A 72,089-nucleotide genomic window follows, 5' to 3' on the forward strand; every position below is an offset into this window, starting at 1 on the left:
GCTTTCCTAAGCTCATATTTTCGGCCCTCCTATTTAGTACTTTAGGAAATTATTTTGCTAGTTTTAAGGAATTAAAATAATTGTGTAAATAATTTTTATTGTAGAAAATAATTAAATAATAAAATACCAAATATTCACCAAATAATTTAACTAATAAAATCAGATTTTCTCTTAGGAAAATCCGAAATTTATTAGCCAAATAAATGGGATTTTCGGACTTATTCAAATAATAAAATATAGCTTTTGCCTTAATTAAAATATCCAAATTATATAAATAATCCGGTTTTTAAAATAGGATAAATGGATAATAAATCTTATCCAAAATAATAATTTGTTTTTAAAATACTTTTGGCGCCAAAATTCAAATATCGTTTTGGCTCCAAGATTTAAATAGTAAGTTAAATTACTAAAATACCCTTTTTAGAAAATAATAATTAATTAATTAATTAGGAAAATACGTATAAAAATACGGGGTATTACAGTCTACCCTCCTTAAAATAAGTTTCGACCCGAAACTTAGTCAAAAGAAACGAAAATCATTTTGAAATTATTGGTTCATGCACATCCTAACTTGACTTAAGACTCCAACTAAACTCAAATAAGACTCGAAATCACTCAAAAATGACTCGAAAAGTAGACGCGCGAAACTCTATCGCCCTCTACCCCCCTTAAAAGGAGTTACGCCCCCGTAACTCGACCACTAACCTTAGGTAAACAACTCTGGGTATCGTTTCCTTATATCAGCCTCAGCTTCCCATGTAGCCTCCTCAGTTTTCTGATTTGACCACAACACTTTCACAATGCTCACATCCTTGTTCCTTGTGCTCCTTACCTTAGAGTCAAGAATCTTTACTGGTCTTTCCTCATAAGTCAAATTTTCATCCATCTCGATGGTTTCTGGTTGCAACACATGTGTCACGTCCGGAATATACTTTCGAATTTGGCTCACATGGAACACATTGTGAACCCTTTCTAGCTCGTTAGGCAGATCCAACTTATAAGCCACTTTTCCCACTTTCTGGATGATCTCATAAGGCCCTACGTACTTTGGGCTTAGTTTCCCCTTCTTTCCGAACCTCATCACCCCTTTCATGGGTGAAATTTTCAACAAAACCTTCTCTCCAACTTCATATTCTTCCTCCCTCCTTTTCAAATCCGCATAGCTTTTCTATCGATCCTGAGCTGCTTTAATCTTTTCCTGGATCAACTTGACCTGCTTCACCATATCTTCAATCATTTCTGGTCCAAGAACCATAGTCTCACTTATATCATTCCAACACACTGGGCTTCTACACTTCCGACCATACAATGCTTCAAACGGTGCCATTCCAATGCTTGCATGGTAACTGTTATTGTAAGAGAACTCTATTAAATCCAAGTGGTCTTCCCAAGACCCTTGATACTCCATCACACAAGCTCTCAACATGTCCTCCAATGCCTGAATCGTTCTTTCCGTTTGACCATCTGTCGCTGGGTGAAACGTTGTGCTCATTAGCAACTTAGTTCCCATCGCCTTTTGCAAACTTTTCCAACAGTTAGACAAAAATCTTGAATCTCTATCCGAAATGATATCCGTGGGTACCCCATGGTACTTCACCACAAACTTCACGTATGCTCTTCCCAACTGATCCATAGTCCAAGTACTCTTCATGGGTATGAACGCTGCTGACTTTGTCAACCTGTCCACTATTACCCAAATAGTGTCATTCCCTGCCTTGGTCTTTGGCAAAGCTCCCACAAAATCCATAGAAATCGAATCCCATTTCCACTTAGGTACCTCCAAGGATTGGACCTTTCCTTGAGGCCTGCGATGCTCAATCTTCACCTTCTGACATGTCAAACACTTAGCCACAAATTCAGCCACTTCTCTCTTCATATTGGGCCACCAAAAAGTTTTCTTCATGTCCTTATACAACTTATCCCCTCCAGGATGCATTGAATAAGGAGAATTATGAGCCTCCTCCATCAATCTTTGTTTCAGATCACCACGATTCTGCGGTACACACCATCGTCCCTTAAAACGAATACTTCCCTCATCAACAATGGTGAAATCCAACACTTGTCCTTCATCAATCATCTTCTTAATTGCTTTTAACTTCTCATCTTCCAATTGGCTATCCTTTATCTCATCATAAATGGATGGTTGAACCACCAAGGCATTCAACATCCTAGTCACTTCACCATTCTCCATCACCTCCAAGTTCAATTTTTGAAATTCCACACACAACTGATCTGGTACTACCATCACATTCACCGTATGTTCTGACTTCCTGCTCAAAGCATCTGCCACCACATTAGCCTTTCCCTCATGATACTGAATATCCAATGTATAATCACTCATATACTCCAACCATCGTCTCTGCCTCCCATTCAAGTGCGTCTGGGTGAAAATGTACTTCAAACTCTTATGGTCTGTGAAATTTCTACAAGTCACCCCATACAATAATGTCTCCAAATTTTCAAGGCAAACACTATTGCATCTAACTCCAAATTGTGGGTTGGGTAATTCCCTTCGTGAACCTTCAACTGCCTCGAGGCATACGCAATCACTCTTCGATTTTGCATTAACACACATCCCAATCCCAACTTCGATGCATCACTGTACACGTCATATAGATCACTCCCGTCCGGCAAGGCCAGCACAGGTGTTGTGGTTAACCTTTCTTTCAGGATCTTAAACGCCTCCTCACACTCTAGAGTCCATAAGAATTTATGCTCCTTTTTCATCAAACTTGTCATGGGCTTCGCGATCCTCGAAAAATCCATCACAAACCTTCTGTAATAGCCTGCTAAACCCAGAAAACTCCTTACATCTGACACATTTTTGGGGTTGGCCAATCACTCACAGCTCGAATCTTGCTTGGGTCTACTGAAACTCCGTCCTTGGAAATCACATGGCCCAAAAATGCTACTTCCTCCAACCAAAACTCACACTTAGACAACTTGGCATACAACTGATGTTCCCTTAAACATAATAACACTTGTCTCAAGTTCTCCTTGTGCTCTTCTTCATCCTTTGAATAGACCAAAATATCATCAATAAACACTACCACAAACTTGTCCAAGTATGGCTTGAAAATCCTATGCATCAAATCCATGAACATTGCAGGTGCATTGGTCAAACCAAATGACATAACTGTGAACTCATAGTGACCATAACGGGTCTTGAAAGCACTCTTTGCAATATCTTGCTCCGCAATTCTCAACTGGTGATAACACGATCTCAAATCTATCTTTGAAAATACTCCTGCTCCTTTCAACTGGTCAAACAAATCATCGATCCTTGGTAATGGATACTTATTCTTCACTGTCACCTTGTTCAACTCTCGATAATCTATACACAACCTCATACTCCCATCTTTCTTCTTCACAAACAATACTGGAGCTCCCCAGGGTGATGAACTAGGCCTAATATAACCTTTCTCCAATAAATCATCCAACTGGGTCTTTAACTCCCTCAACTCAGCTGGAGCCATCCTATATGGAGCCTTAGAGATAGGCCCAATTCCAGGCACTAGGTCAATAGTGAACTCAACATCCCTTACTGGCGGCATACCCGGAATCTCGTATGGAAACACATCTGGAAACTCTTCTACAACAGGAATACCCTCTTCACCTTTCTTTTCCTCACTTTCAATCTCTTGAACACTACACAAAAACAAAGGACAACCCTTCTTAACCAGCTTCTGTAGTTGCATTGCAGACACAATTCTCAACCCTGAACTTTTCCCTTCCTTTTTGTATACCACTTTGGTCTTATTTGGGCTAGTTAAGGTGACCTTTTCAGCCGCACATTCGATCCTTGCCTCATACTTTCCCAACCAATCCATACCTAGAATTACATCGAAGTCGTTCAAATCGAACTCGATCAAATCTGCCAGAAATTCTACCCCAGAAATGGAAATAGGCACTCTCAAAAACAATCTTGAACAACTCCTCACTTCCCCAGACGGGATAGACACATCTAGAGAAACTGACTCAAGACTCTCTAAAACGAGACTCCCAAATACTTTCTTAGAAATAAAAGAATGCGACGCCCCTGAATCAAACAAGACTCTCACAGGAGATGAACTTATAAAGAAAACACCAATTACCACATCTTTAGAAGACTCAGCCTAACGGCTATTCATCACGAACACACGACCTTTTGGGGCACTTCCCGCACCACTACTGGTTCCAGCCTTGGTTGTAGGTCCACTAGATTGAGGTGGTTTGCTAGGTGCACTAGACTCTTTCACCTTCCAAGACTTAACATCAGCTTCCTTCTTGAAAAACTCGTACTCACGGTGTCCCAACTTCTGACAGTAACGACAAGTTATCGGGTTTCCCTCACAATCCTTCCCTGGGTGGTCTTTCTCACACCGCTTGCAGAAATACCTTCTCTTGGGTTTCTCACCCCTTTGGTTCCCACTCCCCTTATGGTTGGACGATTGGCCTCCATTCCCCTTCCCAAAGTTTCCCTTGTTGTCCCTCCTATCACCAGAATTCCCTTGGTAATTCCCATTGGGCTTGTGCCTCTTTTCACCCCCGTGAAAAGAGTCCGGGGTTTTCCTTTTCTCTCCAACCTGCTCCATCTCTCTCCCCTTAATTCCGTACAGATGGGCTGCACGGCCATAAACTTCATACAAAGTCTCAAAGGTCACTCCCCCTAGCTTCCCTTGGAGGGTCAAGGTTAAGCCTTGCTCTAATCTCTGAGCTTTGATGGTTTCAGTAGGGACTGCTTCCGGGGCAAACCTCATCAACTCAATGAACTAGTTGTAATATTCACTGATTGACATGTTCCCCATCCTTAGGTTGGTAAACTCCATGCACTTCTGCTTTCTCAGGTAGGAAGGGTAAAACTTTTCTCTCAAGGCTTCCTTAAACTCATCCCACCCAAAGTTTGGTTTCTTCAACAACTCATCTTTTCTTTGGGCCCACCATAAATCAGCTTCCTCCCTCAAGTAGTAAACCCCATTTTTCACCCTCATCTCACTTGGGCAATTGATAGCATCAAACAACTTGTCAAACTCCCTAATCCAGTTTTCAAGGCTGGCTGGGTCCTCCTTTCCCAAGTAAACAGGTGGTTTAGCTGTAGCTACCCTCTTAAAGACTTCACTATAGGAATCAAGCTCGGGATTTCGGTGTTCCTTTTTCACCACTTTCGTGATGTTCTCAGTAATATGGGCTAACTGCTTAAGGACCTTCCCAACTTTGGAACCAGTGCGCTTACTTTTCACTTGGTCTCACATTCTTGCAGACATACTTCCTGGGTTTAATTATCGCACTTTGAAAATTAAAACAAGTTTTATCATATAAGCATTTAGTTCACTTAACAACATAGAGAAATTTCAAATAATTCATTTTATTTCATTAATAATTAATGAAAATACGACTTTGTCATTTAGGACAATTATTGAGACATTAAACAAAACCATAGTTCAAAATCAATCAATCAAATAACACTATGAGCATAACCATCTTCAATAGGATCATAATCTGGATCCTCACTTCTATTACTTGGTTCGGCCATGAAAGTTGGGTTATAACCACTATAGCTTGGAATAAGGCCTGATGAGCTTGACCCAGATTTACTTATATTTCTGTCCGGGCCAGGAGTGTAACTTGGGCTTTTTGTTGGGCTTACATCCCCACGAGGTTGGCTTGAAGAAGCTTTGGGGTTTTAGGCTCTTTCTTTTGCAGTTTGAGAACGAGTTCTAGGCCTTTTTGCAACATGGAAATGGACTTTTGGGCTAGGTTGTTCTGAAGATTCATAGCTTGGAGTTTGGCTAAGAGAACGCTAATGCTTGCTCCTACCAAGAGGTGGTATGGACTCATCACTAGATTCCACATACTCATGTCGCTTCTTTGGGTATGAAAAAGGTACTTGGGCATTTAAGAAGTACATTTGGTCATTAGGTCCAAAGGTTCGATCTTTTGGGATCGAGGGGATTTTCACAACTTTCCTCCTAGGTTCATACTTGCGCTCCACATAGTGCAAGTCCCTCTTAAAGCTAGACATGGTTGCCAACCACTTCCCTTCATGATGATGCTTCTCATTCCACATTGTTCCATCTTCCTTGATCACATCCCCATATTTGTCAAAGAGAGGTTGGTATTTCTTAATCCTAGGTAAATGGGCTAAAGCCAAAAGGACCATCCAAGGTTGTTGGGTCAAGGCTTCCTCACCATACTTCTCACAAAGGGTCAAGGCCAAAGTACAAATTCCAGTCATGAATTCACTAACTGTGACTCCACTATCTTTCAAATAATGAATGTCAAAATATTGAGGTCTCATTTGATCAATCTTTTCCATCTGTTTCACACACATACATGCAAAATAATTAATTAAATGCCAAATCACACAAACAATCCAATTAAAAATCCATTTGCAATAAGCAATCCATAACTCAATAAACCAAGTATAACTCAAAATCACCCAACCATGGGTAATACTCCAAAATTTCAGACCCTTTATACACACTTTCAGGTGTTTTAACACCAACTTTAATGCACACATAATCACATACTCAAGTTTCAAATAATTTCAATTCTTTTTATTTTCAAAAATAATAAATATGTACTTGAATCATGATTATAGGAAGGTCGAGCCCGCGTCTCCCAGGAAAGTTACCTACGACGTTGAGGAGAGCCTTTCCTAGACAGAGAGTCGTACCCATTATAGGCCTCCGTAGAGAACTCGAGCATCCTTTTCTCATTCATCTTTCCACAAATAGGAAAATAGTTTTTAAGTAAAATAAGGCTTTTAACTCATACACAAATGCGAAACTCTATCTATCCTATATGCCCTCTTAAGTCTACCCACAGTTTTAATTACTATTCCAATTTTAATCTTTTTAGGACCTTGAAAACTGATACCACTTTGTAACACCCCCAAATCACCCTCTACGGAAATATCAGTATTATACGTATAATTATACCGTAGAGATAGACTTAGGCGTATTACCGCCGCGTGATTACGCAAGGCTACCCAACTTACTAACAAAACCATACTTTGCAGCGGAAACTTCAAAACTCTCCTTTATTAATAATAACTATGAATAGAAACCAATGTTATGAGTACTCAAAAATAGATACAAAGACCACGATTCCTAACTTAGTGAAACTAAATCCCGGGACTCCAATGCATCAATTTATTCACTCCACCTGAAATAACACTGCTTACCATTACGGTAAACAGGGCGAACCAAAACAAATAAGAAGTACGGGTTAGCAAATATGCTAAGTACGGTAAGTGCAAGATAATTAAAGTCAATTTATTTGCAAACATGCTTTTGAAATCAATTCCAATAATTATTACAATAATTCCAAACTCATGATTCAAAACCAATTCCAATTATTTTAAAACCAATTTAACCAATTTAACCAATTCCTCTCCCAAGTGTGCACACCCCCCAAGCTAGTCTCCTTATGTTACAAGGCTATTCTTGAGGAAAGACCCGGTCATACAAAGTCCAAGGCATTATCAAAATAACAAATCCGCATAGTGGGATTACTAACATGCTTATAAAGCATAAATAATAAATTTAATTCAATGATTAAATAAATCCTCTTTAAATCCAATAAATCCAACCTTCAATAATAATAATTCAAACTCCCCTTTTTTTTTTTTTTTTTATAAATCCAACAAGCTTTCAAAACCAATCCTTTTTAAACATGAATAATAAATTAATTAATCAAAACATGTTATAAAAATCAATACTCCAATTTAATTATTAAAACCAATCTTCTAAACATACTTTTATTTCATAAACCATAATTCAAGTCAATTTAATTCAATCACCATAAAATCATTCAAACATGCTCATTCAAATCGATCACTTTCAAGGTATCTAGCCACCTAACGTACCTTGATCCTTGCTTAGCCAAAATCACTTCAAAAGAACTGTCAAGTAGCTTGATCAAAAACACCCTACAAATAAATATAACCTTAATTAATATAAGATTAACAAATAATCACAACAATGAAATTAAAAACCCCCAACTATATGTACACGAACCTTTTAAATTAATTTTCATAAACATCATTAAAAATCTAATTTATATAATTAAAACTACTCATAATAATTTTTATAAATCCCCCATAATAATAATAATAATAATTGAATAAGAGAAGAGAAAGAGAAAAGATAAGAAACCAAGGAAAATAGAAGAATTGGATTTTCGTTGGAAAGAATAGGCAAAACTTGCAGAGGCTATAACTCCTTCGATATAACTCCGTTTTGGGTCATTCTTGAGCCTAACCTCAAGTATTTTTCGAGAGGACCAATCTTCTGGGAAACAGCAATACCCCATAAACTGACCAGAAGTACCCGAAAATTGGCTTCAAAGATAAACGGGATGATTTGTGTAAAAAGAGGAGAAGAAAAGCAGAGAATTGGTGTGAAGAATGTGAGAGGTATGGAGGGGTATTTATAGGCTAGCTCATGCAATAATTATGGTAAGAGAATTTGGGAAGAATTATGGTAAGTAGGGTTTAAGGGATTACTTGGAGAAGTGAGTAAAGATTTAAGGAAAGTTTTGATATTGAAGAGATTGTGTATAATTGAATATGGAAGGTATGATTGTCATGAAAAATATTAAGGAAATTGGAATTACTTGGGGAATAATTAAGAAAAATAGATGGCAAGAAAATATAATGATTGGATACTAAAAAGATGGAGAATTAGATTTAAGGAAAGTAGGAGATAATTAAAAATACAATTTACCAAAATATTTTTCCCAAAATCTACATGGGATGGCCGAAATTTTTGAGCTTTCCTAAGCTCATATTTTCGGCCCTCCTATTTAGTACTTTAGGAAATTATTTTGCTAGTTTTAAGGAATTAAAATAATTGTGTAAATAATTTTTATTGTAGAAAATAATTAAATAATAAAATACCAAATATTCACCAAATAATTTAACTAATAAAATCAGATTTTCTCTTAGGAATATCCGAAATTTATTAGCCAAATAAATGGGATTTTCGGACTTATATAAATAATAAAATATAGCTTTTGCCTTAATTAAAATATCCAAAATATATAAATAATCCGGTTTTTAAAATAGGATAAATGGATAATAAATCTTATCCAAAATAATAATTTGTTTTTAAAATACTTTTGGCGCCAAAATTCAAATATCGTTTTGGCTCCAAGATTTAAATAGTAAGTTAAATTACTAAAATACCCTTTTTAGAAAATAATAATTAATTAGGAAAATGCGTATAAAAATACGGGGTATTACAGATCTTCCCAGTGCTATCAACTTGATCACCTTTTCTGACAAGGATCTACCCCCAGAAGTTGACAAACACAACAAACCCTTAAATCTCACAGTAATCTGCAAGAGAATGAATGTCCCAATGACTCTTGTAGATAATGGATCAGCAATTAATGTTTGTCCACTTTGAACTGCGAGAATGTTGGGAGTAAGGGATGAACACTTGTCTCCATCTACACAGGGAATAAGAGCCTATGACAACACTCGTCGCAAAGCTCTTGGAACCATCACCATGAATGTAACAGCAGGAGTCATAGAACATGCTACTACTTTTCAAGTGGTAGACACTAAAGCATCTTTCAACTTATTATTGGGGCGCCCTTGGCTTCATGACCTAAAGGTTGTCCCTCCATCCCTTCATCAACAAGTAAAGGCTATAGTAGGAGGGATTCATATTATGATCGATGCTTCACCAATAAGAATCAAAGCCATTGAGAATCCAATCATAAATGTGGAGCATGATAAAGATGACGAAGATTTGTGGGGCTTTAACGAAGAGATCTCCTTAATCGAGGAAGATGAAAGGACCCCTCTTCATTATGACCTCCACTCCAATATGACGGTAAATGCTATCCTCAGAAAACAAGGACACTTTCCTGGAATGACTCTTGGAAAGAGAAAGGGATAACAAAGCAAATGGGACTACCTAGCCTCCCTAAATTGGACACTTTTGGACATGGTTTCGAACCGACTCCAGAAGACCTTAAGCGAGCCTGGGAAAAAGCAAATGCACGTGGGAACGCTCGTACCCAGAAGAAACCAATCCTAATGGATCATTATCCTCTCACCCTAAATGGACAATTCATGAGAGAAGGAGAGATTATCCATGCTATGAATTTCCTGAACCCTTTGTCAAGAATGGGATAAGACAACCTGGGTTCGAAATCTTCTTGGATTGCAACTTTCTGGATGATATCCCAACTCCTATCCATAAGGAGAAAGCACCTCCATTCTTTGACTTTAATGTCATGGGACTTCTCTTTGGGCACGAGAAGAATGAGCTAACGTACATTGAAGATAATTCCTTGCTCATTCAAATGGTACTACAAAGTGATAACTTTGATCCTTCTAAGCTTATCACTCCAGCAGAAGGATTAGTTCAAGGATGGTGAAAGACCGTGAAGGTGACTACACTAAGTGGAAGAAAGATCTCCATTACAACAGGACAAAGACCAATGTTCGAAGAATCGTCCGAGTCAGAGTCCGAGTCAGAGTGTTCCCCTATTGAGTTTTCTAAGTCTCTAGCTATAACACCTTCCCCCAATTCTTCTGTTTTAGCACCCTCTCCTAGAATAGTCAGTAGTCAAACCCCATTGGACATATCTTTATTTGATGTAATAGTTTCCGAGTTTAATAATATGTCTTCATTTGCTTACTCCTCATATCACTCTTTAACCCAAGATGACGAGCATTGCTTAACTATCAATGAAAATGACAAAGAAATAATTAAAGCAATGGAAACACTTGAAAACAGAACACCGATAATTGAAGATACTGAAACGGTTCATATCTCAAAAGATCTAACCATTAAAAGAGAAGTAAAAATCGGACTAACACTTAGATGAAAGAACCGATTTAATTAATCTACTAAAAGAGTTTATCGATGTATTCGCTTGGTCATATGAAGATATGCCAGGAATAAATAGAGAAATAGCTCAACACACAATACCATTATCTCCAAGAATGAAACCTGTAAAAAAAAAGTTACGTCGAATGAAACCCGACGTAGCTCTTAAAATAAAAGAAGAAGTACAAAAACAGATAACTGCAGGTTTTATCAGGGTATCCAAATACCCCGAATGGGTTGCAAATGTGGTCCCAGTTACAAAGAAGGATGGAAGGGTAAGAATGTGTGTCGACTATCAAGATCTAAATAAGGAAAGTCTAAAGGACGACTTCCCTTTACCACACATTGATATTCTAGTAGATAATACAACGAATCACGCACTTTTCTTATTTTTGGACGGATACGCAAGGTATAACCAGATCCTCATGGCAGAAGAAGACATGGATAAGACAACATTCATAACACCTTGGGGCACTCCTGTTACACGGTGATGCCATTCGGGTTGAAAAACGCGGGTGCCACTTACCAACGGGCAGCAACTGCCTTACTCCATGACATGATGCACAAGGAAGTTAAAGTCTATGTAGATGACATGATTGTAAAATCAAAGGATCGCCCAGGACATTTTGTAGCCTTGAGGAAATTCTTTGAAAGGCTAAGAAAATACAACATGAGGTTGAACCCATCTAAGTGTGCTTTTGGAGTCACCTCAGGAAAACTCTTGGGATACGTCATTAGCTCTAGAGGAATAGAGATAGACCCAACCAAGATCAAGGCAATCATGTCAATGCCACCGCCCAAAATTGAAAAACAAATTTGGGGATTCATTGGCCGGTTGCAGTACATAATTAGGTTCATATCCAAATTAACAACGATATGTGAACCAATATTCAAGAAGCTCAAGAAAATTGTGCCTATAATATGGGACGACGAGTGCCAAAAAGCCTTTGAAAAAATCAAAGCCTATCTCACTAATCCTCCTGTATTAGCACCAACACTCCTAGGAATCCCTCTTAAGTTGTACCTAACGGTCACCAAGGAGACAATGGGGGCTATGCTCGCACAAGAAGTAGAAGGAAAAGAGAATGTCATATGCTATCTGAGTAAAAAGATGCTCAAGTATGAAATACGCTATACACCACTTGAGAAAGTGTGCCTCGCACTAGTGTGGGCCACAACCAAGTTAAGACATTACATGCTCGTTCACACAGTCTTCATAGTATCTCGGATGGATCCACTTAAGTATCTTTTTGAGAAATCTACACTAAATGGGCGAATATCAAGATGGATAGTCAACTTAGCCCAATTTGATGTAAGATTCATGCCTCAAAAGGCTATTAAAGGATCCGTAGTCTTGGACTTCTTAGCAGACTTCCCAATAGAAGATTCAACACCAATACATGAGAATGACTTTCCAGACGAACACTTGATGGTCACGGAAGATGATACTTGGACTCTATACTTCGACGGAGCCTCAAACCAAAAGGGATGTGGCATAGGGGTATTATTAGTATCACCTAAAGAAGAACATATTCCAATCTCCATAAAGCTAGATTTCGACGTTACCAACAACGTTGCAGAATACGAAGTATACGTGGTAGGCCTCGAAACAACATTGGCATTGAGAGTAAAGAAACTTCGAATATTCGGAGATTCTTCATTGATCATCAACCAAATTTCCAAAAGATGGAAAGTAAGGAGTGAAAGTTTGGCCCCTTACCAAACGTACTTGGAAACTTTCACGAATCAACTGGAAAAAGTAGAGTACACATATCTACCAAGAGAAGAAAATCAATTTGCCGATGCCTTGGCAAGACTAGCCTCAATGGTTAGGACTCCTACGGAAATCGAGCAAATGCCTTTAACGATAGAAAAAAGGCATAAACCAGCCTATATTCAAGCTATAGAAGATGATGAAGAGGTCCAAGAAGAAGAAGAAGAAGAACCTTGGTATACAGACAACCTCAATTACGTCACAAAAGGAGAATATCCACTCCATGCTGAGAAAAGAGCAAAATGAGCCTTAGGCTTTTGGCTTCCCAATATGTGCTCATAAACGACGAGCTACACAAAAGGGTACCTATGGGTCGAGCTCTGCTATGTGTAGGAAAAAAGGATGCCCAAAGGGCTATGAGAATAGTCCATGAAGGAGTATGTTGAACACACGTAAATGGCAAAATACTAGTCCAAAAGATAGTGCGCGAAGGATATTATTGGACTACCATGAATAGGGACTGTCATCAATATGTCAAAAGATGCCCTAAATGCCAAATATATGCTAATTTACAACATGTTCCTCCATCTCTTCTCTACACTTATACATCCCCATGCCAAATATAATGGAATGGATGTCGTACAACCTGTAGAACTAGAAATACCTTCCTTACACATTGCATTGGAAATTAAACTCGATGAAGTTGAATGGACTAGAGCAAGATATGAGGAGCTAATTCTACTCGATGAGAAGAGACTAGAAGCTCTACATCATACTAAATGCTACTCGTATGGCTAGACACTTCAACAAGAAAGTCAAGACAAGAAACATCAAAGTAGGAGATTTGGTGTTAAAAGCATTAAGGAAAAATGTTTTGGATCCAAGAGGCAAGTTTAGGCCTAATTGGTCTGGACCATATATTGTCAAAACTATCCTATCAGGAGGTGCTGCAAAACTAACTGATATGGATGGCAATGAATTCTAAAACATGACAAATCTTGACCAACTGAAGAAGTATTACCCATAATTACTTGAGTAGGATAAGTCAAGAGAGCTACGTTTGGCCTGATTCCTTAGGAAAGGATACGTAGGCAACCCTTATAGGGTGCGGCTACTCTAATTTTGCAAATCTCGCATCCCAGCATCGATAAGTCAACTCAGAACAATCGGCGCGAAAAAATCAAAACCAACGCATCCTTGAATATCTGTCGCCTGACGACAGACGTCAGCGTCAGCCGACAACTGCAGCGTGTGGCGACAAGACGTAGCGCTAGGCAACAAGCAGTAGCGTCTGGCGATAGACTTAAAACTGCGTCGCCAATTTTGCAGCGATAATCTGGGCAAAGTTTTGTGTATCTCGGAAATTTTCGACTTCCGTACTCGAATAATTTTCAGAAAAAGTGTTTTCATTGCTTTGATAGAAATTAAATATAACTGTTGAATTAATTTAAAAAGCTAAAAATTGCATTAATAAAAATTACATTATTATTGGAATTTAACTAAAGCTTAAAAATAATTTGACTTGAAAATTAAAAATGTCTAACAAATTGAAAGTAAAGCAATGCTCTAATATGTCTTCTCTTTTCTAGCCCTCTTCCAATTCTTGTCAGCATTTTCTTTGTCATCCATCACTTTTGCTAGCAAGCATCCCTTAGTGAATCTGCATTCAATCTTGGTGACGATAGTTTCCCCTTTAGCCATCACTCCATGTTTCTTTTCTACCCACACTTTCTTTTCTGCAAAGTCAGCTTTTCTTTTCTCCTTAGCAATATTTTTCTTCTTAGGCATAACAGGAGTGTTGAATTCAACCTTTTTGCCTAGGCGTTCCTTAACAGGAGCTTTCTTGTCTCCAAGACAATTCTTCACATTGGTCTTATTTTGAACTTTGTTCTGGTCCTTTTTAGACCTACCAAGTATCTATTGCTTCACATCTTTAGACAAAGAAGGAGGAACCTTTTGGGTAACAACTTCCCATAAAGGCCTAGCACTCCAATAATTATTAAACCTCTCCATGTCTTGTGAAACAGGAAATTCATAAGTACGACGAAGATCACCAGAAGGAATGGTTTGAGCAAGGCCATACTATCTTTTTACCCTGCAAGGGTAATAAAAGGTCAACTTTGATAAGCTGGGAAGACGGCAAAATGGTTGTTTGTTGACACCAACCATCTTCTCAATTTTCCACCAAGGAATAACCCACTTGATGGAAAAATCACAAGAGGCAAATATTTTGCTCCACTCCCGGCAGCCCATCTTTATGGAAAAGCGTTTCTTTCGCCTTACGAAGCAGTTTGGCGTATACTTGTCAATATTATCAGGAGGACTAATTAATTCTAGCCTCTCCATTAGCCACATCTGCAAAAATTCAATACAAATAATTAGTATTACTGTACAAAAATATATATTTTTGATTTCTGCAATTAAAAATATTGTTTTCTACCTGTAATAAAATTGGAGAACCTCGAAGAGGTGCTTTTGGATTTTTCTTTAATTCATCTAAACTAAGCATAGTTTCTTCAACGACTAAAGGTATTGGATTCCTCCCTGATTCAATTTGTTCCATGACAGATACTAAAATTGCTTGACCCTCACGAATATTACCACTAGTGAGGAGATATTGGCTAAACATGCAAAAGAGGAAAGCTCTCCTCCTATAACCATGAAAAGATTCGGAATGTGGTCTATCAAAATAATGGCGTGCAAATTCTTTCAGATTAACTACATTCCCATCTACGATATTTGTTAGATCCCTGTCCTTAAGATTAAATAAACGCTCGAAGTCTTTATAATAATATTCACTCACATTAGGAATTACCGCAAGATCTAAAGAAGGGAAGCCTAGAAGGGCACCAAATTCTTCCGATAAAGGAATAATTTCATCATAGCCTAGTCTAAAGCAGTGGGTGTCTGGATCCCAATATTCAAAGGCGGTATGAATAAAATCTATATCTATGTCTACCCCCTTAATACCATAAATACCTCCCAAGTGAAAAAAGTCAAGCTCTTTTCTCTCTTTAGCAGTCAAAGACCGGCACCACTCACGAGTAAAATCACTAAAACTCTTAGACATGATTGCTTGATGAGAATTAAAACTATAACTTTTTAATCTGTTCGAAATATACAAAATCGGCAGATTTGGGGGCTATTTTTGCACAAAACTGGTACAATTCGAATCCCGAAAGGATTCAGAGGAAAAGGGATTAGCGCCAGGCGACAGGAGCAGCGCCTGGCGACAAAGGTCAGCACCTGGCGACAGAAAGCCGGCACGACGCCAGCTTGACGCGCTATGAAAACTATGTTTTTTTCGACTATGACTCGATTTTGTACATTGACTTTATGGTTTTTTGACCTCTTGTTTCAAAGCCTTATCAAACATTATCTCAAACACTCTTTTTGATTAATTTGAGCTTAATTAATTTTAGGCTTATTTTAGTTAAAGTTTATTTTATTTTTTATTTTTTTCTTTTGGGGGAGAAAGTCGGATACCCTCTATTGATAATAAAAATGACGGAAATTTTTGCGCAAAATTGTCAAAATTAGTCACAATTTTTCACACACTCACATGCACATAAAAAATGAAGAGATAAAATAAGCATAAATAGTTAAAAGTACGTATATACAGCGCGTCTAACATATAGTCATATAATACAAACTAGCAAAGTCCTACAAAGTCAAATAAAAATAAATACAGGTACAACTACGGTGCCGGAGGACGCAAATGGGGAGGAATTCCCAAAGTGTTAAAGAACAAAGTAGATCGTGGGGTATGCTCCTCACTAGCTCCAGGCTCACCCTGACGATGAATCGCTAACGGCTGAGGCTGCTGCGGTTGCTGTGACGACGAGCCAACGTCGTACGTCCCACCACCCCCTATAGGAGCTGATGTCACGCCTCCTTGGCCTATTGGCCTAACATGCGCAACCTCAGACGAAGAGCCCGAACCCTCCGATCACTCGGTAGGAGTCATCTCCGATCGGCCACCCTAGCCACCAGAAGAAGTACGACGACGTCTCAAGCAAGACCCGGATCTCTCTATATTAGCCTCGGGTCTCGTCCGAGTATGTGGCGGAGGAATAAGCTGCCCCTGCAAAAATAAATCAAGTCAGATGCAAAAATAAACAAATAAAACATGTGATAAGGATAAGACAAATACCTCTGTAGCAGTGTCGTCACGATGACAGGAGGTTTGGTCCGTCAATCTCACCAGCTGGTAGCAAAAGGCGTCCATATCCCTCGCCATCCTCGTTACCACATCGCGAGTAAACTATCAAGAAAACAAGTTAGTAACAATCAAAGATATATAAGTAAACAATGAACAAGTGACTCACCCAAGTCTGATGCCGAGGTATCGACTGCTCGATGAAACGATGTTCTGGAGGAGCCAGTGGAATCATCTCCTCAACCGGGCCATACATCCCCTGATAGGTGATGGATACCGATGGAGGAACGAACTCTGCACACGTATCCTGGCAAAAAAAATCCAAATTATTAGTATCTACTTGGGGGCTATCTAAAGGACAAACACAAGAAACAAGGAATTCCTCTCCTCCCTCTAGCAAAACAGGTGGTGGAGCCAGAAGTGGCAGCAGCACCTCCCCATAACACTGCTCCGCTCGGGCGTGAGTCCGCCATGGTGTACTCGCTGGTGACCTACTCGCCAAAGTCCTCAATCTAGTCTGGTAAAACATGGGCCGAGGAGGGCGAGCAGGAACGAGCAGAAACACAGAGCTTCGGTACCCTATGGTTGAAAATTTTGGCCTTGCCCTTTATATGGCTGTCAAGAAGTGGAAACCCTATTTCTTGGCACATCCAGTAGTGATCTTCACTGATCAACTGATCAAGCGGCCAATGACAACCTTGGAATCATCAGGCCAAATGCTCAAATGGGCTATTAAATTACAAGGTATGGAAATCACTTACGAACCAAGGAAGGCAATAAAGGGTCAGGCATTCGCCGACTTTATTGTCGAAATGACAAGACCGGCTGCGCCGGACAGCACTAACCAAGTTGCCCCCTTGCGGCTGTTCATCGTCGTTTCTATCCTCCTCCTTATCATCATCATCCCTTGAGGACGACTCGTCCGAGGAGTTGGATGCATCAGTACCCCTGGTCGCCTCCTCCTCCGCCTGCTTCATGAGCCGAGCGTTGAACTCATCATTGGCTACGTCAAACTTATTCTTCCAAGTTTGATAGTCAGAGTCCGGCTAAGATGATTCCCAAGCCATCCACATAATGAAGTCATAGTCGTCCATCATTTGTTTGATTAGGGCCTTTCTCTTTTCCTCAGCCAAGGACTTGTATTTAGTCTTGAGCTGGGTTTCTTGGTTCTGCAGCCGGCCCTTGAGTTTATAATCTTGCCCCTACAGGCGGCCTGACTTCTTTTCCGCCTTCTCGAGGGGCTCCATCTTAGCCTTGAGGGCCTTGACCTCATTTTGGAGGTTGGTTATTAGCCCGTTCAGCACATCCAAGTCCTGCTTGAGGGCCATATGCATCACTTAACATGAAATATCACAAGTATCTTACCTCACATAGAAGCGCCAAGATGGCGTCGAGGTTAACGGTGCCGACTCCTCTTACGGACGCCTTATCTTCATGATCAAGCGCCCTCAGCATTTTCTTGGCCATGTGAAGGATAGACGGCCTCTCCAGGATCTCTGCACAATCAAACACTTTGTAAATAAGTTAGCCAAAAGGTCTGGTACCCTTTGAGGTACTAGGTGCCTGTTTACTCTATCCAGCAACCCAAAGTAAAAGGATATGGTTCTTATACCTTTCGCCTCCTCCTCCCTAGCGACCTTGTTTCCGCCTTCTACTGAGCCGCCAGTAGCTTCGAGTGGCTTGCCACTCTACGATATCCTTTGGGCATCCGGCTTTAAGGGTGTCCTGTAGAGGCGGGGCCGTCATGAGCCTTCTTTGGCTTATGGGCAATGTGTTTTCTAGACTTTCCAAAAAATCCCACATCACCACCCGACTTCTTTTGAAGCTTCGAGTCCGGCTATTTGAAGGGAGAAGGTTTGGACGATCCGCCCTATGCAGAATACACCAGTTAGCAGGCATGCGGTATCAAGAAATCTCAACTCAAAGTCTAGAAGTAAAGTTCCTAACCTTAGGATCCCCGCGTAACGGCTGCTCCTCGTTGGTCCGTTTGCCCATAATGGACGAACGGTAATAAGCTGCAGAGTGTGTAGCAGGCTTCTTTAATGCCGAGAGTTTTTCCATTTCTTTTTCTGCACAAGAAAGTAAAGAGTTAGAAACATAAGTTAAAATCAAGGTCAGCAAAGCAAAATAAAACAAAACGACTTACTACCTCTCGGCATCTCAATACTTAGACCGCAACCGGCCAAATACATCCCGTCAAATAGAAACTCATGACGGGGAATGTAGCTTTGCGAGGTGACCTCCTTCTCCCCCGTCTCTTCATTGGTTCGAACGACCACGGTGAATAGTCCTCGATCCAATATCTACTCCTGCGCCTGCCTTGGGACAGGCGGTAAAGCCTTCTTTCCAACGAGGAGAGGAGGGTTCCGGTTCCATCGGTTGTACCTCTTGTTGCGCATGCGGTCAAGGGAAAAGACTATGTAAAATTTCCTTCTCCAGTCCTTCCATTTGGACTCCTTCCCCACCGCCATCATATATTCCTTATGGCGAGTAAGGGTGAACCATCCAGCTCCGCTTGATTGGGGGGGCCTTACTTAGATAGTGCATGTAGGCGAATTCCACGATTGAATTTGGAGAAGTTCTCAAAGGGGAGTCCTCGAATGAGCATTTGGCACTCCTTGTTCTAGATTCAGCCGTCCCTGGTGACCGACTGATTGCTAACCTAGGCCGTGCCGGGTGCGTTTGGGAAATCATTTTCGAAGGTAAGATGAGCCGCTTGGAAGATCTGGTCGTTTGCTTACAGGCGGACTGGTTGCCGAGCGTCAGATGCTTTCACAGAAGAAGACAAAGTTTCAAAGTCAAAGATTCAAAAGATTCTCTCTGAAATTCACGCAAACGTGTGAATGCAAAGGAGGGGTCAACTCCTATTTATAGAAGGGGTGAAAATTCTAGGATAAAAACCCTAGATTCTACCCATGGTATATGGTAACAATGCCGAACCAATGATGGGATAACACCTGTCACAGGCACCACGTGGCATGCCACGTGACCCCTGTGAGGGGCAAATGATTTGGGTATTTCGACCCCGCCACTTGGCACAATGTGAGCCTGCCACATGTCACCTGAGAAGACCTCCAAATGGACCTCTTAGGAGCCGACACGTGTCAAGTAGATATCCCTTCAGGAATTGGCGGCCTTCAAGGCCTAATTCCCGAGTTAGCCGCAAAACGGCGCAACCCAAATTCCTAGGTCATCAAACCTTAGGTTAGGGCACACTTTCCTAGGACCCTATAAATAGGGAGATTCCCCCATTTATGGGGGCACGTCTTAATCATTACATCATTTATTGCTCTCGAAAACAGAGAACACCTGATCTCGGAATCCGAGAAGATATTTACTTTCCGCACGTTTTACTCTGAATCCTTACTAACTTAACCTTCGGAGGCGGACCTCTGATCATCCGGAGTTCTGTTGTTTTGCAGGTATAGGCGGCTTCAATGGATCCAGTCTTCGAGTTGTAACTCTCCCAAGGGACACCAAAACACCCGAAAACACTACTTATATGTAAAAATATCTTAGTTGGGTTTATATGGAGAATTATTATTGTTAAGAATTTTAATTGGAAGAAAAATATTTTAAATTATTATAAAATGGTTTCCTTAAAAAATCTGCGTAAAAACGGAAAGTAAAATGGGCGGGAAAAATGTTAACGAGATTGTGACAAGTGTCATTTTAGGTTCGCTTCTAGTATAGGATAATTGATTTTCAAAAATTATATTTGCATTGTAGATGTTAGAAGACTATAGCTAATGGTGATCATTTTATAACGTGAAAAAATGAAGTGATCATACTGTATATCATTAAAATAATTTGGTAAGTTATTTTTCAAACGGTCGCTGTAAAAACATATGTTTGGATGGTGAAATGAGAAAGAAAAGAGAGGGAGGGAGGGAAAGGAACAATGATGAGTTTTCCTTTCAAATCTTTCTATTATCGGAGAGATCAACTTCTTACCGTCTAATTAATCCCTCCACTTATCTCCCCTCCAATTTCCTTTCTTACTGGTTAGTTCGTACACTCGGGTGTATCATGCGCATGGTACACCCGAATTAAAGAGGAAAGAACATAGCTTATAAATGTAAAGAACATCATTAAATTATAAAAGAACACATCATTGAAATATAAAGAACATGGTAACATTTGAAAACTAATTTTAAAAAAAGGTAATAGATAATTACTAATTGATTTTTACCAATCATTTAATGTCAAATCATTTAAAAATATTGAGTTTTTAATAATTTCTCTATCTAAGATTATTTTCTACCAAAAATAATTCAAGATTTCATTTTCAACTTTCAACAATTCAAAATTTAAAATTTCATTTTCAATATACTTTATTTCAATTTTTTTTTTAAAAAATATGTACAAAAATTAATCATATATTTTCACCGTTACCAAAAAAACATAAGGGATTAAACAAGAGAGCACAATGATTTTTTTTTTTAAAAAAAAAAAAACACATAATACCCAAAATAATATAAGGTTTAAAACAATCGCATATTAATATAGAAGAACATATTATCTAAGTTAAAAGAACATATTTCTATTATTGAAACCTAGCAAAGAACATTTTTAATCTACATAATATTAAAGATTTAAAGTAGACTCTTTATAATTAACATATAGTTCATATACAAAGGACATATTGATCAAATTTAAAGAACATATTTCATTCCAATAAAAAAATAAAAATACGTATCCTAGAAATGATACAAGAATATTTATCGTAATACGAAGAACATCATCTTCAACATCGGAAAATAACACGTAAACATGATAAAAAAAAAAAAACCTTTTCTCTCAACAACGAATTAATCAATTACATCATTAAGAGATTATATTGGAATGATGGAATCAACTCTATTGTAACATTGAATCACTTTGAAATTCAAAATTTACCATAGTTCTCTCTCTATATAAAATTACTTTCTCTCTCTTAACAAAAAAGTGAAATTCTATTCACCAAAGTATTCTTTTAATATATAAAATGTAAATAATAAATCAATTTCATGAATATAGGAATATAAATAAAAAAATCAATCCCTTAAATCAAAGAGGGAATCTGTAGACACCTGATTGTGTCTCCCCAAAAACCAAACCTAATAATGAGTATCTTTCAGGTCATTAATTATCGAACAAAGTGAAATGTGAAAGAGTCTCGTGATTCCTCTGTTTTTAATAAAAATACTTCTTTCTGTTTTCGAAAATATTTCTTTTCGAACTCTATTTATGAAAAATGTCCAATCCAATTTTGTTTGTCCACGATATGGGTCCAATAATGGTGTAGTTGGATGGGGTTCCAAAAGAGCTTTCCAACTATATATTATAAGCCCAATTCCGATAAATAATAAGAAAGTTATGGCCAAAATACTAAATTGGATCTTAAATGAGTTTATGGGTGACCCAATAATTAAGTGGAGGGTCTATTAATTATTATTTTTAAAGTTATTAGGATTTACTTTAATCTTCTAGGATAATCTAGAAGGTTATTTAAAGTTCTTAAAAGGTTAGGATTAATAATTATATTTTTATTTAATTTAGAAAAGACAAAGTATTTTTAGTTGAAATAAAACAAGTGTTTAAAAAGATTTAATCTGATTTTAATGATAAAATACAGACTCTAATTACCTAATTATATTGGGAAAAGGACTCCGTACAGCAATTTTTATCATGCAGCACTATCGCGTTGCGACAGGTCCATCGCGTCGCGATAGGCCTATCGCATCAAGATAGAGTCATCGCGTCGCGATAGCCCTGTCGCGTCACGATGGGAGCAGTATTACTCCGATTAGAATTTGATCTTTTCTGATCTTTTTCGGATGTTCTTCTCTATAAATAGGGTCGTATTTTCCCGTTTTCAATCTTCAACAATCATCTATTCTATTTTCTCTGTCTCAAAGCTAGAAGCTTGTTCTTTCTCACTCTTTCTAAGCCTTTCCTTTTCAAATACAATATTCCTCCATGACGAGACTTAGACACACCTAGCCAAGCTCGAAGTTGCCTTCGCCCTATATGTGAAAGGTTGATAATTTCTGAGGGTTTGGTCCCAAATCCCTATTTCAATTATTTAAATTAATTGTTTTATTTAATATTTTTATTGAAGTTATTAACGTGTGTATTGTTTTTATAGAAAGAGATACGAGGCAAAAAAGTAAGTAATTTCATTGATCTATTTCTTTAGAAAGCATGCTTAGATTATTTTAATTCCTAGTATCATGTTAGGATGTTCTTTATTGCTTTCTAGTATCATGATTAGGTTGTTTCCTATTTCTTATATCATGTTAGTATCGTGTTTAGGGTAAAGCCTTGATTTTTAATATTTAATAACATGCTAGGATTTGTTATTAATCATGTAAGTATCATGCCTAGGATTTTTCTAATGTCATTATATTAAAATGTTAGCGATCTCATGGATCGTGAAGGGGTGTAACCTTTACCCTGTGAACGGTTTACAAGTTCCTAAAACTTGTTGGCGACTCTTTTGCTCTAGCTTCCTTCCCTTTGGACGCCACCACACTTAAGTGTATGATCACAGTGGGGCTCAAGTGTGTGATGCTTGAAATATTCCCTACAGAATTATATTGATTTTTTTTACTTATGTACTTTAATTTGTATGCAATGTTCTTTCCGCCTTTTTTATAACCTTTGTATTATGACCGGGTTACCATGCTTATGGTACACCCGGATGTATGGTGAAATTTTCAACTCTTATTATTTAAATGAAATATATTGTATCTCTCTCTTTCCCTATCCTTCCTTTCCCTCCTATTCCTTTAATCCAAACAAAGTGTACATGACTAAGGCCCCATTCTTTTGAGTTGCTACGCTCTGCTCCGCTCTGCTAAGTCCTGTTCTGCTAAGTTCTGCTCTGCTCTACTTAAAAATAATAATTAATATTGAATTATTATAATAATAATATTAACATTTAATAATAAAAATAACAAATAATTAAACTTAATAATTATAATTAATATTTAATAATAGTAGTAATAATAGTAATAATAATAATGATAATAATTTTAATAATAATAGTAATAATAATAATAATAAATAATAATAATAATAATAATAAGTAATTAATATTTAATAATAATAAATAATACATATTTGATAATAATAATAATAATAATAATAAATAATAATAATAATAAATAATTATAATTTAATAATAATTATAATTTAATAATAGTTATAATAATAATAATTAATATTTAATAATATTATTTAATTATTATAATAATAATCCAACAATAATAATAGCGATAATAATAATAATAATAATAATAATCCCGGCGACAATTTTAGCGGTTTCCGGCAAAGGTATCTAGGATTTAATAGGTCCGACGGTGTACATTGGTTGCGGGTCAGTTTTAGGCGACTTCAAAGAATTTTCAAGCGGAGGTTCTCTTGTTCATTGCTACGGTTTTGGGCTCGTTTTATGATCGCTTTTTAAGCAAATTTCAGTCAATTTCTGGTGCGAGAATTGGTCGGTTTCCAAGGCTCGGGCGTCTTTCTTTTTCAGGCAGCGGAAAAGATTTTCAAGCGGCTTTTTCTGGCAACAGTTTCATTGTTTCCATTTTCTCGTTCCAGATTTTAATTTTCTGTTGTCGGAAATTTTTTTTTGGGGCAGTTTTCAGTGCGAATTTGGTGCTGTTTTGGGTGCTTTTTCCAACCTTTATTTATCAATTCCACTAGGCTATTTTCCGGCGGCGGCACGGGGTCTCAGGTGGCTATGGGCAGCCTTTGGTTAGTTTGTAGCATAATTTCTTGCTTGCTGTTCTTGATAGTTTTTGCTTGCGGTTTTGGTTGTTTTGTTGGTGTTTCGTGCTGTAGTTTTTTGTGGTCGTGTGAAGCTATGTCGGCTGTTGGTGTGAAGTTTCATTGTACCTTAGCGGGTCTTAGTGGATGTCAAGATGGGAGTGGAAATGGCCTTCCTCGACGTTCTCTAATCAAGACACTTAGTGATCGTCTTTGTTGTATCGGTGCGCGAGATATCACTCGATATTCTCTTACTTTTAATTTGGTTGTTTATATTGAAGCAGAAGTTACTTTTAGGCGTATGGGGATTTGGTTATGTGGAGTTTGCTACAAAACACACACAGTACTGTAGGGAATATTTCAAGCATCCCACACTTGAGCCCCACTGTGATCATACACTTAAGTATGGTGGTGTCTAAAGGGAAGGAAGATAGAGCAAAAGAGTCGCCAACAAGTTTTAGAAACTTGTAAACCGTTCACAGGGTGAAGGTTACACCCCTTCACGATCCATTAGATCTCTAATTCCATGGTGGTCCTAAACCATGACTGGATATTCGGGGATGAAGGTACAATTCCAAACTAAAAGAGATTGAACCTACCCTAAATAGGCCTCTACTTTAATCTTCTCATATTCATGTGCGCTTTCTAACTAACATTCAATCAATATATTAACCCTAAACTTGTTTAATTAATCTATGTTAGTTGAATATTAATGCACAAACAAAGCTATCGTTGGTGATCACTTGAATTAAAATCATATTAGCCTAAATAAAATTATTAATTATCTTATTAAGCGTGATTTCAAGTACAAATTCCCTTTAAACTTGCAAGAGAGGGCGTGATCAAGCAATACCAATAACATCAAGCAACATAATAATATTGATACAACAATCATCATCATAATATCAATCTCATCAAAGCATATTGATATTAGCAAGATTCCAGGCATGATACTAACAAAATTAATAAAAATCCTAGCATGTCACTAAGCATTAAAGATCAAAGCTTTATCCCTAACATGATATTAGAAACATACAAGATATTGAAAATATTAGTTAATACCCTAAACATGATACTAGAAAGCAATAAAAGCATTCTAATATGATACTAGGAATTAAAATAATTTAAGCATGATTTATAAAGATATATGACAATAAAACTACTTACTTTGTTGCCTCGTATCTCTTTCTATTAAAAGAATACACACGTTAGTAACTTCAATAAAATATTAAACAAATAATTAATTTAAATAATTGAAATAGGGATTTGGGAACAAACCCTCAGAAATTATCAACCTTTCACGTCTATGGCGAAGGCTACTTCAAGCTTGGCTAGGTGTGTCGAAGTCTCGTGATGGAGGAATATTGTATTTGAAAAGGCAAGGCTTAGAAAGAGGGAGAAAGAACAAGCTTCTAACTTTGAGAGAGAGAGAGAGAGAATAGAATAAATGATTGTTGATGACTGAAAACGGGGAAATATCGACCCTATTTATTGAGAAAATCGTCCGAAAACGATTAGAAAAGATCAAATTTCAATTGGATTAAAACTGCTCCCATCGCGACGCAACAGGGCTATCGCGACGCGATGGCTCTGTCGCGATGCGATAGGCCTAGCGCGACGCGATGGTGCTGCGTGATAAAAATTGCTGAACGGAGTTCTTTATCCAATATAATTGGGTAATTAGAGTTCGTACCTTATCATTAAAATCAGATTAAATCTTTTTTTTTAAAAAAAAAAACACTTGTTTTATTTCAACTAAAAAATCCTTTATCTTTTCTAAATCAAATAAAAATATAATTATTAATCCTAACCTCCTTAGAACTTAAAATAACCTTCTAGATTATTCTAGAAGATTAAAGTAATTCTTAATGACTTTAGGAACAATAAATGGACCCTCCACTTGATCATGGGTCGCGCGCCCATAGAACTCATTTAAGATCAAATTTAATATTTTGGTCATAACTTCCTCATTATTCATCACAATTGGGCTTATAATATACCGTTGGAAAGCTCTTTTCGAACTCCATCCAACTACACAATTATTGGACCCATATCATGGACTAAACTAAATTGGATTGGAAAAAATAAGGTACGAAAAAAAAGATTTTCGAAAACAGAAAGAACTATTTTATTAAAAAAGAGAGAAATCACGAGACTCTTTCCCATTTCACTTCGTTCAATAATCAATGACATGAAAATTACTCATCACTGGGTTTGGTTTTTGGGGAGACACAATCAGGTGTCTATTGAAGCCCCCACTTTGACCGAGTTTGGAGAAACGTAAGTTTCGAAAACAAAAGTCAAAGTAGCGATAGGGACAGAGAATGATTGAGAACGTTCTACGACCCTAATTCATTCTTGTAACACCGATACCTGCAAACTAGCATTAGTTAAACAAATAAGAGAGTTAAGAAATGCGTATCTTACACCGTCGAGTACACATCTTTGGAGTAACCGATTTTTGTTGCTGTATTTTTGTTGTGACGACCTCCATAGTGCCTCATGAACGCCATCTGAAGGTAACAGTGCCTCGCTATCTTCATTTGCTGGTGACAATCCTCCACATCCTAGGGAGTATCGTCGAAGACCGCTCCTTGTAGCCATCTTAAGTTTTGTTGTAATGATCTTCGCCATGGTAGTGCCTCACCGCTGTAGACAATCTCCTCTGTGCTTTGGTACATCGTCGAAGATTACTGCTTGTAGCTATCATTAAAATCTCGACTGTGCCTTGACTTGATCATTTGATTGACAAATTTTACACCTTAGTGAAAGTCGTCAAAGTCCTCGTTACCTTGTGATCCTCAGTTTGCTGATGCTTCTCATGAATGCTTGCTGTGTTGATGCTTTGCTGTGATTTTGCTGTGTTGATCACTCATTGCGTTTGTAATCGAGCCAACTACTAATCATGTCAATTTGCTTATAAAGGCTAACTGGCGTACCAAAGAACCCAAAATGTTGATTCATGTCCACATAAGCTATTTATGGGGTCTAAGGACTGCATCGCTGAAGAAAGGAAAGCCCACACGTGCCGCCACGTGCCATCGCGACATGCCAGTCCTGTCGCGACGCGATAGCTCTGTCACGGCACGATAATTTTTTCGCGTCGTGACAGAATTGCTATTTAAGAATAAAACCCCTTCTTCTTCCTCATTTCGCCTCTGCTCATTTTTGCTCGGTTTTCGCTCAAACCTCAAATCGTTCGTTCTTGCACATTTCTCAACAAAATTCGCTTAAATTTGTTGCAAATTGAAGCTCTCGATCCCTAGTTTGCCAATCTATGTAAGTTTTGTTCAAACTTACCTTATTTTTAACGAATTTTGCGCATGTTTTGTTCGCGAGTTTTTGAAAAATTCAAAACTTATTTTGCTTAATTTACTTTTCTAGTCGAATTTCTTCCCATGAAATTGTTTGTATATGCTTGAATATCACCTTGGGAGTGTATTGAGACTTGTTGACTCAATTTGGTGAAGAAACGAGCAATTTGCCATTGTTGAGCACCTTGAGTTCGTGAACAAAATGTGGCTTGTTCTTCGTGTTTTTGCTTGCTCTTTGTGCTTGATTTGTCACAATACTTAGTATAGTATCGTAAGAAATTGTTTGATTTCTCAGAAATGTTGTTATTGCTTCAAACAAAAATATGCTCTGTTTTTGTACTACGTACTCTATTTTTGACGAACAAAGTATCATGCGGCTAAGAAAACCTTAGATACTATAGAACCTTTTCGTTTACTATTTTTATGTTTGGAACATAATAAGTATGGCTCAACGTCGTGGTTCTGGCTCACGCTCTCGCAGGTCTCACCGAGAGGACGAGCCTATCGACGTAGGCGAGGGTAGGCCAACCAATGCCGGGGAGTTCCCTGAGTGGGACGGACCTACTCTGTACTTCGCGCCCATTTTTCACATTTCGGAGCGCGTACGACGTGGCATCACCGACGATCGAGTTCGTTTCCATGGCTTAGGCAACAACGGCATTGGGCACCTATACGATACTTACTTTCGCAACACCATGGAGCTGTTCACGCTTTGGGAGTCATGCAACTTGACTCCTCTGTTGCAGACTACGCAGACGCTTTACTCTTTGCAGTCGAGTCGTTTCTTAGTTTTGGCTTTGGTGGAGTTCTTTTGGGACACCACCAACACGTTCCACTTTCCTTGGGGTGAGATGTCTATCACTCCCCTCGACTTCTCTGTTATCACCGGATTGGAGTTCCGGTTGATTACAGTTCTCCTCGGCAGGGACCTCACTCTTTCTCTACCAGAGGTGTACGAGCTGTTGGGTCCTATCGCTGTCCGAGCTCGTGCTGAGTCTAGATCAGTACAGATGAGCGGCCGATCCATTTGTTGGTCTCTACAAGTGGAGGCCTTCCGAGATGATGCAACCACCCTAGAGCAGCGGGTGCACATCTTTGTTATGATTCTTTTGTCAGGGACTTTCTCCCATGACAAGGGTAGCCGAGCGTTGCTCTATTACCTCCTTACTCTTCGCGACCTTAGACTGGTCGGGACTTTTGATTGGACCAGCTTGGCCTATGCTGACTTCCTGCTTATATTGCGACTTGCTTGTCGTCACTGGAGCTATGATGAGGATGTCACCCTTTCCTGTTTTTGGAGGATCGTAGAGGTATACTCTTATTTTGCTCAATAGATTTGGTTGTTTCGTGCGTGCTAGCCTTTGCTGATCCTTCCCTGTTATTACAGGTTTGGTTTTACGAGTACTTTCCGTCCTTGGCACCAACCAGGTCTTTGACTCAGGGCTCCCCATTGCTGCTAGTTGGGGAGGCCGTTATCCTAGTGTTGTCGCTACCGGACTCGTACAAGAGTTGCTTCTTGCGGTACAAATCATTATCATTATTTCTGCATATTCTTCTTGTAAGACTTTAACTTACGGATGTCCCTTTTTATAGGAGCCTGAGCCTCTTTTTCGTCCATGGGTCGGGTAAGACGTTCATGTACGGGCTGTCCAGTATACAACTTAGTGGCGCTATTTCCAGGAGACGTATGACGATGTGGTGTATTTGGGCAAGAGTTACTATTCAACACTCCTTCGAGTTTTTCATCGTTCTGACTCGTCCTCCCCCCCATATGATAGACCAAGCGAGTCTTAGGACTCATATGGATTCGTCGCAAGCCGGCGTGGAGTGGCAGAGGTTTAGCCATCCAAACCAGTATTATGCTGAGAGACTTTTGACGCGGTTGGCTCCACCACCTTGCATATCGGAGGAGGCGGAGGTGTGTTTTGTATCTTTTGATTTGTCTTTTGGTAGCCCCCAACGATTTTTAATTGTTGGAGTTTATTTTTGCAGGCTGCAGCAGCGGCTGCGGAGTTTGTTCCTCCGTCCATGTCCATCACCTATCAGGGGTCTTGTGGGCCAGTCGAGGAGATGATACCTCGGCTCCTGAGGAGTGGCGTCTAGTGGAGAGATCGATCCCTCAACGTCATAACTAGGTGGGTTTATCTCCTGCTTCTATTTGTATGTATATTTTGATCACTTCTAACCTTTTATTTTTATAGTTTTCTCGTGAGGTGATGACGAGGATGGCGAGAGCTATGGACGCCTTTCGTTATAAGCTGGTGAGGTTGAGCCAACAGGCATCATGCCATCGTGACGGTGGTGTGGCAGAGGTATGTCTCTTCTCTTGTATTGTGTTTGTCTTTTTTGTTTCTTTTATTTGACTTGGTTTACTGTTTCATTTCAGCCTGTTCCTACGACTCTTACTCGCTCGAGGCTAGAGGGTAGGAGGGAGAGATTTGGATCTAGGCGCTGTCGTACCTCGATTGAGACCCAAGACAGGTAAGAGGGGTCAGATCACACCGTTGTTTTAGACGATTCGGGCTCTTCTTCCGAGGGTGTGGCGACGAGACCACCTAGTTAGGGTATGCTGATACTTGCTCCTTTCACGGCCGATGTGATGTACGAAGTTGGCTCGTCGTCATAGCAGCCGTAGTGGCAAGAGCCTCAGCAGGGTTAGCTAGGATGGGCTGGCCCTACTCTTTCGATTCCTATTACTAGAGAGGCTGACGCTGGTCAGGGAGTGACTCCGCGGACTTTATAGTTTTATGGTACCTTAAGTATTCGTCCTCCGACGCCATAGTTGTATCTGTGTTTTTTTATTTTTGATTATGTAGGACTTTGCTTTTTATGTATATTATTGACTCTTATGCTTTGGTTAGATGCGATGTATATACATACTAGTATTACTATGTACTTTTTATCTTTGCATTTTTTTTTCATTTTATGTGCATGTGGATGTGTGAAAAAGTTGTGAAAAATTTTTGCGCAAAAATTTCCGTCATTTTTATTATCTTTGGAGGGTATCCGACTTTCTCCCCCAAAAAGAAAAATGAAAAAAAAAATGGAGTTTGACTAAAAAGAGCTTAAATTAAACATAAAATAATCAATATTAGATAAGTGTTTAAAAAATATGCCAAAAAAAGAATTAAATAAGGCTTGAGGGATAAAAAAAACCGTAAAGCCAAAGTACAAATCCGAGTCAAAGTCGAAAAAACATGGTCAGCATAGCGCGTTTCTTTGTCGCAGAGAGTATAGGCTGTCGCAGCGCAACAATTCTATCGCGGCGCGACAGCCTTGTCGCGGCGCGATAATTCTGAATTTTTCGAATTTGATTGGAATTCAGTTTGCGTTGATTTCTGTTTATAAATAGCCCCCAAATTTGCCGATTCCAGCACAATTCGAACCAATAGAAATATTAGCTTTTTAATTCCCAATAAAGTAGTTATGGCTAGGAATTTTTGTGATACGACCCGTGAGTGGTGTCGTTCTCTGACCGCTAAAGAGAGGAAAGAACTTGACTTTTTCCATTAGGGAGGTTTATATGGTAATTAAGGGGTAAAATCTTTACACAGATTTTATCCATACCGCCTTAGAATATTGGGATCCAGATACCCATTGCTATAGACTGGGAGATGATGAGATTTTCACTTTGCCGGAAGAATTTGGTGTCATTCTTGGTTTTCCTTCTCTAAATCTTGCGGTAATTCCTAGGTTAAGTGAATATTACTACAAATATTTTGCGTGGTTTCTTAACCTCAAGGGTAATGATTTGAAAATCATAGTTGATGGCACCAAAGTTGATCTTAAAAAGTTTGCATCTTTTTACTTTAATAGGACAAAGTCAGAGTCTTTTCATGTTTACAAGAGAAGAGCCTTCCTTTTTTGCATGTTTAGCCAATATTTGCTCACTAATGGTAGTATGCATAAGGGTCAAGCTATTTTAGCTTGTGTCATGGAACAAGTGGATGCCGGGAGGAATCCTATGTCACTAATCGTTGGATAAACAATGCTTAGCTTAGATGAGCTAAAAAAGGATCCAAAAGCACCTCTTCGAGTTTCTCCAATTTTATTATAGGTAGAAAATCAATACTTTTAAATTTCATAAATCAAAAAAATATATAACTTTGTAGAGTAATAATAATTTATTGCATTGAATTTTTTCAGATTTGGCTAATGGAAAGGCTAGAGCTAATTAGCCCTCCTGACAATATTGAAAAATACATTCGCAATTGTCTTGTAAGAAGGAAGAAGCGCTTCTCTATAAAAATGGGGCGTCGGGAGTGGAGTAGAATCTTTGAAACTCGCGACTTTCCATTAAGTGGATCATCCCTTGGTGGAGAATTGAGAAGATGGATGGTGTCAATGCTCAATCCTTTTGCCGTCTTCCAAGTTTATCAAAGTTGACTTTTTATTACCCTTCTAGGGTAAGAAGACAATATCGCCTTGCTCAAACCATTCCTTGAGGAGATCTTCGTCGCCCTTATGAATTTCCGGTTTCACAGGATGTGGAAAGATTTGATGACTACTGGTGTGCTAGACCTTTATGGGAAGTTGTTTCCCACAAAGTTCCTCTTCCTTTATCTAGAGATGTGAAGAAGTGGCTACTCGGTAGATCTCATAAGGACAAGAACAAAGTCCGAAACACGAATAAGGACCAAACAAGTATTAAAGACCGCCTAGGGGATAAGAAAATTCTTCCTAAGGATCGTCTAGGTTCAAGAGTTGAATTCAAGACACTTATGATGCCTAAAAAGAAAAATGTTGCGAAAAGCAAAGAAAAAAGAAAAGCTAACTCTACAGAAAAGAAAGTGTGGAAGTCGAAATTTTCCGAAATTCACCGAAACTTGCCCAGATCGACGAAGTATGGAAATTCGAATCCATCGCAACGCGATGTCGCGGCGCGACAATCTTTGTCGCGGCGTGTTGACTTTAATTTTCATGCGATACTGATTCTAATTTGACGTGCTCATGTACAAATGCGATATTTGTACATTTAAAGTGGCCGCACCCCGTAAAGAATTGTCTACGTATCCTTTCTTAAGGAATCAGGCCAAACGTAACTCTTCTTGAGTATAATTCTCAAGTAATCATGGGTAGAATTACTTAAGTTGGTCAAGATTTGTCATATTTGAGAACTCGTTTCCATCCATATCTGTTAGTTTTGCGGCACCTCCTGGTAGGATGGTTTTGACGATGTATGGTCCGGACCAATTAGGCCTAAATTTTCCTTTTGGGTCTAAAACATTTCTCCTTAATGCTTTTAACACCAAGTCTCCTACTTTGATGTTTCTTGTCTTGACCTTCTTATTAAAGTGTCTAGCCATGCGGGTTTGATAGCATTGAGTATGATGTAGAGCTTCTAGTCGCTTTTCATCGAGTAGAATTAGCTCCTCATATCTTGCTCTTGTCCACTAAATCTCGTCGAGTTTACTTTCCAATGCAATGCGTAAGGAAGGTATTTCCAGTTCCACGGGTTGTACGACATCCATTCCATATTGTAGGGAATATTTCAAGCATTACCTCAAACTTGAACCCCACTGTGATGATACACTTAAGTATGGTGGTGTCCAAAGGGAAGGAAGCTAGAGCAAAAGAGTCGCCAACAAGTTTTAGGAACTTGTAAACCGTTCACAAGGTGAAGATTACACCCCTTAACGATCCATGAGATTGTCAACTCCAACCTAAAAGAGATTGAACCTGCCCTATATAATAGGCCTCTACTTCATTCTTCTCGTATTCATGTGCGCTTTCTGACTAACATGCAAACAACAGATTAACCCTAAACCTGTTTAATCTATGTTGGTTGAATTTAGTGCACAAGCAAAACTATTATTGGCGATCACTTGAATTATAATCATATTTACCCTAAACAAGATTATTAATTATCTTATTAAGCGTGATTACAAGTACAAATTCCCTTTAAACATGCATAAAAGGTGTGATCAAGCAATAACAATAATATATAACATCAAGCAACATAATAATAATCATAATTATAATCATAATAATAATAATAATAATTATAAAAATAATCATGTTAAAGCATAATAATAGCAAGATCCTAGACATGATACTAACAAGATTAATAACAAACCCAAGCATGTCACTAAACATAAAAATCAAAGCTTTATCCCTAGCATGATACTAACATGATATTGATATGATATTAGAAAGCATAGGAAGCACCCTAAACATGATACTAGAAAGCAATAATAACAACCTAAGCATGATGCTAGGAATTAATAAATAACAAACATGCTTTCTACAAGAATAGAGCAATAAGACTACATACTTTGATGCCTCGTATCTCTTTCTAATGACAAAATACACACGTTAGTAACTTCAAGGAAAATATAAAATCAAACAATCAAATCAAATAATTGAAATAGAGATTAGGGACCAAACCCTCAGAAATTATAACCTTTCATGTCTAGGGCGAAGGCAACTTTGAACTTGGCTAGGTGTTTCTAGATCTCGTGAATGCGGAATTTTGTTTGTGAAAAGCTAGAGAGAGTTTAGAGAAATAGGTGATTGATGATAATTGATGATTGTGAATTGTTGATGATGATTGATTATGAATGAATAAAAACGGAGGTTCAGGACCCTATTTATAAGAAAACAGTCCGGAAATAGGTGGAATTTGATACGGAATAAAACTCCACTTTGTCGCTGCAAAACCGACCTTGTCGCTTGGCGACAAATCTTGTCGCGTGGCGACAGGCCTATCGTTTGGCGACAGGGTCTGTCGCATGGCGACAAGCCTGTCGTTTGGCGATAGCCTGGATTCCTACGCGCTTTCAAACACGGAGTCCACTTATCAATCAAAATCGATTTGTAATGTCCGTATGAAAACTGAAATCGTATTTTTCATAAAATAATATTTTATTCCAAATAAAACTTTATCAAAATCTAATTATTAATTCTAATCTTATTAGGATTAAAGAGAAGCTTCTAGAGAATTCTAGAAGACTATAATTAATTCTAATAACTTTAGGAATAATAATTAACATTGGGCCCTCCCTTAGATCATTGGGCCGCATGTAAAGATTAAACCCGGCCTAGTTTAGTATTTTGGCCATAACTTCCTCATTATTCATCGGAATTGGGCCTATAATATATCGTTGGAAAGCTCTTTGCAAGGCCCATCCAACTACACTATTATTGGACCCTTGTCATGGACCAAACTAAACTGGATTGGCTACTTTCATAAAATAGAGTTGTTTTCGAAAACAGAAAGAAAGAATTTAATAAAAACCAACCGCAACACTTGACTTTTCACACTTTCACCTCATTCGATAATCATTCGACGCAAAAGGTATTCATCACTGGGTTTGGTTTTGGGGAGACACATTTGGGTGTCTACACATATACTAAAGAGAATAGCGTATTTCCTGTGGATGAACTAATTGACGTGCGATAACCCCAAAGAGCGAAATAAAGTTTGTCAGGCCAATCCTTGTAGTTTTCTGTCATCTTTTCGATGATAGTATTTAGGTTCTTATTGGCTACTTCTACTGCGCCGTTTGCTTGAGGCTTATATGGAGAAGAGTGAAGATGTTGAATGCCATACTTTTGAAGCAATTCTTCACATTCTTCTTGAAAGTGAGTTCCATTATCACATATCATTTCATGTGGGACTCCATATCGACATATGATGTTTCTTTTGATAAAGAGTGCTACATGCTTTGTGGTGAGTTTCGCATATGATGCTGCTTCAACCCATTTTTTAAAATAATCAATTGCTACAAGGATGTATTCATGGCCTCCTGTCCTAGGAGAGCTGATTTTCTCAATGATATCTATTCCCCATGTTGAGAATGGCCATGGAGATGTATAGGTGTAAAGTAGAGATGGTGGAACATGTTGCAAGTTAGCGTATACTTGGCATTTAAGGCATATCTTTACATATTGATGGCAGTCCCTATTCATGGTGGTCCAATAATATCCTTAGCGCATTATCTTTTGGACCAGCATTTTGCCATTCATATGAGTTCCACATGTTCCTTCGTGGATTATTCTCATCGCCCTTTGAGCTTTCTTTTTGCCTACACATAAGAGAGATCTTCCTTTAGGTACCCTTTTGTGTAGCTCATCGTTTATGAGCACAAATTGGGAAGCCAAAAGTCTTAAAACGCGTTTTGCTCTCTTGTCAACATGAAGTGGATATTCCCCTATAATTAAGGATGTCAGTGTACCAAGGTTCCTCTTCCTCTTCTTCTTCTTGAACTATTTCATTGTCTTCTATGGCTTGGATATAAGCCGGCTTATGCCGTTTTTCTATTGTTTATGGAATTTACTCAATTTCCTTAGGAATTCTAACCATCGAGGCTAGTCTTGCCAAGGCATCAGCGAATTGATTTTCTTCTCTTGGTAGATATGTGTATTCTACCTTCTTGAGTTGGTCAGTAAGGGTTTCTAAGTATGATTCGTAAGGAGCCAAGCTTTCACTCCTTAATTTCCATTTTTTGGAGATCTGATTGATGATGAGGGAAGAGTCTCCAAATATTCGAAGTTTCTTTACTCCCAATGCTAAAGCAGTTTCGAGGCCTACCAAGCATGCTTCGTATTCCGCAACATTGTTGGTAACGTCAAAATCTATCTTTATTGAGACTGGGACGTGTTCTTCCTTAGGTGACACTAATAATAATCCTACGCCACATCCTTTCTGGTTTGAGGCTCCATCGAAGTATAACGTCCAAGTATCATCTTCCATGACCATTAAATCTTCGTCCGGAGAGTCGTTTTCATTCATTGGTGTCAAATATTTGATTGGGAAATCCACTAAGAAGTCTGAAACCACTAATCCTTTCATTGCTTTTTGTGGCATAAATCTTACATCAAATTAGGCTAAGTTGACTATCCATCTAGATATTCGCCCGTTAAGTGTAGATTTCTCAAAGAGGTATTTAAGAGGATCCATTCAAGATAATAAATACACAGTATGGACGAGCATGTAGTGTCTTAGCTTGGTTGTGGCCCACACTAATGCGAGGCACAATTTTTCAAGCGGTGTGTACCGTACTTCATATTCTAGCATCTTTTTACTTAAGTAGTAAATGGCGTTTTCTTTACTTTCTACTTCTTGTGCAAGCATAGATCCCATTGTTTCTTTGGTAACTGTTAGGTATAACCGAAGAGGGATTCCTGGAAGCGTAGGTGCTAATACATGAGGATTAGCGAGATAGGCTTTGATCTTATCAAAGGCTTTTTGACACTCATCGTCCCATATTACTGGTACATTTTTTTTGAGCTTCTTGAATATTGGTTCACATATCGTAGTAAGCTTAGATATGAACCTACTTACGTATTGCAACCGGCCAATAAATCCTCGAATTTTTTTCTCGATTTTGGGCGGCGGCATTGACATGATTTCTTTGATTTTGGTTGGATCTATCTCTATTCCTCTAGAGCTAATGACATAGCCTAAGAGTTTTCCTGAGGTAACTCCAAATGCACACTTGGGTAGGTTTAGCCTCATGTTATATTTTCTCAATCTCTCAAAGAATTTCCTTAAGGCTATTTGGTGTCCTAGACGATCCTTTGATTTTACAATCATATCGTTCACATATAATTCAACCTCTTTATGCATCATATCGTGGAGTAAAGCAGTCGCTGCTCTTTGGTAAGTGGAGCCCCCATTTTTCAATCCGAATGGCATCACCGTGTAACAGTAAGTGCCTCAAGGTGTTATAAAGGTAGTATTTTCCATGTCTTCTTCATCCATGAGAATCTGGTTATATCCTGCGTATCTATCCATAAACGAGAGAAGCCCGTGATTTGCTGTATTATCTACTAGAATATCGAAGTGTAATAAAGGGATGTCGTTCTTTGGACTTGCCTTGTTTATATCTCTATAGTCGACACACATTCTAACCCTACCATCCTTCTTAGGAACTGGTACCACATTTGCGACCCATTTGGGGTATTTGGATACCTTGATAAAACCTGCAGTTATTTGTTTATGCACTTCTTCTTTTATCTTACGAGCTACATCGGGTTTCATTCGACGTAACTTTTGTTTTACAAGTTTCATTCCTGGAATTAAGGGTATAGTGTGTTGAGCAATTTGTTTATTTATTCATGTTATATCTTCATATGACCAAGCGAAAACATCGATGAATTCTTTTAGTAGATTTATTAAATCGGTTCTTTCCTCTTGATTAAGGGTTAAACCAATTTTAAATTCTCTTTTAATAGTTGGATCCTTTGAGATATTAAATGTTTCGGTGTCTTCAATTATTAGTATTTTATTTTCAAGTGTTTCCACTGCATTCATTATTTCTTTATCGTTTTCATTGTTAGCAAAGCAATGCTCATCATTTTGGATGAGAGAATGACATGAGAAGTAAGCAGAAGAAGACATATTATTAAATTCCGAAACCATTACATCAAAAAGTGATACGTTCATTGCGACTTGACTACTGACTATCCTAGGAGTAGGTTCTAAACGAGGAGGGATAGAAGGAGACACAACTATAGAAGATTCAAGAGACTCGACTACAGAAGACTTGAATTCAGTCTCTGACTCATCGAACATTGGTCCTTGTCCTGTGGTGATGGAGATTCATCTTCCACTTGGCGTAGTCACCTTCACAGTCTTTTGCCATCCCTGAACTATTCCTTCCGCTGGGTCAAAGTTTTCACTTTGTAACACCGTTTAGATAAGCGCGGAATTCTCGTCGACACGCTTAGGCTCGTTTTTCTCATACCCAAAAAGGAGACCCATGACATTAAAGTCGAAGCGTGGAGGTGCTTATTCCTTGTAGATAGGAGTTGGGATCTCATCTAAGACGTTACAGTCCAGGAATATCTCGAACACTGGTTGTCTTATGCCATCTTTGACAAAAGGTTCGGGGAATTCATGGCCTGGATAATCCTCACCCTCTTTTATGAATTGTCCATTTAGAGTGAGGAGATAGTGATCCATTGGGATAGCCTTTTTTCTGGGTACGAGCATTTCTCCATGCGTTAAACTTTTACCGGGCTCGCTTATAGTCTTCTAGAGTCAGTTCGAAACCAAGTCCAAAAGTATATAATTTAAGGAGGGCCGGGCAGTCCCATTTTCTTCTCTATTCCTTTATTCTTTCCTAGGGTCATTTCGGGAAAGTGTCCTTGTCTTCTAAGAATAGTGTTGACTATCATGTTTGATTGGAGGTCATAGCGAAGAGGGGTCTTTTCATCTTCCTCGATTAAAGAGTCCTCTTCGGCCTTTAATGATTAAAATAATCGATCCCTTGAAAATATATTTAGTAAATACTTAAATATTTTATAAAAATACGGCGTATTACATCATGACAATGTGATGTCATTCCTATGAAGACATGATGGTCCTTAGGTCCTATCAGATCGTGACGCAATTCGAGTCTAGGGACGACGTTGCACCCATCTTTCGATGTGATGATGTGACACAATTTCTCGACGACGCAACACCAATTCTACACCAATGCGACACCTCTGTTGTGATGCGATGACAACTGATTACGACGTGACACCAGTTGTTGCCATAACGTGATGCAGTGTCTTAACGACATGATGTGGCCGTAACATCTTCTAGTGACGACCAACGTTGACCATGATGTCATACGACGACCTGACGTCAAACATCAACAACACTAGTGACCCCTTGCAAGTGATTACATAAGTAAGCTTTTACTTAGTTTGACATCCATATATTCAACATGAGTACATTTTATGTTAATCTTGGTTCATGATGCTAGTATCATAACGTTATCTTACGAATTTCTCAATTTTTGTAATGACTAACCTCTATATCGAGTGTTTTTTGAGATAAGCTAAAGTGACAAGATCCAAGATCAAAGATCTTAAGGATGACGTCAATTATGAAAACATCAATTAATAATCACTGAGATGGCAGTGATACTAAACACACTCAATGATCATGTCAAAAACGATAAGTTACAAAACACCATGCATGATACATGAGAGGTAAACTCCCAAGTCTTAAGTTGTAATTTGTCCATTATTTTTATGTTTCGCAATGTGTGTGTAGGAACACACGTGCGACACATGTCATAAGGTTGGTGGTAACAAAAGTATACAATAGCAACATGGTGATTTGACATCAAAGTCGAAGAGACAGAAACTTCGACTATGATTAAGGTGTTTGTGTATGTTATGTCCATTATCTATTAACCTTTGCATTATTGTGAGTTTGAAATAGGAGTATCCTAAAGACATCTAGAACGAATCCAATGGAGACAAAAACACGAAACCTAAGCCACATGTTGCAACGACGATAGTTGGGAGCTAGTGCCCTTGCACTTGAACATGAGACCATGATTGTAAGTAAATCCTAATATAGTCATGTAAGCTATAAAGTTTAACATTGGTGCATGTCATTAAGGTATGTCATAAAACTCTTTGTGATTTGATATTCCTTATCGTCGTCATATGCCCGTCAATTGAGAGACGAACATAGTATGTAAAAGCATGTCTTAGACTCAAACATGACCAAAGATGCATGCGTTCGTTTCCCTTTATTATTTATTACATTTCTCTATTTTTTGAAACATATTTCCTATTCCAAGTTGTGACGAAGTGATTATTACTTTCATTTGGACTAACGTTAAAATGTTTAAGCTTAACTATACTGACGGTTGTGACAGTGATGTATAGATCATTAGAAACAGATCATGGGTTTCCAATGGTGATTCGACTATCAACATTCGAACAATGTATAAGCAAGCAAGAATGCTTAATAATTAATGTTGACAGATTCCGACAGCGTCAAGTTGACGCTACAATATGTCAAGTCACGTCATCAAATTCCGACGCACGACAATGAGGTGAGACGCGTCATCGAATTTCGACGCGCGATAGTAAGTTGAGACACGACGTCAAGTTAAGACGTGACAGTAAGTTGAGTTGCGTCATCAGATTCCGACAATATTTAGTTGAGACGTGACATAGTGTAAATGACACCAAATGGTGTTATAACAATAAGCAACAACAAAGTTTGATGAAGCCAAGTGGAGTCAAGACAATAAGCGACTAAAGTGTCAATGATTCATTAACATCAAGAATCGATAAACAATCGAGCGACGAAAGCAACATGAGTGCAAGTTATCTCATCAATCGAAGATCTAATGCATGTCACATGAATGTTATTCGTGACTTGCATGTTCTATACAATTCCCAAGCAATATATATCTAATCACTTTGCTTTATTCATTTTCATATATATGATTTATTTCTCATGTAACCTATGCCACTTTTATGATCTAATGATGAATTCATATGTTTCTTTGTCATTGCATGTGTTGTTACACTATGCTTTTCGAAGCACTTTCGATGACACCATAAGGATGATCACCGTCTCGACACCATGATCCACAAATCTGACATCAAGTTCTAGTGACCAGTGCTCGATGACACCCAATTGACAACGAAGACACTTGACTCTAAACGTTAGACACAAGATGAAAATGTCCAATGGTATGAGTTTCATAACTTAGATAATGTATCTTACATAGATATTGAAATCATGATGACAACCAAAGTATATAACATGTGATTCTTCATAATTAGTTATGCATACGACCTATGTCTTAGATAGCTAAAGCAAAAGGTTTAATTCGAAAGTCACGATGTCATCTCTTAAGTTACAACTTATTGCTCATCATTGATACACTTGTTAAAAATCATGACGCATGTATACACATACAAACCACTTACGCATGACACCGATACGATTCATACATTTAGACATTCGCATGCATAAGAGCATATGTTGGAAATCATAAAGCATATGAAATTTGTATCATGTCTCAATAAAGTAACGTCATTAATAAGTTACCATTGATTAGCTCATGTCCATCTAGAATGATCATATTGGCACGCTTTTACATCCTTAGCGGGCCCTGCTGCATGCCAAAGATTTGTTCTTCGACATTTCATTGGCCTTGTTGCCAGAACTTTGTCTCTCGATGCCTAAGCCAATGTGGTCATGTCACCAAAAAATCTATGTTCAATAGCTTAAGTGGCCTTGTCTCCAGAACCTCAGTTGTTCAATGACGTCATTGATGGCCACGTCACCATTTGGTCATTAAGAGGCTATATCGCCCGACATCTTTCGATGACGCTCGATAGGGCCTAGTGGGAGTATTTTAATTTAAGACTTAAAGTATGGCTATGTCGCCGGATACCATTTCTTATATGACCATGCTGCCCAATATCACTTTACAACGTCTTATGTGTTCATGTCGTCAAACAATATTTGACGATACCATAAATGGTCATGCCACTTGAATTTATCATATGTCTATCTATTTACTTGGCTATATATGTCGCCTGTTTTAGTTGAAGACTAATTAACCAATTTTCTTTGACTGGCTTTTTCGCAAGTAAATGTTGTATTCAAGTTGCTCCAGCGCCAAGTCTATGCTCGTTTTACTTTAAACAAAGGTTCTCAACTTTGTCAAAAAGTGTTTCACAAGCATCCTAATATCATGACTGTTGGACTTGCCTCCCATAGAACAATAAGCAAAGTCATTCTGTCTCAAGAAAAGATGAAATCACACAAGTCTCTCAATACCAACGCACGTGTGTAAAGACAAAAGTATGGTAAGCTACAAGCCAATGTTGCCAGTGAACGACGCTAGGACCATTATGAATGTAACATCAAGTGCAAAGATGATTTTCTTAGTTTACGACGTGCTTCAAATAAGAAAATGGGGGCTATTGTTATTGGTGTAATTCAAACGACACAAAATAAAGTCCAAAGTGTTGTCCTATTACCAAGACGGTCATGTGATGGACGAGTTTTGGTGATCAAGGTTGAATAAGATGGAGAATGCCAAGGAAACTAATTTCCATGTCCAAGCAACAGTTGACATCAATGGCGCATATTAGTGACGACGTATCTCAGTGATGGACGTCAATACTCGACACCCGACAACTATATTGACATCTAAAGGCCTCCAGTGACCTTCATCCACCTTTAGTGACCTTCATCGAACTTTAGTGGCCTCCAACGTCCTCCAATGACCTCTAACGCCACACAGTAAGGCAATCTTAGAAGATGACACACGACGCCAACGCCCAACGTCCGAGCAGGATGTGTCTCGTAGTGTGATGCCAGAAAGCTGCGGAACAATTAGTGGTTCCTATAAATAAGGAGAGCATTTCTACCATCCTTTAACTAGTTAAAGAGGTTGATATCATGAATATGAATCCTAAACAAGTCTACATTCATCAAAGGACCAAGTCTTGAAGTCAACTAACTACTTCTTAGAATCAAGGAAGTCACCCTTATCTTCCTCAATCAATTTTCTACCACTTAAAGGCCTATAAAAGGAGGGCAACAACCAGCCATAAAGGCAAAATATACACAGCTTATTCCAAGCATAAAACACCACAAAAGAATATACTACAAAAGTACATCATCAAAAGATACATCATGATGCTCCTTTCGATGATCTAAACAATGACATGTCTTATCCGATTGTTCTACGTACAAGCTGCAATGATCAACTTAATGTTTGTATATCTTTTCAACGGCTATAATGTATACTTAATCTCTAATTTTTATATATTTCTTTATTATTTATGGCCTTAGACGGCCGAATAATTATTGTATTTGTATCAATAATGGCTATAACGCTCGTATCATAGCAAATTGGTGGACAAGTAGCCACCCACGGTTTTTACCCACCTTCATTGGGGTTTTCCACGTCAACATATTGCATCTATCTACTTTTTATTTCTGTCATTTACATTTCACAATCTCTTTTAATCTAGTTATCGGCATCCCAACCAAAGGTCGTCTCTTTAAACGATTTTTGGCATTATTACTTGCCGCACGAATTTTTTGGTGTGGCTTGTCGCACCCAATACCTTCTAAATGCAAAAAACTCCCAAAGCAAAGCCTTTTTCTTGATACCCGCATTAAAATCCAAATAAAATAGTGATATAGGAAGTATGTTTTTCGTATTAGGGCCTGTTCATATTTACTTAATTTCAGTTCACTTCAGTTCAGCTTCAATCAGTTCAGTTCAGCTCCAATCAGTTCAGTTTAGTTCAGCTCCTAATTTCCCTCTCTCATAAAATACTCATTTCAGTTCAATTCAGCTCCAATTAGTTCAGTTCAGTTCAGTTCAGCTTAGTGCATTAAATATAAACAGGCCCTTACTTTATTTACTTAACCTAAAAATGGATTGAGTTTTAAATGGAGATAGATGAGGGAAACTCTAAGGTCTCTCCAGCAACCAATGACTTAATTAACATAGTAAGAGAAAGATGAGAACAAGAAAAGCATGTTATATGTGTGGCCGTGTGTGGCCGTGTGGTCGCATTAAAAGTCTCGTATTCCCAGGAACAGAAAAAAGATTACTCGTTTTCCCCTTTTACAATCCACTTGTTCATAAGAATATAAGATGATGATGATAATAAATTAATAATGCATGCCAACGGTTTTTTGCCTAGTCGTTCATAATAATTTGCAAAGAAATTTTCATATTGCCACAAAAAAGTAAAAAGGATAAAATTAAAAATGACTTGTACTCTAATTAAGATGTGTCAAAATTAACACGGTTTAAAAAAAAATATCCGTTTTGAATTGTAACCGGTCAGATTAGACCCGACACCGATTAGACCCAAGCAAAACTCAACATCTTAACTTAATCCAACACTGATTAGACCAGACTATAACTCAAACTGACACTGATTTGACCCGACTTAAACTCAAATCGACATTTATAATTGTCCCGATTTGAATTCGACCTAAACAAAAATTGACCCAAAAAATTCCAATTTAATTTGATCTATTTTGACCCGACCTGATTTCAATTCAACTTCATTTCAAACTGATCATAATTTTAAAGTCAACCTATTATTGACCTTCCTTTTTTTTTTTTTCTTTTTTACTTATTTATAATTAATTTGATTAATGTATGTAGTTGTTTGTTTCATTAATCGTTAAGAACTTTCTGTTTTTATATAAACAAAACCTGACCATACATGGCTATCATCTATCAATAATCTATCATTTGTTCATTACTTATCATCTTAGTTACATAGCTATGACATGTTTACATGATCAATAATTAGATTTTAATTATATAGTTAACACAAGAACTAATCTAATGAGATAACTAATAAGTGTTTATGACACAATACAATAAGAAAAATGACACATGATGAATGATCTAATAGTGATCCAATAATAAGGTAATAACTCAATAATTATACTCTGGTTTAAAATAACCATATTTAAATGTTGAATTTGTTCGATCCGACACAAATTTAAACAAAATCGAAAGTAGCATAATAGGAATTGATATACTACTTAATTTACCTTATCCTTATTAAACTGAACCAAACTTAATTGAATCAAAATTAGCAAAACCGAAATCAACCCGACTTAGAGTCATCTAACAATTAACCCAATCAAACCCGTGTTGAATCTAATACAAATTTCTCTAAACCGAATATGCATGAATCGATCTGAAGTTGAAACAACCCAAACAAAACCTTGTCTCAATAGATCTTGATCCGAAGTTAACTCGATCTAAACCAAGGAAAGTAAAGGATGGATAACTTTAACCCGAATATACCCAACCCAAATAGACCCGACCCATTCTAGGTCAACACAGACTTCATCTAGTTGCCCGAATTGATGACACCGATACTCTAATCTTCTGTATTGCCTGAAAGAACTTTATACATTTTGTGGAGCTGGTTCAAGAAATAAGTATTTGATCTTATGTATTAGCCTTAGCCAATCTTTTAACTTCATCATACTTCAACAAAATTTTCTTAAGTTTTATTAAATACAACCGTTTTATTTAGGTGTTATAGTCCCATTTTAGGCAAACTGGTACATTACTACATTATTCCCTTAATTTCATAATTATCTTTTCGTTTACATATATTGATGCAAACATTTTATTGTAAATACTCCCTCCGTATTTTAATAAGTGTTACATTTTCTTTTTGGCAAAAAAGTTACATTTTAATATTATATATCTCTCCTTCATGGTCTCCGGCCACCCAAACTGCCTAACCCACTACTACTTGTTTTATTATTCTTCCCTTTCACATTCATTACTTTTTAATAAATTATTAACCTCATTATCTTTCTTTTACAATTTTTTAATACTCCAACTACTCCACTTACCTCTTATTTTATTTAAGTCAATTAAATTTTCTGAAAGTATTTGTCGGTTAAAGTGTAACACTTTTTAAAACATGAAGGGACTATTTTTTTATCTCACGTTAGCAAAAAAAAACATAAATAAAAATATATTAGATATACTTTCAATAATATACTAACGAGATGCATCAAATTAATTAGACCCATAATACTATGATTTTTCTTATATGTAATGAGCAATTTAGAAGATTTCCTCTTACTTTTAATTCAAAAGACTCTAAATAGGACAATCATTGTGAAATGGAGAGAGACAAGTATTACTCCCTCTTTTTTTTTAAAATGGATCACTTGAGTTTTCACACTTGTCGAGACACAACTTTGACCATTAATATCTTTAATTATATATTTGTAAAAATTATAACAAAATTATATTATGATAGTAGACATTGTAACAAATCCAACAATAAATTACATGACAATGTTTATAAATTATATAGTAGTGAAAAAATTAAGTCAAATGTAATATATGAATAGTGCAAATTCTCAAGTGATGCATTTGAAAAAAAAAAAAAAAAAAAAAACTGAGGAAGTATTTATCATCAATTATGGTTCCAACTCAAACTCAATAACACTTTTTTTTATCATCTATTTCCTGTCTTATCCATTACTTTGAATAAAATATTACTCCACTACATGTTCTTTTAATTTTTTTACAACTCAAATATCTCACTTGCATCTTATTACATTAAAGTCAATTAAATTATTTAAAATTATGTGCCAAAAAAAACAAAAGATACATGTTTCTCTCTTTGTCTAAGTGGTATAGTATATACCGATAAAGTTTCTCTTTTATGATTATTATTATTTTTTTTTTAAATAAGAAGAGCGACACTTCTGACCAAATCTCAACCATTTCGAACCCTAAACCTGTAAGATACAAATTAAAGTAAGACTCTTAGTAAATGAGACAAGCTTTTCTTTGTACACCATTAAAGTAAATGAAAAAAAAAAAATAAAGCAAACTAGTGAATTATTAGAAGTATTAAATATGGTTATTGTTAAATCACCCTTACCTTCACCAATCACCATGGAAGCATTAGTAAGATTTCTCAATCTAACACCATTATTTTCTTTCACTTATTTTTCTATCCAATATTCATGAAACATTCTCAAGGCCTTATTACGTAAGCCACAGCTGCAACAATTCCACTTTTGCCCCTGCCACAAAATACCAAACTAACCTCCTGCCCCGGCTAAGGCCCTGTGCAAACAGGCCCTTAGCATAGGGCCTCGAAATTTTAAGGGCCCCTATTTTCGGAGCCCAACCCAGCCATAACAAGTAAAAACAAAAAAATATGATCTCAGGCAATAAAAGGCTGAAAGTCAGCCTCTTCCATTTACTCCCATAATTAATCAGTTGTCTAGATTCATCTTCCCATACTTCGTGAATTGCTCCAACCTACAAATTTCTGAAATATTTTTTTTCCTAATTTTCTATCTTCCTTTCTAATCCTTCCTATTTTCTCATTTAATTTTATTATTTTACCCCCAAATTATTCAATTTCCATATTTAACGCTTTGCCTTCTATCAATTACAACGGACACGAAGAATATTTTCTCAAATCTTGAATTGCTTTCAAAGAAAAATTGATTTCATGTTTTCTACAATTAAACCCCTTAATTTTCGTTTATCAAGTAGTTAAATTTTTTACCCCTACAAATTTCTTTTCAGTCTCCTATTTTCTTCAATGACCTTTATTTTCTTCAATGACCTTTGTTATCATACTCAAGTTATATTTCAGAATTAAAAAAATTAAATTAAGATTCATAGTAAATTAGTAATAATAATAAATTGGGGCATAAGCTAAGTGGTTAACAAGAAGTCAAGAAGATGCATGCCATGGAGTTACTGAACTGATTTAGTGAGTGGGGAAGTGGGTTGCGGGAAGCCGGCAAATTGGCAATTAAAGTTGCGGATTTTTTTTATTTTTTATTTACCAGGTTGTTTCAATCCTTTTTGCATTTTTAATAATTTGAGATTTGAGATTGTAATTTGATAATAATCATATTATTTACAATTTAAATAAAGTAGTTTGTGCTTTTGAATTTCATTTAAAATGTTGTTATATGATAATTTCGTAAAAAATAAAAATTTAGGGCCCAATTTCTAAGTTTAGAGCAGAGTCTTCAAAATGATTGGGACGGCCCTGCTAACCTCAACACTACCTTTCTTGCTCTCACCTCTAAAGCCACCGCAAATCCTCTCCCTTGACCCTTCTAATGGCTTCTATCACACATCTGTTGGAACCGGCACGAGCGATTCCGTATACGGCCTCTTCATGTGCCGTTTTGATCTGAACATTAGTAGTTGTGGAGATCGTGTCAAAACAGCTACTTTCTACGCGTTACCAAGATATTGTCCAACCTCAAAAGTCGCTGTAATATGGTACGCGGAGTGTATGGTTAGGTACTCCAACGAATCGAGTTTTGGAAAAATGGTTGAGTCTCCTAAGACATCCTTAAGGAGTAGCAGTCGTTTCGATGGGAACCAAACCAAATTTTTTGGGATTATGTGGAGAACGATGAATGGTTTGGTTAGTGAGGCTGCTTATAAATGATCTGATCACAAGAAGTTTGCCACGAAAATGGTGAATGTTACGAGCTCCGTCACGCTGTACGTTGCGGAGCAGTGTACGCCAGACTTGACGGTTAACGACTGTAGACAATGCTTGAGGAAGCTATCGGGTCGTTGGCCACCATGCTTGGTGCCCGGGTTTTGATGCCAAGTTGTGAGGTTCGGTTTGAGGCATATCCATTCTATGGCAAAGGGGCGGTTGATTACTCGTCATCACCAACGCCTCTGGCACCGCCACCGCCACCGGCTGCTAATTTCACAAGTTCAGGTGAAAGAAACAATTTCCACTCCCTTTGTTCCTATATTTTCATAATTGTTGGCTTGGTTACACATAAAATCTTTTTATAAGAGAAAAAAAGTCAAAGCGTAACCAGTAAAAATGAAACGTACGTAGGGTAGTATAATTTTTCATTTCACATGTTATTTACTATTCTCTCAGTCTTTAAAAGCATTTTTATTTTTTAATCATCTTTTAAATTAAAGGAACTTTTACACTAACTATTTTTTTTATAACTGTTTCATTTGAGGCCATTTTAAGTTTGACTATTTATGTTTATTTATGCATAAGTACAGTCACTAATATTTTAATCATGGTTATGTAATATATATAAAAAATTAATATTATGAAGATATATATTGAGAGTTTGAGACGACCTATTGGAAATCGAAATATATGTATGAATAGTGGCAATTGTCAAACATGCAATTGCAAGTAAACTAGAACGGATAAAGTATACTCCCTCCGTGTTTTTTTAAGTGATACACTTTGACTGACACGTAGTTTTAGGAGATTTTATTGACTTTAATAAAATAAGATGTTAGTGAGGTAGGTTGGAGAGTGAAAAATGATAAAGTAAAAGAATGTGAGAGAAAGTGGGGACCATGAAAGGAGTGAGAAATGATAAAGTAAGAGATAGTGGGTGAATATATATTATTAAAATGTAAGGAATTTCTAAAAGAGGAAGTTTGTCACTTAAAAAAAACGGTCGTTTAAGGAAAGTGTGTCACTTAAAAAAACACGGAGGGAGTATGACTAATTAAGTTTAGCTATGAAAATGTTTACATAAGTGAAAAATCAGGTAAATATAATTCACCCTGATACTTAACTTACATACATATATTTAAAAGTATTTCATGGTGGCATTTGATTAATTAGATCCATTGCAATGTGTCCTCATCTATTGATTGTTGTTCCCATTGCCAGCATTTGTGAATTTTCCAAGGACTTAATAGAGCACAAATAATTTTGGACTATGCCCTTATTATATTATTTGGGTTCACTAACCATAGTGATTGAGGTAATAAATAATAATGTTAGTAAATGAAAGAATGTTTCTATAATGCAGGAAAATGGAAAGCACCAACAAAGGTGACCGTCGCCGTTGTTATTCCAGTGGTTGTTGTATGTATTGTAATGCTTGCTTTAGGAATATGTATTGTAAAGAGGAGAGCTAGAAATATTAATTCAATACCCGTTGATCGTGGTAAGAAACTAATACGCTTCACCTGCATAGTTGATGGGTGTTTTACATTTCTACTCCCTTTGTACTCATAATTAAACGGTACGTCATAATAGCATTTTGCATAAATGTTTAAAAAAGGTGAATAAAATAATAAAGGAAAATTTGTCTTGAAGGGACATATATGTTCACTATTTTGTCTCAAAGGACCTTACATGTTTAAAGTTGTCTAAAAGGATCTTATAAGTTGAATTTGAATGGACCTTGAGGTCGAAATTCGGCAATAATTGACTTTTTTCTTCGACGTTGACTTCTGATGTGATCTTAAAAAATGACCCCCTTTTCTTTTTTTCCATGATTTCCCTCAAATTCCCTTATTTTAATTTGTGTCATTTGGGGATTAGAAGAGAGAGAAGGGGGAATTGGAGGGAAATCGTGGAAAAAAAGGAAAGGGGATCATTTTTTAAGGTCATGTGAGAGGTCAACGTCGGAGAAAAATGTCAATTATTGCCAAATTTCGATCTCAAGGTCTTTCCAAATAACAAATTAAACTTATAAGGTCCTTTTAGACCACTTTAAATATATAAGGTCCTTACATACAAAATAGTGAACATATATGTCCCTTCCAGACAAATTTTCCAAGAATAAAATAATGGGCTAGGGTAGAATTAGTTGTTTGATGCATCGTTAAAAAATCAAATATATTAGCGAGATTTTAATTATTAAAAGTGAGTAAATAAATAAATCAAATTGAAATGAGATATTCAATTAAAGACAAGTTTATTGGGATATAATAAATGATAAATTAAACTTTTAATTATCTGACAGATTATTTGCTTTTTATCACCCGAGTTTGTTATATATGAAGTATATGTATGTTATTGTTGTATTTAGGGGACGATTTTGCATTTATTGAATCCTTGCAATATGATTTTGTCACACTTCAATCAGCAACAAATAAGAATAAACTAGGTGAAGGTGGATTTGGTGGTGTTTACAAGGTAAGTCATCTTTCCAAAAAAAGCTTTTCTTCAATTATAGTCCTAGTGGACTATGTAAAGTTGTACATTAGTGGTAAAGACTTTCCCCACCTTTTGTCCTTTCTAATTTATAAGAAGTATATTGTATTTTTGTAAGGTAAGACAAAAGGAACGAATTAGGACTCTCTCAATACCAGGGGCGAATACGAAGTATATTGTATTATTTAGGGATATTTCTTAAGAACTTCGACTTTGAATTTTTACCAATGAATAAAAAATAGTAGTGATGGAAATCTTTTAATTTTTTGTATTTTAAGGTTTGTATTTACAATGTCAACACTATATATTTATCATGGGTATAATATTCAGAGGTAATACTGACATTTTAGGTTTTAAGACATTTTTTGGAAGACATTAACAACTAATAAGCTAATCACAAAGCCTTTTTGGTCTATAACAAGATTTCATTGATCTTTTCATTGTAATTGATGTATGTATACTGTAAAATGTGCTACTTAGTCAATTCTTTTGTAGGGGGAGCTTGTCCTAATGGAGTTTCGTTATGCATAGAGAAATGCAGATAAGGGGTAAGAGTGTAATTACACGTATATGCATATTCTGAATTAAGAGTAGGACCATTGGGTGATTAATACTACCATTGGATGATCAAATACTACCATTGAACATTCAGTGGTACAACATATGTATGTATTGGTACTATATATGCATTCAGTGCTACTAAATACGTGTAGGAATAATATCACGAAATAGACAATGGTATTATATAAACTTTCAGTGGTATATTTAAAAGTGGTCTCACTTACCTATCTCTCTCCTCCTTTCTCTCTCTTTCATGTACTATTTAATATTTTTATATTTGTTATGCATTTGCAAATGCATTACAAAACCGCATTATTACTTCCTCAAAATACCCTATCAAATGCGCAAAACGTAACAGTCAAGAGAATGTCCAAAGGTTCTTGCCAAGGAGAACAAGAGTTCAAGAATGAGGTCTTATTTATAGCTAAGCTTCAACACAATAATTTGGTGAGGTTATTGGGATTTTGCTTCTCACTTTCTCAGAAAAGGAAAAGCTACTAGTGTACGAATATTTGCCAAATAAAAGCCTTGATTGTTTCCTTTTTGGTATGGTTTAAACCAAATATGAGATAGTATAGTTTAACACAATTTTAAAATGAGAATAGTTAATATTTCATATACTACCTCTACTTCACATTAATTGCAAACAAAAAATGAGTATTATTTGTAAGATGTAAAATATTTTTTTGTTATAATTAGAGGTGTCAATTTGGGTAAACAGTTCGGATTTGGGTTAGGTTTATCAGTTTCGGGTTATAACGGGTCGGTTTATAATGGGTTGAAATAATTAGCGGGTCGATTTGGGTCAGTTTTGAAAATTATCAGGTCAGTTCGGTTTGTATTGAATTTTTCTGTTGTAGCCAAAGAAATCTTTCTTTTTATCATTTCCCAGAAAATTTTTAATTGCAGTTTCTATTCGGATCGGGTCCTTATCGGGTCGAGACCTAGTCGGTTCGGGTCATAATCAATTTGGGTTGAACTGGGTCGGTTTGAAAACGGGTTTAGCCAGTTTAAAGTGGGTTTTGGTTAAAAACAGTTCGGGTCTTAATCTGGACGGGTCGTAATTGGTTCGGGTCATAATCAGTTTGGGTTAAACTGGGTCGGTTCGAAAATGGGTTTCGGTTCAAAACAGATTGGGTGAAATCAGGTTCAATCATTATCGTTTCAGGTTATAATCGATTTAGATTGAACTTGGTTGATTTGAAAACGAGTTTACCCAATTTGAAGCTGGTTTCAGTTCAAATCATATCGGGTTAATATTGAGTCGAGTTAGTCGGATAACGGGTAGGAATGGGTTATGTTATAATCAAGTCAAGTCATAAATAAGTTGGGTTTATCGAGTAGTGGGTGAAACGGATTAGATCATAAACATATTGGGTTACAGGTTGTAAATGACTCAGTCATAACGGGTTACGGGTTATAAACAGTTTAGTCTCAACGGGTTACGGGTTGTAAACGGTTTGATCACAACAGGTTACGGATTATAAATGATTCAGTCACAACGAGTTACGGGTTGGAACGATTTAGATTTATCTAATTTTCGCTGGGTTTTAAACGGTTTTCGATTTAAAATGGGTCGGGTTACTATCAGGTTTAGACGTAATCGGTTTGGGTTGCTTTCAGTTTCGGATTGTAACGGTTTGGCTTGATAACGGGCCGGGTTAGTCACGGTTCGCACAAATTCGGTTCAGTTCAGTTTCGGGTTGGAAAAAATTGGGTCGGGTCGGTTTTTGGTTCTAAAAAACGGGCTTTAAACAGTTCAGTTCCTTCTCGGATCGGTTCGAAACAGTCGGGTTTAACGGTTCGGGTCAGAAACCGACAACTCAAGTTGCAATTAATGTGAAACAGAGGTTGTATTAGGTATTTCAAGATGAAAGGAGTACCTTGGACATTGAATTTAGACTAATTCTTCTTATATATATTGGTTGTTTGCTCTATAGATGCTAAAAATCAAGCACAATTGAACTGGGAAAGGCGCTATATATAAAATTATCAAAGGGATTGCTCGAGGGATGCTTTATCTCCACCAAGATTCTGGAGTTAAAATCATACATTGCGATCGTAAAGCAAGTAATGTCTTGTTAGACAAAAACATGAACCCCAAAATTTCAGACTTTGGAATGGCAAGGATTTTTGGCGTGGATCGTAGCCATGAGATGCATACTACTTGGCTTGTTATGCGTTCAAAACAATATGGACGACAGACCAACAATCTCAACAGTAATGCAGTTGTTATTGGATACTCACTCAGTTACTCCTCCGGCACCAAAAGAGCCAGCTTCTTTTATCAGGAACAAACCATATCATCAGAACCAGACAAATCTGCAAATAGTTTAGCTAAGATCAATGACAAGCGAGTATACTTTACACTCGGTCGTTTGCAATCTCTTGATTGTTGAAAACTTTTACATACACTCGGGTGCATGGCGCATTCAAGGTTATTTAGATTAACTTTGGTTCATATGATGATTAACTGAACAATAATTATCAAAATGAGCAAAAAAGAAATCCTTGGATGCATCACCCAACCCAAGTGTATATAACAATTTCTAAGTTTAGACCAGTTATACTCAAAAATAGGTTTTCGGCTTAAACTTTTTTTTTTTTTTTTTTTAATGGTAAACATATAATGTAGTTGTACAAAGTTGTTTGTCCAATCTACTTAACAAAAAATTAGCTAAGGAATTTTTGTGAAAAACTACATCAAATTTTGTGAAAAACTACCTTCTAAAAAAATTATTGTAAAAAGCTACCTTATAAAAACTAAATGTTGTAAGTTGCTACCATGTGCTTAATTTAACAATGAAAGAGAAGGGGAATTAGCGGTTATACGGAGGCTATGGAGAAATTGGATGGAAAACGGGGAAAAAATGATTGAAAATAGGTCATTAAACGTCTCTTATTCAATGCAATAATTTGGCAAAATAATGTAGCTTTATATAACATTAATTGTTTTTTTTATAAGGTTGTTTTTTACAACATCTACTGTTTAAAAGATAGGCTTACAACTTTTTTAATAAGGTATTTTTTTCACAAAAACTAACTTGTATAAGGTAGTTCTACAAAAAGTCCTTTAGCTAATTGTTCTTTTAATGACTGTTAAAGATGGGCAACGGGCCGTGCTGTGCCGCCGCGGGCCGTGCCTGGCCGTGCCGCGATGGTGGGCGTGTCGTGCTGTGCCTAAATTTGGCACACCCCAGCCCACGGCACGGCACGACCCACGTGCCTGGCGGGCCGTGTTGTGCCGGGCCGCGGGCCAATGGTGCCACTTTTTTTTTTTTTTTTTAATAAATGTAAATAAAAAACGATATATATTTTAATTAAGGTTATATAAATTATTTATCTAATTATGTTATTTTATATATATAATGTTATTAATTTATGTTTATGTTTATGTTAATGTTAATATATTTTGTTTGGAACAACTTTATTTTAATTAAGGTTATATAAATTATTTATCTAATTATATTTAAGTTTATATAAATAATTCTATTAATTTAGCAAAAAAACAACAATACATATAATTAAAAAAAAAAAAAATTACGAGTGCCGTGTCGGACGTGCCACGTGCCGACCCACGGGCCGGCCACCGTGCCGCCCGCAGTGCCTCGTGCCGTGCCCGTGCCGATTTCCTGATTTTTGTTCATGACATGGCCCACGGCCCACAGGTGGGCCACCGGGCCGTGTTGGAATCGTGCCGGGCCCATGCCGGCACGGCACGTGCCCATCTTTAATGACTGTTTAACTTTTATGATTGAAACAAATTAGAGTGAAAATTTTCAACTTACCACGACTGTAACTGTTCAACTATTTAATCTAGTTCTTATTCACCAAAATAAATAAATAAATAAATAAATAAATAATGTTGAAAATTTTAATTTATCATAGCTTAACATTGAAAAAATTGAACAATTTTATTGGTTTTGGCTATTGCTAGAGCTGTGAAATAAGGATTCAATGAAGAATTTTTAATCTATTTGAGTTTAGATTTAGATTTGAATTTGGATATTGGAACGATAAAATTGAGTAAATTGATTAATTGTTATTGCTATAAATGTGTATAAACTTCTTCATTTTTCTGCAGTTGGATAAACCTGAATGAAAAGTACGTTGTATTGTCAGAGACGTGTAATTTTTGCTGAGTATAGTTTGGCTCCAGTGCAAACTCAAATTATATGTTCATTCTAAAGGTTGAAGGTGTGTTAAACTTAATATATAGGACTTGTTCAGTAAAATATAGTTGTAGAGGTCACTGTTAGCTGTGATGGTAATTGTTACTTGTATGTGTAGTTGTTAGTTGTCAACTAGTTATTAGCTGTGAAAATAAATATTTAAGATTGAATGTTTGGTAAACTAGATGTTGACTAACTGTTAACCGTGAAATTCTAAAAATATAGGAGAGAAATTCTAACAGCTACCTTGCTTTCCACAAAAGCTAATTATATTAACTTTTCACAAAACCTACTCCAACCACTACATTGTCAAACACTAATATTTTTTATCAAGTAATGATTGAAATAAGTCAAATCACTAAAAGCTACTCAAAAACCAGTGCCGAACACGTCTATTAATTTTTCCTATTATCTATTGCTTTGCCTCAAACTTCAATGTCCCATGAAAAAATACTGAGAGGTTTTTTTTATTTAATTTGTATCATGCTATTGTATAAAAAAATAAAAATAAAAAAATAAAAAAAATTAGGTAAGAAAAAAAATGCCTTATCAAATCGATAAATTTCACAAAGTCAACTCGATCCAGCTTAGTAAATAGGGTACCTTTAAAGTGTGGGGTACATACGTGGGCATCCCTTCCCGACCCACAGTCTCCTATTTGTGTAATAGAATCCTTACCAGCCAATAAACCAAGTACTAATTGGTTAAGTATATAGCACTATTCCAAGAACTACTTAGAATAGGATTTTGACCTTTTGTTAGTTGTTATATTCTAGTTTTTGTTTAGATATTATATTACCGGAAGACTTTTCAATAGCTACAATAAAATTGTAGCCATTGTAATTATTTTTAATCTAGACCCTTCATTTATACAAATCAATCTTGTCCATCCATTCAATTGACTTTAAAAATTATTTAAATATAAAATAAGAAAAAATAAATAAAAATAAAAACTGTCTTGCAGTTAATTTTTTTTTTCTTTTTTTTTTTAAAAAAACAACAAAACAAAAACTGCTTGTTACAATCGAATCTCCATTGTTATTGAAGTTTCAGCGCAACGTTCAAATTGAAGAAACTAGTATGCACTATGCAGACATGTAGTCATAAGTCTAAAATGTTGATTGTTGTGTTATTAACATAAGATCTACTATTTTCCCATAAAAATTAATTAGTAAATGAACCATCATCTTCCTGAAGTATATAAAGACAAAACCATAAACTAACACAAATTAAAGATGGAAGAATATCAAAGAAGGTATTATATGATCTTTCATGCACTTACACTAGTCACTAATTCTAACTCTTTTCTAATAGAATTAAGAATTATATAAGATGGCTAATGCCATTAAACGTTTCATACAAACAGAGAATCTCCCAATAAGGCAAGGAAAGACGAACTCCACGCAAAATAGTCCTAAAGCAGAAATTACAAGTTCTACAAACTGCATTAAAATCAGAGTATCTCGCTAAGGAACATGATCTAAATTTTGATTCAACTGAGCGAAGATGATCTGTATTTTTTAAAATTTTATTTTATACTAATAGAATTATATAGTCAAATAAATGAATGGTCATGATTTAATATTGCATATCAATGGTCCATATTTAAAAGTTACAATGACTACAAAATTATTATAGCCATTGCAAAACTGTCCTATATTACCTTGTTTTAACGCACAACGAAAAAACTTATATTACTAGCCTACAAGGCTTAAGGTAACCAGTACAACAAAATCATTAGCCTTACCATCATTATCCAATGGAATGAAAATTAAGGTATTGATGGAAGGGTAATGATAAACTAAGCTATTACAAAGCCGATGCTTAACGGAAACAACAAGGGTGCTACTATACAAAATGAAACTAAAAAGGGAACTAAAAAAGCGATAATAATGAGTCTTGATTAAACATCCATAACAGCGAAGAGCAACCACAAAGAAACTATCCTGAAGACGAAGAAGCACCAAAATCAGCTTCATAAATCTGTTTAGCAAAAGTAGGAACCAAGAAGTGATCCTTAAGCCCAATACTCATCTACATTCCATAAACAGCAAGACTATGAGCTAGAATGTTCCTTTCCCGAGGGATATGCCTGATGAGAATATTGCCATTAGTTCTAAGAGCCTCCGAAACATCGTTGATGACAGCATAAAGCTCATGGTGAGGAACATGATCCACCGAGTTGAACAATTTCTTCAAGTACTCTACATCAATTTCAAGCTCAATTTTTTTTAATCTTGAAATCAGTAGCCACATAGATACCTTCACGCAAAGCCAGTAGCTCAGCAGTAAGAGGAGTTACTGCATTGTATTTACTTGAAAAGCCAAAAAACTAAGAACCATTGGCCCTTCTAATAACACCACCACCACCAGCATTTTCAGCATGCTTCCACGCACCATCCGTGTTTAATTTCATGAACCCCTCCTTGGGAGGAATCCAAACCGAAGCAGCAGAGCTACCTTCATGAAATTTAGCCTTTCCCTGCAAAATATGAGCAATGGATTGACAGTCAACAAAGAATTTGCTGAAGGTATGCATAGAATGATACATCTTTTGCTCAAAAATTGCAGTGTTTTGAAAGGGAGAGATAATGTGAAATTGGTAGAACTTGACTTGATTCTCTTGGCACAAAGCAAAGCAATTATATAGTACAAGGCAGACACGTTTCCTTAGCCTTATCAAACTAGCAAAGGAAACATGATAACTATGTAAAATAATATCCTAGCAGAATATCACCTAGAGCAAATTCTCCAAATCTAAATATTCCCAAATTATATTGTAATACCCCCCTCAAGTTGGAGCATGAGGTTCGAAAATGCCCAACTTGGAAAGAAGATGATGAAACTGAGGCTTCCCGAAAGCCTTGGTAAATATGTCCGCCAATTGATCTGAAGTAGAAACATGTGACGGAGAAATGAAACCGTCATTGATTGCATCACGAACAAAGTGGCAGTCAATCTCAATGTGCTTTGTTCGTTCATGAAAAACTGGATTTCTGGCAATGTGTAATGCAGATTGACTATCACAGAACAATTTGATCACCTTAGGGTGTTGAACCCCCATACTCAAAAGTAAGGCTTTTAACTATTTCAACTCATATGTGATCGACGACATGGATCGATACTCGGCCTCAGCAAAAGATGTGGATACGATAGGTTGTTTCTTGGTTTTCCAAGAAATAGGATAATGACCAAGAAACACTAGCCAGCCTGTCAACGAGCGCCTAGTGAGAGGACACGCCGCCCAATCTGAGTCACACCATCCCTCTAGTGTGAGCTCACTATCTGAACGCAACAATATGCCTTGTCCGGGAGTTCCTTTTAGATAACGAACAACCCTTAAAGCAATTTCCTAATGTTTTATGTGAGGCTCGTGCATGAACTGTGATAGAATGTGAATAGAGTAAGCAAGTTCTGGTCGAGTAACAGCAAGGTAGATAAGCCGTCCCACAAGACGACGATATGCTTCGAGATTTTTCAACAATTCGCCACTAGCATGCGCAAGCCTATGATTTTGTTCCATAGGAAACTCACTAGGCTTTGCTCCCAATAGACCTGTTTCAAAGATAATATCCAGAGCATACTTAAGTTGGCACAAAAATAATCTAGAGAGATTTCAAGCCACCTCAATGCCCAAAAAATATTTAAGAGGGCCAAGATCTTTCATTTTAAAACAATCACTAAGATATGCCTCGAAAGCCTCAAGTGCAGCGGAATCATTCCCAATAAGATTATCCACATAAACTAAGACATTAATTTGAGTTTTTCCATTAGTGTATGTTGATAAAGAATAATCAGAGTAGGCTTAGAGAAAACCATACCCTTTCAAAGCCGACACCAATTTCGTAAACCAACACCTAGGAGCTTGTTTCAAGCCATATAGTGATTTTCGCAACCTGCACACCAGTGATGGAACTGAACTTTCAAATTTGGGGGGCAACTTCATGTACACCTCTTCATCAAGATCACCATGCAGAAAAGCATTTTGAACGTCCATTTGATGTTATTCCCAATTTTTACAAGCAGCTATCGCAAGAAAAGCACGAATTGTAGTCATCTTAGCCACTAGAGCAAAAGTTTCATCATAGTCAATTCCAGCTTGCTGATGGTTGTCAAACACTACTAATAGTGATTTTAGGCGCTCAATATCGCCAGTGGACAAATATTTGGTCTTATAGACCCATTGATTGCCAAGAGCTCGTTTCCCAGGAGTAAGATGCTATAAGGTCCATGTACCGCTGTCCTCTAAAGCTCGGATTTCTTCTTTCATAGATTGATGCCATCCGTCATATTGCATTGCCTCTTTGAATTATTTTGGGTCTTTACCCTTAATAATAGCTGCAAGAAACTTCTGATATTTGACAGAAAAATTGTCACAATTTATGTAATGTGCTAAAGGATAAGGAGTACCTGAGGAGTGATTGGAAGAGGAGGAGAACGAACTATTAGAAAAAACTGTATGCATCACAAAGCCACGATGCAAAACATTGGGAAATTTGTGATCCTCTCGCATTCCGAGATCAGGTGTTTTCTCTCATGTGAGAGAATGTAGGGTAGGTGTAAAAAATGAGTGAATGTGTCCCAAAAATGGGGGATATCACCCTATTTATAGGGTCATTAGAAAAGGTGCCCTCTCTTAGGTCATTCTGACCTAGATTTTGTGGGCTGCGCCGCTTTGCAGCGTTCTAGGGAATTGGGCCTTGAAGGCCGCAATTCTACCGGGTATCTCAGGCTGACACGTGTCTGCTGATAATTGGCCCAAGTGGACTAGTCCAGGCTTGACACGTGGCCCTCTCTGATTGGTCCACATGTCTAGGGTATTTTTACCCAAAACATTTGCCCCTCACAGGTATCACGTGGCAGGCCACGTGGTGCCTGTGACACGCGGCATTACGGAAGTGGTGAACAGTAAAAAGAGCGTTCACCTTCTGGAGTGTGACGGGGATGCCCCCATTTTACTCCTCTATAAATAAGGTTTTACCCTCCTCTCTTTCCTCTCACTTTACTCATTTTTACCTTTTAGAGAGAGAAAGAGTGAATTTTAGAGAGAGAGGCTATACCCCCGCCTGTAGCGAGTATCGAAGCTTCCGTCTGCGTTTTTGAGGAACATATCCGATCACCGTCTGTAGCTGTTTTCAGATTTTCCAGAGTTAAGATAAAGGTAATCGCCTCTACTCTCTTCCAGCTTTTATACTTTTCCCCTTTGTGTACTTAGACTTCCAAAATAAAAATGGACTCTCCATCGACACACACGGCATCGCTTATGTCTTTTAGCCGGTCTTCTGGTACGGCTAAATCTAGAACCGGGGGTGCCTTTTCTAGACATTTGGACCTGCTTTGCTCATCCCCTAATCCCTCCGTCTCTATGTCTATGCAGGACACCATTGCCAAAGTCAAACAGACGGCTATCAAGCCTAGGAAGTGGCGCGCTCGGGAAGTGCCCGCTAATGAAATTATTCCGGATGAGGAATATGAGGGTTCGGAGGAGCAGGCGGAATCTACTCCAGGTGGCACCCCTTTAACCCCTAGTGACTCAATCTTGGGGGAGTCAGGTCACGAGGATGCTGCCTCTTCCTAAGGCTCTGATGAAGAGGAGTTAAGCGGAGAAAAAGCCTCTAAACGATCCGGATCAAAAGCATCGGGCTCTAATCAAGGATAGATTGGGGATGACTACCAGCAGCCGGTTAGGGGGCCAGTCCTGCCAAATCTCTTAGAGACTAGGATGCTTCCTAGAGATCTTGCTACCATGAGGGATAGCTTCCGAGCATTTGCGGATGCTCATCAGATTGGGGAAGGCTGGAGAATAGAAGTTCTGCCTGCTGAGGCAACGATTGCCTGGGAGGACAACATTGAAAACTCCGACAACTGCTTCGGCTGTTATGAAGCCGTGATTAGAGCCGGCCTTCGTTTTCACCTCCACAGGGGTATTAAGAAAATTTTGAAGGGGTATGATTTAGGAGTCTGGCAACTTACCCCAAATTCATGGATTAATATACTTAGTTACATTACCGCCTGCGAATTTCAAGATATAGAGCCAAGTTTTGCGGCTTTTGCTCATATGCACTACATGAGCCGGGCACCAGGCGAGTATGGGGCATGGTACACACTAACCACCCATCCGCAGTATTTGATGTCTTTAGACAAACCGTCCAAGTGGACCGGCTGGAAGGAGAAGTTTTACATGATCTCCTCGCCCAAATTAGGACACAACCGGTTCCTACGCTGGTACAATAAGGATTCGGCTTTACTTGGGAAGAAATGCGCCCTCCCCCGCATTCCGTCTAGGGCTTACGAACAAATAATTGAGCCCGGGTTCTTTGAGACTACGACTGAGCCCCTTGAGGATGGGACCCAATAATTGTTCCAAAGAACTGGATACCCCATCCAAATTTTTTGAAGGATGAGGCCTTTCTTTCCGCATGTGGTCTTAGCGCCATGTTCCCACATGGTAGATTCACTATACATCCGGCAAACTGCCGTCTCTATTGGTGCACTAACTGTTTTATTAGTTTATTTAACCAACTGTTTTCTTGCTTTTTTGCAGAGGAAGCGTTGAACATGGTGGACCCAAACATGACGCCTGCTAAGCTTGTTGCCTTGCTGAAAAAGGAGCAACTGCTGGAGAAGAGGGATGCCTTGGAGGCCAAGGATTCTAAGAAGGGTGGGGTAAGACCGCCTGCCATGCTTTCTAGCTTTTTTGCCCTAATTTAATAATTTACCGGCTATACCCCTTTCTCTTAATTTGACGATTCGCCGGCTATAACCCTGGCTTTTCATTTGCAGAGTAGGAACAAACCCGTTCCCCGCTCCATTTCCAAGATGTTCAAACGGCCATGGAATGAGCTGAATAAAACCCCGCCTAAGACGGCAAAGAAGAATCCCTCTCAATCCACCTCTTAAGCCAACCCAGATCGACCCACAACCGGGGGCAAGGGCCCGGCTGTGATGAAAGCTCTGAGCGAGCTGCTGGGAAACAGCCGGAAGCCTCTACGGCATCGAAGAGTGGCGAGCCACTCGATGTTGCAGTCAGCGTTGCAACAACTAAAGGGGGAGAGTCCTTCCAGCCCCAAACCCAAGGTAAGACACGAAACGAATTCCCTTGGCCGCTTGACTTCATACGAGTCAAGACTCGTGTCAGTCCACCTGGAGATTCGATGAGCAGCTGACATGAGTTGGGTACCATCTATGCTGCTTTCTCACCAAGTACTTCTTTTGGTGCAGATGCTCCTTCAGGGCCGCCTGACGTCTAGGCGTTCGCCAAGAGGATGGAAGGTCTCTGACCAGGTTAGAGAAGAATTCAGTGCCTGATGTGCAGGCGGTGGATTTCGACAGAATTCAGGGTCTGCTGGCTGAGGTAACTTGGCATTCAATTATTACTTCATTCTTTCTCTCAATATTTTCAAGTGTTTAGCTAACCGTTTGACCCCCCCCCCTTCAGGCAATGTTGAGGGTAGACAGGCTGAGGGTCCCCTTCAGGCGGAAGAAAGACGAGGTAAATGATGCTAAATAGAGGGCCACCCAAGCTCTCAACTCTGCTGAATATAGTAAAATAATGTGTGATATAGAAATTAAAGCAGTAGAGTTGAAACAGGAGGAGCTGATTAAAAACTTGACGTCTGCTAATGACGTCGCCAACAACCGGGTGTCCAAGCTTGAGCTGGAGTTGAAAAATACATAATCTGATCTCAAGGCATTGGAGGGGGCTGATCAGGAAAATTCCAAGCTAAGGGAGGATGTCAGGCGGCTGGGGGTTGAGCTTGTTTAACTGAGGAGCAAGCACCAACAGGAGATTGCTAAGAAGCAAAGCCAACTGGTTGCAGAGAATGAACGGGACACTGAAGCCCGTTTGAGGATTGCCTGGAGACTTCTTTACCCAACCATCGAGTTTGAGGTGTTCAAGCTGAGATATGATTACGCCACTGAGGTGTATGACGCTCAAGTTCTGAATAAGGAGGCTCCGCCTCCATTTAAGGCATGGGCCTTAGAGCAAGGCTTTGAGGTTTCAGATGATAAGGAACAGACAGCTGCGGATCAGGTTGATCAAGTCCAGGCTGATCAAGTCCCAGCTGAGCAGAACGAAGCAAACCTCTCAGCCGGCGAGGACTAGCCGGAGCAAACTCAGCAGCCCTAGTTCACTTTTCCTGTATATTCTGCGGTAGTATGCCAACTTATTTTCTCCGGCCTGTGAGCCGAGTATGTTAGTTTTTACCGACTAAGGAGTCAGGTGATAATTTTAATCTTTTTCTTTCGGATGTATATCCGGTTAACAATATTACCCGGCCTTGATCGGCTTTGAATGAAATTTGCCGACTGAGTCGGTTTGCTGAATTTGTTTCAATTTTTGCACTTAAATTTTGCCATTTTTCCTACCTTTTTTATAGCATGCGGCAGTCAGTATACCGACTACTCTTGCCCCTGGCGGCTGTGTGATTGGTTTCAGTACTTCTGTGATTGATTCACTTGGGAACTTTTGATACTTTGAAGAGTATGAGATGTTCCTAAGTCAATCAATCACAGTAGTGATTGCCCCAAACCAAGTACACAGCCGTCCACACAACCAATAAGTAGCTGTTTACCCAGCCGGAGAATTAGCTGTATTATAGCCCTTCTCCTCCATCTAGGATATTCGCAATCCGGTTAAACTGTCTTTTGATAAGGCAGGAGGAAAATTGACGCCTGGCACTTGATGAGGCAGGAGATAAATGGTCCGCCTAACAAATGGCCCCCAGACAGCTTAGGTACCTGCAGTCCATTGCACTTTGTCTGTTTGCCCCATTGGGTGGACTTGTACAATTTCGTTGAATAGTCTAAATCAGAAATTCAGTCATTAACCGGCTGATGTCATTAGACATCCGGTTTCGAGCTTAATCATTCTTTAAACTATTTTGGTCAGACGGCTATAAGTTGACCAATTAGGTCGTTCAATCTTTGTCGTCTGCATGAATACGTAGAGCACTTGGTTACCCGGATGAGAGATACTCTCTGCGACGATTCGACCCGGATGGGCGTCGCTGAACGCCTTACTCATGTTAGAGCAGAAGAATTTATAAATGAAATAACATCCGTCCATTGGCCTCATAGTTTGAACATTAATTTAGCCACTAAGTTTTTTACTTAGTTTAATTCATTCAATTGACCATCTGTGTCTTGCAAAGGCGATATTTGATCATTACGCATGTATATATATACGAGGTAATTAACAGGATTAAAAACAAAAAGCAACTTTTTTCATTGATAGGCTTTTCATTTACAAAAATTTACAAATCTCAAAAGTAGTACTTTTTCAAGTTGTCTACATTCCAAGTTCTGGGCAGCCGCCTGCCGTCTGGAGTTTCCAGGCGGTAGGTGCCGTTTCTCACTTCCTCATAGATCCAGTTAGCTTTCCATGCTCATTGGCCTTACCGGTTGCCTCCATCTTTCGTAATACAAAGTCCCCAACTTTCAAGGGCCATTTGTGCACTCTTTTGTTGTAGGCACGGGTCATTCTCAAACGGTAAATCTCATGATGCAAGGCGGGCATTGCCCCTGCGCTCCGGGAGTGAGTCCAATGCTAGCCGTATGGCCTCCCAGTTTGCTTCTTCATCGTATAGCATAACTCGTAAAGTCGGCTCATAGTGCTTGATGGGAAAGACGACTTCAGCACCGTAAACCATGAGAAATGGGGTTTCACCGGTTCCCCCTATTTTTCAGTTGTCCGGATGGCCCATAGGACATGAATTAACTCTTCAGCCCATAAACTACCGTCTGTTTCTATTTTCTTTTTGATGCCGTCTGAGATGAGTTTGTTGAAGGCTTCAAATTGACTGTTTGCTTGGGGTCGGCCGACTGATGCAAAACAATGTGAGATCCCTTGATCTCCCAACCAAGTCTTAAGCTGAGGCGTCTCAAACTGAGGGCCATTATCAAATACCATAGACATAGGTACCCCGTATTGGGTGATGATTTTCTTCCAAATGAAAGAGATGACATCCTTTGTCTTGATATTTTTACCGCTTCTACCTCAACCCACTTGGTGAAATAATCCACAGCCACCAGAATATAGCGCTTTCCGCCTGGCGCGGGCGTATAAGGACCTAGAATGTCCATGCCCCATTTAGCAAACATGACCGGGCTGTGGATTGCTGTCAGGTCAGTTGCCGGCTAATGGATGAGCTTGCCAAATGTTTAGCACTTATCACATTTTCTGACCATCTCCATGGCGTCTGCCTCAAGAGTGGGCCAGAAGTAACCTTGCCGCCTGGTCCTGACAGCCAGGGATCTGCCGGCTATGTGAGAGGCGCAATATCCCCAGTGCAACTCTTCGAGTACTTCTTTCCCCTTTTCTGGGGTAACACACTTCAACAAAGGTTTAGGAAACCCGCCTTGAAGAGCTCTCCATCTTTCATCTCGAAGTTTGCAGCACGCTTCTTTTAATACGGCCGCCTCCTGGGGTGAATCAGGAAGCGTACCGTCTGTAAGGTATGCCCGGATGCCATCCATCCAGGTAGAGCTTCGGTTAAGCACTCCAATGGGTTCTTCGTCAGATATTCTCCGTTTTTCCATAACTTCCCAGAAGACTAACCGAGGTGTATCACAGGAGGCGGAGGATGCAAATTTTGACAGAGCATCCACCTGGTTGTTTTCAAACCTGGGCACTTGTCTTAGATGAAATTCTTCAAGTGTCCCGGCCTCAGCTTTGACCGCCTACAAGTATTTGATCATTGCCGGATGGGTAGCTTCATAATCACCATAGTATTGGCTAACGACCAGCTGAGAATCTGAGTAGGCGTCAATTTTTGTTGCCCCTACTGCCTTGCACATGCGGATACCGGCTAACAGGGCTTCATATTCCGCCTCATTGTTTGAGGCCTGGAACTTGAACCATAGTGCATATTCATATTTATCTCCTTCCGGAGATTGACAGATTATGCCTGCACCACAGCCGTTCATAGTAGAGCTCCCGTCTACATACACGTTCCAAACCTGATCAAGGTTGTCCGGAGCAACTAGCCTTGTCATTTCGACAATGAAGTCGGCAAACGCTTGACCCTTCACTACCTTTCTTGGTTCGTAAGTGATTTCAAGGCTTTGCATTTCAATAGCCCATTTGAGCATTCTGCCGGATGACTCCAAGGTTGTCATTCGCCGCTTGAGAGGTTGATCTGTATAGATCACCGCCGGATGTGCCAAGAAGTAAGGCTTTAACTTCTTAACAGCCATGTAGAGAGCAAGGCCAAATTTTTCAACCATGGGGTACCGGAGTTCAGCATTTCCGAGAACATGGCTAATGAAATAGACTAGGAGCTGAATGTCATCTCTCTCAACAAGGAGAACAACACTGAGGGCATGATCTAAGACGGCTAGGTACATGTAAAGCATCTCCTTTGGAAAAGGGCTAACAAGTCTTGGTAAGGAGTGTAGATGTTCTTTCAACTTCTGAAAGGCCGCCCCAGCATCATCTCCCCATTCAAATCTAGTCTTCTTCCTGATTGCTTGGAAGAAGTAAAGGCATTTGTCGCCTGACCGGCTGAGGAATCTCCTAAGCGCAGCTAGGCAACCGATAAGCCTCTGAGCTTCCTTGACAGTACGGGGTGACTTCATGTCAATCACCGCCTGTATCTTCTCGGGGTTAGCCTCTATCCCCCTTTGATCAATCAGGAATCCGAGAAACTTCCCACACTCAACACCAAAAACACACTTTTTGGGGTTTAACATGACCTTATGCCGCCTAAGTGTGGTGAAGGTTTCTCGGAGATCAGCAAGGTGATCCGTCTGTAGCTTGGATTTGACTATCATGTCATCAATGTACGCCTCTACATTCCTCCCAATCTGATTAATGAAGACTGTATTAATCATCCGTTGGAAAGTAGCCGGCGCATTCTTCATGCCAAACGGCATCACTGTATAACAGAATAACCCCTGATCAATGACGAAGGTCGTCTTCTCTTGATCTTTTTTCCACAGGGGTATCTGGTAGAAGCCGGAGTAGGCATCCATAAAACTCATCAAGGCATGCCCGGCTGTAGAGTTGACCAAACTGTCGATCTTTGGAAGCGGGTAACTATCCTTTGGACATGTCTTGTTCAAGTTAGTGTAGTCTACACACATGCGCTAAGTACCATTCGGCTTCTTTATAAGCACCACGTTTACAACCCAATCAAGGAAGTTACATAACCGAATGAACCCGGCGTCTAACAGTTTTTTGACCTCGGCAGCTGCCGCCTGACTTATTTCCTCGCCATGATTTCTTTTCTTTTGCCGGATGGGCTTCTTTTTTGGATCCACAGCGAGTTTGTGGACAGCAAGATCCAGGCTGATGCCTGGCATCTCTTCCACTTCAAAGGCAAAGATGTCTTTGAATTCTTTTAGCATGAGGTGCAAGTTTGCACCCGACCTTTCGAATGCAGTCGTCCCCACCTTAATAGTTCACTCTAGACGGCTGTTGTCCAGAGGAATATCAATGTGCTCACCAGCCGCCTGGGGACGAAGCTCATTTGACCGTTCCCAGGTCAGTGATTGTTATTTCTTCTCCTTCTTCACCTCCACCAGCTGATCAATTTTTCTTTTCTTTGTGGCTGCTGGAGGGGGTGAATCAGGGTCCTTGACATCGTCAAGGTCTATTGGCTCCTTCGGCTGACCGGCTGCAGCAGCCGTTGGTTTGACGTCTAAGAGATAACACTCCCTTTCCATCTTCTTATCCCTGTTGAGGGAGCTAACAGAACCATCATCCTTTTCATACTTGAGCAGCATGAGAGCTGGGATGATGACGGCCTTGCACTCGTTCAGAGTGGGTCGGCCAAGAATGATGTTGTATGCAGTCAGCTCTTTAACCACCAAGAACTGGACGATCATATGTCACCCTTTTCCCTTCTGCCCCAGTCGGATGGATAGATCAATTTGTCCGACTGGGTGCACGACCCCTCCACCAAGCCAACTAGTGGATGGGAGACGTCGCGCAGGTTTTCCAGCTTATAGCTCAGCTTGGAAAGACACTTGTAGATGATGAGATTAGAAGACCTACCCGTGTCTATAAGGATCCGACCAACCAGCTGGTTGGTAACCTTACACTCAATGACGACTGGGTCGTCATGCGGCCGGCGGACTTTGCCCCGGTCGTTCTCAGTAATGAAGACCTCTGGGAATGTACCATTGGTGGAAGCCTGTCCATCATCAACCGAGTGGATCATCTTCTTCATAGGATCCTTGGTGTCCCGAATGGTCGGGCCACCGCTTGTGAACCCACCTGCTATTGTGTAGACCGGATCCTTGTCGGTGTCCAAGCTACTAGTAGGCTGGACAGTCTTAGAAGACTGCCCCGGATTCGTCTTGGAAGCCGCTTGTCAAACAGACATAGGAATTTAGCAAGCATTTGTCACCTAAACGGTCCAACGTTCGCTTGAGGCTATAGCAGTCGTTAGTGTCATGGCCCACTTCCTCATGGAAGTGACAGCATTTATTCTTGTTTCACGACTGAACGGAACTCTTCGTCAGATTCAGCTTCTCAATGGTCAGCCGGTCCTTTATCTCCATGAAGATGGAGTGGCAGTCTTTATTGAATTCGTACCGAGAGACATACGGTTTGAATTCTTTCTTTTTCTTTTTGGACGGCTGATCAGGCTCATCAACTGCCCAAACTTCTTTTCTCTTTTTCTCTCTTCAGCTTTCTAAGACAGCTGAGCAGACTGACTCTCTTTTTGCTTGTCAGACTTCTTGGAGTCCGACTGATGGCTGGACGAGCAGAGGTCGGTGGCTTGAATAAAGCTTTCCGCCTCTATCAACGCCTCTTGAAGGGTGAAAACCCTCTTTCGGACAAGGTCGAACTTAAAGGTCGACCCATCCTTCAGACATTTGAAAAAGTCTGTATAAGCTACCTCGTCAAACAACCCCTGAATCTGGATTCATACCAGATTGAACCATCTGACATAGGAGCGAAGACCTTCTCTCTCTCCCTACCGTATGGTGCTCAAGTCAAGACTTGTTTTATTGGCAGGGATGTTCATTGAGAAGTTGGATGCAAACAGGAAGGCAAGCTTTCTGAAGCTGTCAATGCACCCAGCTGGCAGGTTGTCGAACCATTGTTAGGCCATGCCCTTCAAGGTAGCTGGGAAACAACGACACCACATAGCATCCTCCAACCCCTCATGTGCATAAGGTTGGAGTAGGCCATGAGGTGGTCCTCTGGGTTGGAGTTACCATCATAGGCACCTACCAACACATTTTTTACCTTGGCCGGTTGTGCCGCCTCGGTTATTTCCTTGGTGAACGCAGAAGTTTGTTCACCAAGTTTGAGCAGACGGAGCTGCCGGTCCAAAGGTTGGACATTGTATGCCGCCTGCACCCCAAAGATGGCTGGCTGGATGAAATAAAGAGAATACGGGCCGTATACCACAGGGCATACGTATGAGGCCTTCCCAATCATCTGAGGGCCAGAGTGGACGGACTTGTCGTCTGTCTGGCTCTCATGCAAGGATTAAATATTCCTCATAGATGTATTCTTGAAACTGTCTGGAAAGCTCAAGGTAGAGGCTGACTCAAACAGCTGCTGATTTCGATTTCGCTCAATGACAGGTCGAGCATCGGTAAAAGTCTTCTTGCTACCATCCGACTGAACAACATGAATGACCTTCCTTGTTCCCGTCTGGGGCAAAAGGATCTTTGTCCAGTCAATGGCAGGCGTAGTCTTCTCCTTGGGATGGAGAGTAGGCTGCCTGTCCCTAACTGACTTCTTTCTTGTAGTTCGAGAAGATTTTTTGACTGACTGACTCTTGCTAGAGCCAGCTGTCTTCTTTTCGATCAGGTCCTTGATCTCACCCTTGAAACTTGTCATGAATTTCATGAGCTCGTCTCTAGTGACTGGAGCCTGACCACTTGTCGTTTGGGTTTCCCCTTTCGGCTGCCCAGGGGGCCTGCTTGTACCCGCCTGGCTGTCACCTCGTTCCAGGTTATCTCTAGGACGGATGAGCCTAGAAATGAGTGACCCATCTTTGGCCACATATGTTTCGACCTGAGGATCATCATCCTCATTGTCTGTAAAGACCTCCGGCTGATGATCCTTGGGGTCAGGAGGTGGTACAGACTCTTGAACCATCTTTGAGGTACTCTCCCCACAAACGGCGCCAAATGTTTTGGGTGTTTTTGTCCCTCGGAGAGTTACGGCTCGAAAACTGGTCCGACTACGCCTGTACCTGCAAAACAACGGAGACTCCGGTTGGTTGGAGCTCTGCCTCCGACGATCAAGTTAGAACTCGTAGGAGAATGAAAAAGATGCGGAAAGTAAAGTGGGATCCTCTCGCATTCCAAGATCAGGTGTTTTCTCTAATGTAAGAGAATGTAGGGTAGGTGTAAAAAATGAGTGAATGTGTCCCAAAAATGAGGGATATCTCCCTATTCATAGGGTCATTGGGAAAGGTACCCTCTCTTAGGTCATTCTGACCTAGATTTGGTGGGTTGCGCCATTTTGCAGCGTTATAGGAAATTGGACCTTGAAGGACACGTGTCTGCTGATAATTGGCCCAAGTGGACCAGTCTAGGCTTAACACGTGGCCCTCTCTGATTGGTCCACATGTCTAGGGTATTTTTACCCAAAACAGAATCCACGACCCATAGATGTCCCATTAGGTCCATCTGGCGTCGGCCCACCAATAGGCTGATCAAGATGCTCAATATTTGGCAAGTTGGGCTGATTTGACGACCCATTTGGCACTGGATTTCCAGCAGATACGTTAGTGGGCTACTGCTGTGAAGGCCCAACGGACGCTGGATGGGTTTGATGTGTCATTAGGGCGTTGGGCTAACGGATTGGGCCTGTTGCACACTCTCAACACTACCTGATCCATTTTCTTCTTCAAAAAATAATTCAGCAAAGTCCTCATGAATTGTTTGATCATCAAACTCATTATTAGAAATATTCACCTCCTCTGGTGACGCAAAAGGGAAAACCTCTTCAATGAATTTCACGTCCCTTGAGACAAAAAATTCCTTTGTTTCCAAGTCATACAACCACCACCCCTTTTAACCAAACGAGTATCCCAAAAAAACACATTTGCGATTGCGACTAGCAAACTTGTCTCCTTTAGTTTTCTGATTGTGAGCAAAGCATAGACATCTAAAAGTTCGAAGAGCATCAAATGAGGGGTGTTTATCGAAGAGAATTTCAAAAGGTGTTTTATTTTCCAAAAGAGGAGTTGGAGTACGATTGATCAAATGAGCAGCGGTTGGAACACATTCCCCCCAAAAATAAATAGATAATTTTTCTTGAAACCGCAATGCCCCACTAACATTCAAGATGTGTTTATGTTTTCTCTCAACATGCCCATTTTAGGGGTTCCCACACAAGATGTTTGGAACCAAATTCCAGTAGCTCTAAAATAATCAAGCAAGCAATTAAACTTAGTG

General features: G+C 38.6%; 1 pseudogene; it reads left to right on the forward strand.

Moving 5' to 3' along the window:
• The first annotated feature begins 28,625 nt into the window (after positions 1–28,625).
• On the forward strand, positions 28,626–53,942 carry LOC145592065 (cysteine-rich receptor-like protein kinase 25; annotated as a pseudogene).
• Positions 53,943–72,089: the final 18,147 nt, after the last annotated feature.

Source organism: Chenopodium album, chromosome 18 (assembly GCF_948465745.1).
Source record: "Chenopodium album chromosome 18, dcCheAlbu1.1, whole genome shotgun sequence".
Lineage (NCBI taxonomy): Eukaryota > Viridiplantae > Streptophyta > Magnoliopsida > Caryophyllales > Amaranthaceae > Chenopodium > Chenopodium album.